At 45.3% G+C, this 72089-nt stretch overlaps 1 protein-coding gene across 1 annotated transcript; it reads left to right on the forward strand.

Annotated features, from left to right (window-relative positions):
• Positions 1 to 21046: 21046 nt before the first annotated feature.
• On the forward strand, positions 21047 to 55078 carry GALNT8 (polypeptide N-acetylgalactosaminyltransferase 8). The gene is made up of 10 exons (XM_077828404.1): positions 21047 to 21324; positions 26816 to 26982; positions 32949 to 33132; positions 35527 to 35724; positions 39532 to 39646; positions 44468 to 44653; positions 47151 to 47288; positions 51394 to 51489; positions 52750 to 52917; positions 54920 to 55078. The coding sequence occupies exons 1-10, from the start codon at positions 21047 to 21049 to the stop codon at positions 55076 to 55078; spliced, it is 1689 nt and encodes a 562-aa protein (XP_077684530.1).
• Positions 55079 to 72089: the final 17011 nt, after the last annotated feature.

Genomic DNA, 72089 nt, shown 5'->3' on the forward strand with positions numbered 1-72089 from the left:
GGGACAAAGAAAGTACAGGCCACATGGCAAAAAGAATATAAAAGGCAGTTGCACCTTCTCCATTTTGTCTTCATTTCCATTTCTTACATGTGGAGTAACTTTTCTACAAACTGAAGCTCTGAACAAAGGATTGAATGACCCATCCAAGCTGTGGATGTGTTCCAGGGGGACTTTCAAGCCAGCAAACTCACTAGTACTGCTAAGAACCTGATATAGGGACTTTGAAGTCTCTGTCTGTATCTGAGTGCTTTATCATTTAACAACTTCTCCTTGTTCTTTCTTTTTTCCTTATAATAAACCTTTTGTTTTAGACACTAAAGGATTGGCCGGCAGCGTGGTATTCTGGGTAAGATCCAAACTAATTTGACGTGGCAATGAGGCTGGCCATTTGGGGCCAGACGAATGTTTTGTACAGTGAGCCGAGTTTTTAAATACTTCTCACTGTTCTGGACCTAGGTGCTGATTGGGAGCCAGAGAACTGGAATGCAATAAAGGGGGCTGTGTGATTTCCCTTTTTAGCTTCTTGATAATCAGTGTGGGGGAGCAGAAGCACAGTTTGTGACTGGTTGGTGAGTTTAACTTCAGTGTTAACTACCAGTTTTGGGAGTGTCTGCTCTTCCTTTTGCAGACTGCCATGACCTTGGCATTTTCAGTGAAGGCAGTCCCAGACACCCCGGGTCACAAGGGATGTGAAAAAAACACCCCCTGGCCGACATAAGTTGAACAGACAAAAACGCTGGTGTGGACAGTGCTATGTCAGCGGGAGATGCTCTCCCGCTGACATAGCTACCACCGCACTTTGGGGGTGGTTTAATTATGCCTGCGGGAGAGTTCTCTCCTGTTGGCATAAAGAAGCTACATGGGAGACCTTACAGTGGTGCGGCTTCAGCAGGACAGCTGTGCCACTGTATGGTCTGTAGTGTAGACATAGCCGTAGTATAATAAGGTTTAGGATTTAGACTGCATCCTTATTCTTTATTTTCTTTGGCATCTATATCTGACCTTTATGCTTACCACTTATAATAACTTAAAATCTTTCTTTCTGCAGTTAATAAACTTCTTTTAATATTTTATCCTTACCTGTGAGTTTGTCTAAAGTGCTTGGGTAATCTGTTCAGGCTACAAAGGCTGATGCATGTCCATATTCCTTTGATGAAGTCGTGAACTAATTGGTAAGTTTGCACTATTCAAGAGAAGGTATTGAGCAGTGGAAGATGGTATATTTGTGGGGTACAAGGCTGGGGGGTTGGGAGATTTGCTGGTGTTTCCCTGTGTATAGTTCATGAGTGAGTTGGAGAGTATTCATGCTACTTAGCTGGGTGTGCCTCGGTTTGCTGGTTTGTGCAAGAATCCACAGTTGGGACCAGTTATGTCCTGCATACAAGGAGACTGACAACATCTTACAACTTTTGAGAGACAATGTGCAGTTCATGAAATTCCAGATGACAAGAAAAGGTGTTATCAGTGTAATTCCACTGAACATCTAAGAAATTGTTGCCCAGAACTGAAAGCAAGCCAGCCACAAATAAGTCATGTGAATGCTGCTGTCCTCAGCACAGAAACCTCTCGGGCACCTGTCACTTATTGTATTGGTTTTGTGAAATTAGCCTCTGCAGAACCAGACATGGAGCTGGGTAAGTTTGTCAGGATTAATGGCAGGGAATTCTTAGGATGGAAGGAAACAAGGGCACATATTTCTCTGGTTAAGTAGATTATGGCCCCAGATGCCAGCATATTATGTGGTCAAATGGCAGAGATTGTAGATGTGGGCAGAACCAGATTCCTTGTGCCACTAGCTAGAATTCATGTGGCGTGGGAAGATTTGGAAAGTGTTTTGACTGTGGAGTTGATGGAAGGTCTTCCAGTTGACACGTTTATAGGAAATGATTTTTTCCATGTAGCTCAGGCTGTTAAGGTGTTTGCTAGCAGCAAGAAGTAGTATTATGCTGGGACCCTAGAGGTAAGAGGCAAAGCCCCAGAGACTGCTGAAGGAAATGGAGCAAGTCTCTTTGATTCCTCTGCAGCAAAGGGAAGCAGAATGCTTCCAGGTGTGAGGGGTGTGGAGAGCAACTCTGCACTGCAGCTAAAGGCAGAGGCTCCCCAGTAAGGGAGGGAGGGGGAGTGGCTGTCACTGAGAAAACTGTTCCAGCTGTTAGCGGCAAGCCCTTTGCAGTTGAACAAGGGACAGAACTAGGGAGCATAGTGAGATGTGTCCCAGAGGGGAGCCCAGAGACGTGTGATGGAATCTAGAAACCACTGAGGAGGTGGATAAGTATTCCTCTAACTCTGCATCACAAGGAAGCAGTGTGCTCCCAAGCCTGGGAGGGGCTGAGACTAGCTCCTTTCCAACAGAAGGCAACATGCCCTCAGGATCAGGGGCAGGAGAGGTGTTGTCATTAACCAAGAAAACTTTCCCAGTTGATAGCTGGCAGAGTTTTGCAGCTGAACAAGGGATAGATCCCTCTCTAGAGAGCATAGAAAGATGTGTCCTAGAAGGGACCCCAAAAAGAGAAAATGGGGAAAGGGTTTCTGTAGGAAATAAGCAACCCTATAAGTGATTGGCTTTGCCTAGCCAGCATCATGGGGAAGGAATAGTGGAGGCATATGATTGTCTCCACACTGAGATACACTTGGGAGAGAATGCCCATGACAGAGGGGCTGGCTGATCATCTGTCCACCCAGACAAGCAACCCATAACTCAGGTTCAGAGAGGGAACTTTGAAACTGACTTTCCTGAGACAGCAGTCACACTGCTGATGTCTCGGGGACAGAAAAGGGGATGATGGGTGGTACCCCAATCCAAGTCCTAGTTTTCCAGGGCACCAGTCTTGAAATACTTGTGGAAACTGACTCTCTCTCTTTAAGGCAGGATGCAAATTCAACTGAGAAAGAAGGTGTTTGTGAGCATGCAATTGACCTTGCTGGCAGAAGGGAGGGGGGCTTCCTCTGGTCTGGTAAGAGACAGAGAGCAACTGAAGAAATGTTGATGGAAACAGGAACGTCTTATCAAAGAGTAGACACTCCTAACCCAGAGAAAACAACTCATAACCTGCTAGGAAAAGGGGGCAGGGACTGTCCCAGTGCTGGGAGTGTGGAACATAGGGTAGCCCCAAGACAGGAGATGGATTTTTTGCATATGTACAGTCCTGGGGTTGGGAGACAGCCCCACAAAGAACCAGGTAATATGCTGGATCCCCCTGAACCCTTACCTCACCGAACCCTGAGGTACAAAAATCCCAGAAATACGATTAGAATAAAAACCCAGGAAGAAAGGAACACTGGAGGGAAAGAAAAGCCAGTGACTGATTACATGCAAAAGTTCTGGAGGGAGTTAAATGACACAATGGGTCATGAACAAACCAATCTCAAAACCAGACTGTCTGAACAGAAGGAGTAGCATGATAAAGATATTTGTAAACGCCCATCTGTGATAAAAAGTTTGGTACTAATATTCAACTTCTAATAAGGATTTTGATACTAATGTTAAACATTGTGATAAGATACAGTATGCACAGTTTTTGGGACAAGCCTTTGGACATGGTAGGAATGGTAATTGGGAACACCTGTAATGTTAAGAAACCTTATGATAATGCGGCTTCCCAGCTATTACCTGCAAACAGACTTAAAGCTTGTCACAGTAGAGAAACCGTAAGGCTTTGATGGTTGGATGCCAAGATACCTACATGCTGGAAAACATTAATATCTACACTGAGTTAACACCAATTGGGAAAGCAGAAGTGTTAACAGTAATGCAAAGGTACAAGGAGATGCTTTCTATCAACGCAGAGAAAAACACACTTGGTAACTTATGAGATCTTAGACTAGTCCACAGAGAGTTAAAAGATGCACAAAACTTTGCAGGAGCATATGTGGGTAACACTACAAGGTTTAACAACACTTGGAATTATGACAGGTTTCAGAGTAACAGCCGTGTTAGTCTGTATTCGCAAAAAGAAAAGGAGTACAATGAAACAATGTAACAATCAAACAATACCTCCTCCCACCCCACTCTCCTGCTGGTAATAGCTTATCTAAAGTGATCATCAAGTTGGGCCATTTCCAGCACAAATCCAGGTTTTCTCACCCCCGCACCCACCTCCAAAAACCACACACACAAACTCACTCTCCTGCTGGTAATAGCTTATCTAAAGTGACCACTCTCCTCACAATGTGTATGAAAATCAAGGTGGGCCATTTCCAGCACAAATACAGGTTTTCTCACCCCCCCCCCCTTTTTTTTTTTTCAAAAAAACACACACACAAAAACTCACTCTCCTGCTGGTAATAGCTCATCCAAAGTGACCACTCTCCCTACAATGTGCATGATAATCAAGGTGGGCCATTTCCAGCACAAATACAGGTTTAACTAGAGCGTCGGGGAGGGGGAGGTAGAAAAAAACAAGGGGAAATAGGCTACCTTGCATAATGACTTAGCCACTCCCAGTCTCTATTTAAGCCTAAATTAATAGTATCCAATTTGCAAATGAATTCCAATTCAGCAGTTTCTTGCTGGAGTCTGGATTTGAAGTTTTTTTGTTGTAAGATAGCGACCTTCATGTCTGTGATTGTGTGACCAGAGAGATTGAAGTGTTCTCCGACTGGTTTATGAATGTTATAATTCTTGACATCTGATTTGTGTCCATTTATTCTTTTACGTAGAGATTGTCCAGTTTGACCAATGTACATGGCAGAGGGGCATTGCTGGCACATGATGGCATATATCACATTGGTGGATGTGCAGGTGAATGAGCCTCTGATAGCGTGGCTGATGTTATTAGGCCCTTTGATGGTGTCCCCTGAATAGATATGTGGACGCAGTTGGCAACGGGCTTTGTTGCAAGGATAGGTTCCTGGGTTAGTGGTTCTGTTGTGTGGTATGTGGTTGCTGGTGAGTATTTGCTTCAGGTTGGGGGGCTGTCTGTAGGCAAGGACTGGCCTGTCTCCCAAGATTTGTGAGAGTGTTGGGTCATCCTTCAGGATAGGTTGTAGATCCTTAATAATGCGTTGGAGGGGTTTTAGTTGGGGGCTGAAGGTGACGGCTAGTGGCGTTCTGTTATTTTCTTTGTTAGGCCTGTCCTGTAGTAGGTGACTTCTGGGAACTCTTCTGGCTGTATCAATCTGTTTCTTCACTTCCGCAGGAGGGTATTGTAGTTGTAAGAACGCTTGACAGAGATCTTCTAGGTGTTTGTCTTTGTCTGAGGGGTTGGAGCAAATGCGGTTGTATCGTAGAGCTTGGCTGTAGACGATGGATTGTGTGGTGTGGTCAAGGTGAAAGCTGGAGGCATGTAGGTAGGAATAGCGGTCAGTAGGTTTCCGGTATAGGGTGGTGTTTATGTGACCATTGTTTATTAGCACTGTAGTGTCCAGGAAGTGGATCTCTTGTGTGGACTGGACCAGGCTGAGGTTGATGGTGGGATGGAAATTGTTGAAATCACGGTGGAATTCCTCAAGGGCTTCTTTTCCATGGGTCCAGATGATGAAGATGTCATCAATATAGTGCAAGTACAGTAGGGGCGTTAGGGGACGAGAGCTGAGGAAGCGTTGTTCTAAGTCAGCCATAAAAATGTTGGCATACTGTGAGGCCATGCGGGTACCCATAGCAGTGCCGCTGATCTGAAGGTATACATTGTCCCCAAATGTAAAATAGTTATGGGTAAGGACAAAGTCACAAAGTTCAGCCACCAGGTTAGCCGTGCCATTATCGGGGATAGTGTTCTTGACGGCTTGTAGTCCATCTTTGTGTGGAATGTTGGTGTAGAGGGCTTCTACATCCATAGTGGCCAAGATGGTGTTATCAGGAAGATCACCGATGGATTGTAGTTTCCTCAGGAAGTCAGTGGTGTCTCGAAGGTAGCTGGGAGTGCTGGTAGTGTAGGGCCTGAGGCGGGAGTCTACATAGCCAGACAATCCTGCTGTCAGGGTGCCAATGCCTGAGACGATGGGGCGCCCAGGATTTCCAGGTTTATGGATCTTGGGTAGTAGATAGAATATCCCAGGTCGGGGTTCCAGGGGTGTGTCTGTGCGGATTTGATCTTGTGCTTTTTCAGGAAGTTTCTTGAGCAAATGCTGTAGTTGCTTTTGTTAACTCTCAGTGGGATCATAGGATAATGGCTTGTAGAAAGTGGTGCTGGAGAGCTGCCGAGCAGCCTCTTGTTCATATTCCGACCTATTCATGATGACAACAGCACCTCCTTTGTCAGCCTTTTTGATTATGATGTCAGAGTTGTTTCTGAGGCTGTGGATGGCATTGTGTTCTGCACAACTGAGGTTATGGGGCAAGTGATGCTGCTTTTCCACAATTTCAGCCCGTGCACATCGGCGGAAGCAGTCTATGTAGAAGTCCAGTCTGCTGTTTCGACCTTCAGGAGGAGTCCACCTAGAATCCTTCTTTTTGTAATGTTGGTAGGGAGGCCTCTGTGGATTAGTATGTTGTTCAGAGGTATTTTGGAAATATTCCTTGAGTCAGAGACATCGGAGACAGGCCAGTCCTTGCCTACAGACAGCCCCCCAACCTGAAGCAAATACTCACCAACAACCACATACCACACAACAGAACCACTAACCCAGGAACCTATCCTTGCAACAAAGCCCGTTGCCAACTGTGCCCACATATCTATTCAGGGGACACCATCAAAGGGCCTAATAACATCAGCCACACTATCAGAGGCTCGTTCACCTGCACATCCACCAATGTGATATATGCCATCATGTGCCAGCAATGCCCCTCTGCCATGTACATTGGTCAAACTGGACAATCTCTACGTAAAAGAATAAATGGACACAAATCAGATGTCAAGAATTATAACATTCATAAACCAGTCGGAGAACACTTCAATCTCTCTGGTCACGCAATCACAGACATGAAGGTCGCTATCTTACAACAAAAAAACTTCAAATCCAGACTCCAGCGAGAAACTGCTGAATTGGAATTCATTTGCAAATTGGATACTATTAATTTAGGCTTAAATAGAGACTGGGAGTGGCTAAGTCATTATGCAAGGTAGCCTATTGCCCCTTGTTTTTTTCTACCCCCCCTCCCCCGACGTTCTGGTTAAACTTGGATTTATGCTGGAAATGGCCCACCTTGATTATCATGCACATTGTAAGGAGAGTGGTCAGTTTGGATGAGCTATTGCCAGCAGGAGAGTGAGTTTGTGTTTGGGGGGGGGGGGGTGAGAAAACCTGTATTTGTGCTGGAAATGGCCCACCTTGATTATCATGCACATTTTAAAGAGAGTGGTCACTTTGGATGGGCTATTACCAGCAGGAGAGTGAGTTTGTGTGTGTGTGTGGGGGGGGGGGGGGGCGGAGGGTGAGAAAACCTGGATTTGTGCTGGAAATGGCCCAACTTGATGATCACTTTAGATAAGCTATTACCAGCAGGAGAGTGGGGTGGGCGGAGGTATTGTTTCATGGTCTCTGTGTATATAATGTCTTCTGCAGTTTCCACAGTATGCATCCGATGAAGTGAGCTGTAGCTCACGAAAGCTCATGCTCAAATAAATTGGTTAGTCTCTAAGGTGCCACTTGGAATTATGTTGTTAAAACTCAAAAGGACCCTAACACACATTGCCTTCGAGTTAGTCAGTGACTAACCTTTTGCTGTAAACTAAGAGGGGAGGGGTGACACACTGTACTCTAAAGTAGCACCCTGTAACTCCAATATTCTTCTTTCATATATCGTTGTGATACTTCATACAAAGCATCCCATGTAAGATATCATATGAAAGGGCATGATCTGCTGAAACCCATTGTTCTGTCAAAATATGCATATTGTTAGTGTATATGACGTTATGAGATTCTGCTAGGTGGTTGTTATTGAAATATATTGTGAGCTTATGAGTTGCCCACTGCTAGTTCTCCAGTAACAAAAAAGGAGGTGATCCACACCCAGGCGGGCATTAAATGACCATTAATCAGCAAGGGATTTGTAAACAAGGATTTACAAATCTGTAAGAGAGCTGCACAAGTATCACACAATGGGCATTGCTCGATTCTGTGACTCAGCAAGGCCCACCATGACTTGTCTGGGCTAGTATTTTCCAAGCAAATGGATTGAAGATATAAAATACAGGACAGTGGCATCATCTGATGACCTTTCTCCTCTCCCACCGATGCTGAAGGCAACAAGAACTCTGGGAAGAAAAAGACTTGAACAGAGGAGACTAGTCCCAGTCTGAAAAGGAAAGCCTGTGTATTAAGGACTGTAACCTACCTGCAACATCCAGTGGGGTGAGAAAAACTGCTTGATCCAAATACTGCTTTGTCTAATAAAGTTTAGGATTTAGACTGCATGCGTATTCTTTATTTTCTTTAATAACTATCTCTGACCTTTATGCCTACCAGTTAAAAATCTATCTTTCTGTAGTTAACAAACTTATTTAAATGTTTTATCCTTACCAGTGAGTTTGTCTAAAATGCTTAGGAAATCTTCTCAGGTTACAAAGGCTGGTGCATGTCCCCTTTCCTTTGACAAAGTGGTGACCTAATTAATGAGCTTGCACTGTTCAAGAGATGATGTTGAGCAGTGCAAGGCAGTATATTGCCAGGGTGCAAGGCTTGGGGGGGTTGGGAGATTTGCTGGTGTTTTCCTGTGTGTAGTTCATGAATGGTTTGGAGAGTATTCATGCAATTTAGCTGGATGTGCCTCTGCAGTTGGCAGCTGAGTGATAACAGCTCCTGGATGGGTTTGCTGCTTGTCACTGGCAAAGCATTGTGAGAGACAGCCCAGACTGGAAAGTTAATGGGGCACAGCGGTCTCACAGTTCCAGGTTGTACCCCAAGGGTCTCTGGGTGTCGATCATCCTAACAGTGGAGATGTGTTTGCAGGTTTTGCATCTGTTGCTCTGGCAGAGTCTGGTGCTTCTTTAAATTGGTGTTTCCTGGTTGTGGGGAGCTTGTTCCTCATGATGAAGAATGTGCAGGATGATTAAAAATGGCCTGGTCAGTTGAGGTCTGCCTCAGGCAAATTAGTAAAAAGGGAGTTTGGCTGGCGGAGTCTGGGTGGGAGGGTTAGAGGACATGAGGGGAGTGGTTCTGGATGGAGTTCAGTAGGTTTGCCAACATTGCATTTAAAAAATATGGGACTGTTTTCTTAGCACCCCTACAGGGGAGGAGTATTCTGTATCCATGGGGGCCAGAGGTGGGGTGTCCAGTACCAGAGAGTGGGGAATACTAACCATGTGGCAGCTGAGGAAACCTTCTGCTCCCTGCAGCAGTCAGGAAGTCTCGGATGCCAGGACCCAGCTCCAGAAGTGAACAGGGCAGCATCGAAGGGTGAGGGTTGGGAGGGGAGTGGGAAGATGCACCCTTCAGTATAGGCCCCCAGTTGGACAGACCCCCATGCTGACTCCAGCCTTTGAGAGCAGCCCCGTCTGCTTTCCCTGTGCAGGCTCTGTCTGGCAGGGTAAGAGGATGGGGCTTTGTGTCCAAGAGCTGCGCTGAAGGGCCAGGGTCAGAAAGGGGCTTTGTCTGGCAGGGGGATCAGTACTCCCAGGGTGTAGCCTCCCCACTTGCAGAGTATCTGCCAATGTCCCCAGCAGAGGAGCATAACTGCTGGTTTGTGGCTGCTGCAGCTGCAGCAGTGGGGGGAGAGGGGGGGAAAGGGGAGAGCAAGGTGGTCAAGAAGCCTGGTCCTAGCAGCCGAGATCATCTGCACAGAGCCCTGTCCACTCCTCCTGCCGGACAGAGCCCTCTCCTAACTCCAGCCTTTCAATGTGCCCCATCAGGTCTTCGTGCCCTCCGATAACCTTATTGCACCACACCCTATAGTTTGGGAACCTCTGTGCTATAGGTACATTGATTCAGTAAATCATGGAACCCATTCTGCATTACTACATTGTGTAATTTTGTATGAGATGTATATTACAAACTTTGTAACACTGGAAGGTAAGTGTGACAGGGCGTGTATACCCCTCACTAAACAAGCAAGGGTTAACCCCACACTATGGTTAACCCCCAAGCAAGGGTTAACCCCACACTGTACTGGGCATACTCCAATGGCTGTTCCAGTATAAAAGGGAGCAGACTAGCTCAGTCTAGGCAGACTGCTGCGGAGGTGGAGCTCCAGCCCAGGAGACGCTACAGCCCCTGACTGCGGGAGCTGGAGATCCCGAGAACCAGACCGGAGACCTGTTGCCTATAGCCAACTGTCTGGAGTCGGAGTCCCAGGGAGCTACCTGTGCAAGGAGCCAGGAGACCCTATCAACATATGGACCATGGCTGCCAGAGACAGGGTAGGAACTGGCCCAGGGAGGGGGAGTGAGTTGTCACTGGAGCAAAGTCAGTGTGTTGCAGTAGGATCCCTGCTGACTGAGTGGCGGACACACTCATCACTGCCAGGGCCATAGACTGGGACCCAGTGGAGCCTGGGTCCCCCTCCCCTAGCCATAACAACCACTCTCCCACCTTGGGTGGCGGCTCCGGACTCTGGCCAGTAGGATTCACAGCTCTGAACCCAAGGGCAGCCATATTGACTCTGGACTTTGAGCCTCACTATCTTGAATCCAAGGACAGTCTGGTAGACTGCAACCGCAGTCCCAGGACATCCACGATCCACCCCAAAGGGGGACTGGGCATTTATTCACAGTGACAGTAAGGTATAATACTAAATCTGGCTTTGCATAATGATAATTTTTTAGTATGCTGAAATACGGGATAAAAGGCATCCCATACTGATTTAGTATGTGACAGGCAATTTTCTATTTAAATAAGGGACATCCCTTGTGATACGGGACTGTTGGCAACCCTAAGTGCAGGTGTCTCCAGTGGGGAGTGTGTATTTGTGTGTGTGTAAGAAAAAGGGTGAGGGATGGGTAGAAAGGTTGAGGGAGTCTTGGCAGGAGTGAGGAGATTTACCTAGGCATCAGGCAGCTTCCAATTCATCCATGTTCCAAAACTTCAGGTTGCCAGTTCCCTTTCAGCCAGGCAGCTCTGCCAGTACCACTGGTGTCCCTGACTTCTCTAGAGAGTCTTCTCCACAGGTCAGCTTTTTCTGGCCCCACACTTCCAAATCCTTCCTCTTGGTTAGGGGATTCCACAGCCCCACATCATAGGGCTGTGCTGTAAGTCAAATAGGCTTCCTCAGCCCACCAGTATCCATGTTCTTGCCCCACTCCCTGGAGCCCCACCCTTCCCCCCGGTCCTTGGGTTCTCACACTTGGTCCCCCTGTTCTGGGGCCTGACAGCCCTCCTTCTTGGGGTTGGGCTGTGATTCAAGCAGGCTTCTCCAGAAGAATTGAGAGACTTAATTCTAGTGAATCTTTGAAATGTTCTCAGGATGGGGAAACAGTTTATCTCCTAGCTCTAGTTAAATTTCCCTTTCTGAGTACAAATGGAAAAAAAAATCTCTTCATTTGGCAGCTACCCAAGCTACCAGTTTCAGCCTCAGGTCTAATAAGACCATTACATTATGAACCTCTCTCTCAAATAGAAATCAAGGACAGCGCTATAATCCTAGCCAGTTCTCCAGTCAGGGAGGAAATGACCCACAACTCTTGGCTGAATGTAAGCGGCTCCAAATGCAGCTACCTACAATGTCTGGGGATATCCCACTGTACAGAGACTGGAGTGAACCAGGACAAACTCGCCGGCATAGCCCCATCCCTGATTATCTTGAGACATGCACTCCCTTTTGTTAAACTCTCTAGTTCCTTAAGCTATTTTCTCTTCTGCAGTTCTTTGGAGCCATCCATCTTCAGGGGATACACAATGACCTAACTCTACAGGATACTGTCTTCACTTGTTCTGTTTCATTTGCAGACATATAAAAATCTCATCAGATGATCCTGATCAGTGGCAAAGGAATCACTTGCAGTCTTATTGTGTGTGTGTTTTTTCTGACAGTCATCCAGCAATATTAGACCGCCGGTAACATTGGCCGCATGAGAACAATAAAATCCTTTAACTCACTAGGCAAGTCTGTAACAGCTGCGTACCTTCCTATTAAAGGGTAACCTGTATCGCACGAAGTGTAATAAAAGGCTGAAAAAGCCCATCCCTTCCAGGTACTGTAAATTGCTGTCTGCTCTGTTACACATTCAAGTTCAAAGAGATCGCTCCATCTGAGCAGTCTTGATGTCTGCTCCAAAGAGGTCTATTTGGAACTAATTTGGGGCTGCAACAACTTGCACGGATCTGCAACTGAATAAGAATCACTACCAGGACAGATATATATTTAGAGAGAGAGAAAATGGTGTCATGGAGAAGGTTACCAGGTCTCTTTCCAACCGTGCTGTTTCTTGTATCCACTGCAAATATCTTCCTTGTGTTTTATGTGAAGAATGTAATACAAGAACTGAAAAAGGAAAGCCACGGATATTTAGAGGTTCACCCCCCATCTTTCAGCCATGAAAATGCAGTAATTGAGCGGCTGGAGCACTTGGAGATGTATATTCACAACATCTGTAAGTAAAACACATTGCTATTCAGCAGCATATTTAGAACCTCTAACTTCACTAGAATTAGGTCTCTCAATTCTTTTGCCTGTGGGTACTTTTATAGCATTTTAGAAGTAATTTATGTTTGTGTGTGTTGCTTGGGATTTGTCTGAACACATTTTCTCTGCAATATTCTGATTTAGAAAATATTTGAGGATTTCTCTGTCGTATCTACAGGGAAATGCCACTTGCCCTTACCTGCTTTGCTTTCTAGGCTGGTATCACCCTAAACTCTCATGGAGTTAGACAAGTCTTAATCGTTTAGGGGCCCATAGCTATAGATGTTGGAAACAGCAAAATTTGTAGCGTTAGCTGGAAGAGATTAAGATCAAATGTGAAACACTTGGCAGAGCTGATCACACCAGCCGATTAATCACAAGGGAAAAGAATGTTTTAGATTTTGTTGTTGCTCTAAGAAATCTATTGTGAGAAATGTATCTGTTTTGAAGGGAAGAGAGGCCTTGGGAATCCCCTTGCTCATTTCACCTGGCCTCTGCTGTCCTGGGAAGCAAAGGATTTGAACACGGGAAGCAAAGACCATGCCATGTTTTTGTTCTTCTCATTCCCTGAGCTAGAAGGCACTGGCAGAATTGCTATTGGGAAAGGGGGTTGCTGAGATTGGTGATAGCTGCTGATTGACCTGTGTTCAAAAGCAGCACTGAGAGCTGAAGGGGAAGGTTGTTCAACCTTCAGAATACAGAATGAGGCAAGAAACTTCTAAGGGTCTATCTACACTAGAGCTGGAGGTGTAATTTCCAGCTCAGGTAGACATACCTGCACTAGCTCCGATTGACCTAGCACGCTAAACAAAGCAGTAGAGCTGCAGGAGGGTCTAGTCACCCTGAGTATGATCCCATCTGAAACCCTAGGCACGTACTTGGGCGGCTAACCTCCCGCTGCTCAGGTCGCTACACCTATTTTTAGTGCTCAATCTGTTTTAGCATGAGTATGTTTGCCTGAGCTGGGAATTACACCTCCTTGCTGCAGGACAGACATATCTTGAATGGGATGGGATATTTATGTAAGACAAGATCAGGGCTTTATGACTGAAGATGTAGGAAATCCCTGTGTCAGGAATTCATTCTGAGTGGGATTTTGTTTGGAATGGTGTCTCAGGGTAGCTGGCCCCTATGGATAGAATAAGTCCAGCTCCCTTGGACCAGAGCTGGTGAGTCCAATGCAGCCAATTAAAGAGAGAGATGGGCAGAGACAGATTGTGCCCTGGGGAGGGAAAGGCACACCGGATGGAGCTAGCTCCTGTGGTGGGTCCCTGGATAAAGGGTCCATAGACTCAGGGAAGCAGCTCTGGGGCTGTTGCTCCAAGAAGGGAGCAGACCCCACTGAAACTGGGAAACTGCTAGGAGCAGCAGTGCCAGAGACCCTCCAGAGAGGTTGGCCCTGAAGCCAGAAGCTAAGGAATGAGCTAAGACTGGTTTTCTGTTTGTTTGCTAACCTCCGCTAAGAAAATAAACCTCCTTGCAAAAGACTGGACATGGCAGCATGTGCTTCAGCACTGGGTAGATGCCTAGCCTAGTGACACACAGTACTAGAAGTGGGGTTGGCAGTCAGCCCTCGAATAAAGGGAAAGATGGAGGTGGTAATCTGCCTGATATTGGCAGGACAGAAACAGCAGACCCAGACCTTGCTGATACAATTGATGGAAAACCAACAGAAACAGCAGGAGGCCATTTGCTGCACAACAGAGGTGACAAGAAGTTAACTACAAAGAACAGGAGTGAATACAGAAAAGGTTAGGCTGAGCCACACCTGGTAACACAGCTGGTGTTGGGACTAGGGGCTCGTTGGTCCCAGGCCTGGAGAATCTTGGACTGGAAAATGATGCTGAGGTCTTCTTCTGAACATTTGAGTGGGTGGCAAAGGTGGCAGACTGGGAGGTGTTGACAGGGGTGGCCACATAGCACCTTCCTAGTGGGTGAGGAGCAGGCAGCTTACCTGGTAGTAAGAGATGAGACGGTGAACTCCTATCCAGTGGTGCAGGCTGCCATCCTGGATTGATTAGGGCTGAGTCCTGAGGCATATACACACAGGTTGTGGGTAGAACTGTTCCCACAAGGGGCCCGATGGTAGTAGTGGCCCAGAAACTATGGGACCTTGCAACATAGCGGCTCTCTCCTGAGACCAGTTCAGTGGAGAAAGTCATGTTGGAGCAATTCCTGAAAGTTCTACCCAGGGGAGCACAGAGCTGGCCTTAGTGGGGGAAGCGGTGGAATGAGGTGAAGTCTTCTTTGAGGAGAAAGGAGACAAGTGGCCAGGGCACTATGATAAACTGAGGTGAATTCACTAGGGGATGGCCCAGGGAAGCTCACAAGGAGGAAAGACCTTGAGTGACCAAAACTAAGGGACATGCAGGACCTACAAGGTACCCAGGTAGCCCCACTGTTTATTGCAAATACTGGTGAGAGGGAACCAGAGGGGCCCTATGGTTTGCTTCAGGTGTGACCAGTCCGGGCATAGTAAAATGTTAGTAGAGTGGGACCATGCAGTGGGAGACCACTCCAAAACTCTCTTAGGGTTGGACATGGCTTACTCATTTAGGAGCCCACAGGAGCCCCTCTGCAGGTAGTAGAAGTTAGGGTGGGGGAACAGTAGTTGAGGGACTTGTTGACTCAGATTGTGGGTGCATGCTGGTTCAGGAAGATTAGGTGAGGGTAAGTAGCCTGGACAAGTACACATCTCTTATACTCATGGTAAGACCTGCATCTATCCCACTGCAGAAGTTGAGCTGGAGGTTCAGGATGGAAGAGCTTGATTGCACGCTGTGGTGGTCAAGGGTCTGCCTTGGTCCACAGCTCTGTGGTGAGACCTGGCAGATTTCTCAGCTCTCGTACAACAGGGGCTAGAACAAGAGCCCAGGACTGGAAGGGTTCATGATCGACTAGTTAAAGAAGTACGGGCTGGATGAATGCACTATAAGGTGGGTAGAAAATTGGCTAGATTGTCGGGCTCAACGGGTAGTGATCAATGGCTCCATGTCTAGTTGGCAGCCGGTGTCAAGTGGAGTGCCCAAGGGGTTGGTCCTGGGGCCGGTTTTGTTCAATATCTTCATAAATGATCTGGAGGATGGTGTGGATTGCACTCTCAGCAAATTTGCGGATGATACTAAACTGGGAGGAGTGGTAGATACGCTGGAGGGTAGGGATAGGATACAGAGGGACCTAGACAAATTGGAGGATTGGGCCAAAAGAAATCTGATGAGGTTCAATAAGGATAAGTGCAGGGTCCTGCACTTAGGACGGAAGAACCCAATGCACAGCTACAGACTAGGGACTGAATGGCTAGGCAGCAGCTCTGCGGAAAAGGACCTAGGGGTGACAGTGGACGAGAAGCTGGATATGAGTCAGCAGTGTGCCCTTGTTGCCAAGAAGGCCAATGGCATTTTGGGATGTATAAGTAGAGGCATAGCGAGCAGATCGGGGGACGTGATCGTCCCCCTCTATTCGACATTGGTGAGGCCTCATCTGGAGTACTGTGTCCAGTTCTGGGCCCCACACTACAAGAAGGATGTGGATAAATTGGAAAGAGTCCAGCGAAGGGCAACAAAAATGATTAGGGGTCTGGAACACATGACTTATGAGGAGAGGCTGAGGGAACTGGGATTGTTTAGTCTACAGAAGAGAAGAATGAGGGGGGATTTGATAGCTGCTTTCAACTACCTGAGAGGTGGTTCCAGAGAGGATGGTTCTAGACTATTCTCAGTGGTAGAAGAGGACAGGACAAGGAGTAATGGTCTCAAGTTGCAGTGGGGGAGGTTTAGGTTGGATATTAGGAAAAACTTTTTCACTAGGAGGGTGGTGAAACACTGGAATGCGTTGCCTAGGGAGGTGGTGGAATCTCCTTCCTTAGAAGTTTTTAAGGTCAGGCTTGACAAAGCCCTGGCTGGGATGATTTAATTGGGGATTGGTCCTGCTTTTGAGCAGGGGGTTGGACTAGATGACCTCCTGAGGTCCCTTCCAACCCTGATATTCTATGATTCTATGACTAGGAAAAGAAATAAGAGGGCTAGAGACTGGAGCAAAGATGGCAAAGGGAGACCAAGGGGGAGGTCGCAACCTTCCCTAATGACTGAGGCATCAGCTTAGAAAGTACCAACAAGAGTTGGACAATGTAAGCACCTCATTGGGGAAAATCATCAGCCAACTGGCAAGGTTAGAACAAGTGCTGGCCCGGGTTCAGGTGGAGGTTAAGAAGGAGAAGCAGCAATGCTTGGTTCTGTAGGAGGAACTGACCCAGGCCCAGATGAGGAACACTCGGCAGGGTACTTGAGAGACCCGGATCAAGTCCCAGGCTCAGCAGGCTGCCGTAGAGACTCAAACATGGTCCCTGGCTTGGTGGGACACTGGGGAGGCCCAAATGAAATCTCAAATCCCACAGGATACTGTGGGAACTCAAACAAAATCCCAGATTCAACAGGGTACCATGGGGACCCAGGCTGAACTACCTGTAAAACAAGCCAGCGTGGGGATTCAGACAGGACTATTCCAACAAGTAGAGTCCTAAATAGGGAGCCAGGGGGAGAAACAGGGCTCCAGTGCAGGGAAAGAGATAGCACAGATCTGTTTTATAGCTCCCCTGCAAAGGCCTGGTCAGTTTATAGAACAACTGGAGTCAGTGGACAGCAAATTATGGAACCTCAAGTTCAAGAAAGAAAAACTAGCTACAGATCTCCAGGTGATTGAGGAGAACAGGAAACATTTACTCCTCATGGTTCACGAACTTGAGACTGAAGCAGAGACTCTGCATGCAGAGACGGTAAAGCCTAGTCACGCAGGGACTCCAAAGTCCAGGCGATGGAGATAAGACTATGTAGGAACTGTGCCCAGTGAGCCTGGTTATATGACCCTGGCCCCACTGCATAATATTCAGAGTGACTGGCACTGAGAGTCTGTGCCTGGGGGCAGGACCTCTAGGGCTCAGAGAACACTCCGTGACTCGATGGGACTTGTGGGAAGCGATAGTTGAAATGTTGGTATTATGTTAAACCACTGAGGGGAATGTTTGGGTTGGAGTAAGAAAAACTTTCAGGGCCTGAAATGTTGTAAAATGAATGATGCTGCAGAATGTTGGGGCAGAACAGTGTTTTTGCACTGAGAGGGGGAAGAGTAGCCCTGGGCCGGGGCTACTCTTCCCCCTCTCAGTGCAAAAACACTGTTCTTTCCCAACATTTTGGCCCCCAGGAGGCCACCTCACAAGAAGGAAAATGTATGCATTTTTTTATTCCTGGAAAACTGGGGGTGCGGGTATATCACAGGGTAGTTGGTCCCTGTCGATAAACTAAACCCAGCGCTCCTGAACCAGAGCAGGTGAATCCAATCCAGCCAATTAAAGAGGGCTGGCTGCTATAAAGAGCTGTTGGGAGAGGGACAAAGACAGGCTGTGCCCTGGGGAAAGAAATCCACTCTGGAGTGGAGCTAGCTTTTGTGGTGGCTCCCTGCAAGGGGCCGGGGCTAAGGGAAGCAGCCCTGGGGTTGTGTTGCTCCAAGAAGGGAGCAGAGCTGACTGAAACTGGGAAGCTGCCAAGGAGCAGGAATGCAAGAGACCCCTGGAACTGAAGCTAGAGGCTAAGAAATGAGCAAAGACTGTTTGTTTGCTAACCTCCGTTAAGGAAATAAACCTCCTAGTGAAAGATTGGGTGTGTCAGCAAGGCTTTGGAGCTGGGGAGAAACCTGTCCTGGTGACAAATGGGTATAGTTCTGCAGCCTTACTCAAGCGAGTTGTCCCACTGAAATCACCCGAATAAGTGCTGCAGTATCAGGCCTTCAGGCCGTGCTGTCATTAGGATATTTTTCCCCATCATCGCTAGGACTTTTCTGTTCCATCAGACTGGTAGCAATGGTGGGAGGGATCGTGCAGCCAAGGCACTGCCGGCTGCCATGGTTTTAGAATCAACGTGTTATCTAGGGCAGCGTTTCTCAAATGCGGCCAGCAGGGATTGGTGTCCTGTGGAACGCGCAGCCTCCTCGGTGGGTCTGGGCAGTGCCTCTGCAGTCACTTGGGGCCAGTGTGTGCAGTGCCGGAGGCAACTTTTGTTAGTGGCTGTGGCGTTTTGGTCACCGGGGTGTTCCCCTGGGCAGCTCCCCCACTCCTGCCCGGCAATGGCATGGAGAATCTGGGACTCTGCAGGCGGCCAGTGAGATCCCAACCCACCTTCTCCAGGGTGGGTTTCACCCAAGGTTCATGGGCTGCAGGGACAGAGAGATGGGTTGGCGTTTCCTCCACCTGGGGCCACGCTCACCCTTTACAACAGCTTGATGGCTCTGGGCTGTTGCAGGGCTTGGTAGCTCCCCAGCAGGGTGAGGCACTCTCATTCTGTGACATGCTCTGAACACAAGAATAGGAGCAAAATCCATGTGTACGGAATGTGTATGGAATGGGGAATCCATGTGTGCAGAATGGGGAGCTCTACTTCTTTCATCAAATATAAAGGGAAGGGTAACCACCTTTCTGTATACAGAACTATAAAATCCCTCCTGGCCAGAGGCAAAACACTTTCACCTGTAAAGGGTTAAGAAGCTAAGATAACCTTGCTGGCACCTGACCAAAATGACCAATGAGGAGACAAGATACTTTCAAAGCTGGAGCGGCGGGGAACAAAGGGTCTGGCTGTCTGTGGGATGCTTTTGCTTGGAACAGATCAGGAATGCTCTTCATAACTCCTCAGAACTTCTGTTAAGTTAGTAAGTAATCTAGCTAGAAATGCGTTAGATTTCCTTTTGTTAAATGGCTGGTAAAATAGGTTATGCTGAATGGAATGTATATTCCTGTTTTTGTGTCTTTTTGTAACTTAAGATTTTGCCTAGAGGGATTCTCTATGTTTTGAATCTGATTACCCTGTAAGGTATTTACCATCCTGATTTTACAGAGGTGATTCTTTTTCTTTTTCTTTAATTAAAATTCTTCTTTTAAGATCCTGATTGCTTTTTCATTGTTCTTAAGATCCAACGGTTTGGGTCTGTGTTCACATATGGAAATTGATGAGGATTTTTATCAAGCCTTCCCCAGGAAAGGGGGTGTAGGCCTTGGGGGGGATATTTTGGGGGAAAGATGTCCCCAAGTGGGCTCTTTCCCTGCTCTTTGTTTAACACGCTTGGTGATGGCAGCATAGGGTTCAAGGACAAGGCAAAGTTTGTACCTTGAGGAAGTTTTTAACCTAAACTGGTAAGAATAAGCTTAGGGGGTCTTTCATGCAGGTCCCCACATCTGTACCCTAGAGTTCAGAGTGGGGAAGGAAACTTGACAACTTCCTGCTACCTAAATAAATTACAATGATTTGGACAATATTTATCTGTTTTTCCCTAAAGTTAATTACGTATTTTAGGAAAAATTGTCAGAGCGGCTACTAGCCAGAGTTAGTAGCTGTACTCTGAGGCCATCAAAAAATTTGTTTTGAGAACCCCGGTCTAGACTTACTCTGCTGTTAGATAGGCTTGTGAGTACCAGGGAAAGGGGATATAGAGCAGGGATATACAGCACAGTGATCAGCCAGAGATGAAAGAAGCCCTTTCAAATGTCTCTTAGGAAGCCCCAGAAGTTGCTCAGAATATGTGGGTTCACTTCTCCAGCTCTAGTAATAAGTACCCCAGCCCAGTGATCACACCACCCTTAATGACAGAATATGACTCCAATTCACCTGGGCACCTACTGCCTTGCATTTCTCTGCCAATTGCTTTTAATAGCTATGAAAAGTAACAGGTGTCTTTGGTTCAGTATTTGAAAAAGACACTGCTTTTGTTATTCTAAATCAAAAGGCAAAATATCTCTTTCAAGGGCTCTGCGGCATACAAGTCTTTAAGGGACATTTTCCTTTTGAAATACAGGAATTTACAATTCAATAAAATAAAAATCAGGAGAAATAAAGTTAAAATGTTAATATTAAAAAGTTAATATGTAACAACAACCCTGCACACACTGATGGCACTCTTGTTTAGCGAAGTCCAAAAATAAATATAAATACCTGAGATAAATACCTATAGACAGTTCCTGTGAATCGCCTGCCTTTTTGATTCAGCCTAATTTGCCAGTTCCCCCAGAAATTTATCTAGGCAAGGGAGATATTATTAAGCAGCCATGTAATGGGGATAGGGTGGAGAGGTCGTTTGTGCTTTATGCTTAGAACTACTCTCATAGCCCATATTACACAAGCAACGTGGTTCAGATAAGGCCAGATGTTGATTTTAGTTACTTCAGTATATCAGAACAAACTCTACTGAACATCTTGAGTCCTGTTTCTAATATCACTTGTACACTGATTTTCTTTCTGCATGTCTCCATTGATTTCAGTGGAGTTTCTCTTTATTTACACCAGGGAAACTGAAAGCGGAACGTGACCAATAATATTGACATTGTTAGGACTAACTCTTGGAATCCTGCCTTTACAGATTCGTTTTTATAAAGAAGCTAGAAACTGATTCTCGTCTCATGGCAATTTCATGGTAATTGTAACTGCATTGATTTATTCCTGATTTAAACCAGTGTGAGGAGAATCTGGCCCATTATCTTTATTACACATTATTCTCTCTTGTCATTAGACCCTAAACACACCTTATTTTTAAGCAGCAAATTCCATGAAAAAGCCCTCTCATAATGAAAGAATGAAACAAAAAGATGATGACATAAAGCTGCCAGAGGAGTCAAAGGGTGAAATGCACCAGGCTGAGAAAGCAAAGGAGGAAGACAAGATGAAAAAGGAAAAGAAGGTTGTGCACCGAAAGCTGTTTCCAGATTCAAGGCTGTTCAAGCGCTGGGGTGCAGATTTAACAGAAGAGCAACAAACCACAGCCCAGGATCTATTCACTAAATATGGGTATAATGTTTATCTCAGTGACCGTCTGCCCCTGGATCGGCCTATTCCAGACACCAGATATCCCAGGTGCAGTATGAACCCTGTATATGTTCATAGGCAGATGTATGAATGTAAAGAGGTGATATCCAAGGCCCCAAGCTGATTTGGAATGGAAGGTTATAAGGGATCCATGAGCAGATCTGGATTTGTGCTGCATTTAGTTTGATGTGTTGTTTTTTTTCCATTCACTTCCTCCTGCATTTTACAAAGAGCAGTGGGTAATTCTTCGCACACACACAATGCAAGTCAGGAGGTGAAAGCTTATAGGAGACGTATGCAAAAGATATAATAGGGAAGTTTTAAATAAAATAGATTCTTGTTAATGATACATGCTAGCACAGGAGAAAACTAAAAGCAACATTCAAAAGGCCTTCTACTCTCTGCTGTGTTTAAGCTCCACTTGAGCTCCAAGAGTGAAATTGTCCCCTATGCACAGGGCCTGCCAAGGGAGACGCAAGCTAGAAAGGACAAGGAAGCTGTATTGTGTTTATACACATTAGACTATGTTGTCAAAAGCAGAGGGCACTGTGGGGCTGTTAGGAGATGTGAATTCCATGCCAGTGATTCACTGTGGGACATTATGCAAGTCACTCAGCCATTCTGTTCTTCACTTTTTCCATCTGTTAAAAAAAAAGGGGGGAGGGGATATTGATACATACATATCTTTATAATGTGCTTGGATAGAAAGGTCTATGTAACTACCTAGGTATTATTAATGGTAGGGGACAGTAAGCCCAGTATCCGATGGAAGCGTTATGATAAATGGCAGGGTGAGCTGGGAGCTGAGATTTATGAAGACGGAGAGATTGATCATGTGGCAATACATGTTAGGAGCCAGGACAAAAGTCCTGGCTAAAAAACAGTTACCCAGGGCTTATATTATCACTGGCAGTGTGCTACAAGCCTCTTGAGTGCTTTCTCCCTTTCCCTAGTGCACTGTTCAAACTCATAGGCTTGATGCTCCAGTCATAAATATCACTCTTCTACAACTGTAACTAAAGATGGTCAACAAATGTTGATATATTTTTTTTTAAATGAAAACCAGGGACAGATTATTTGCGAAATGTTTCATGGAAAAGTTCCCATTTTTTGATCAGCTCTAAGCGTAAGTTTATTGACTTCAGCAGCATTACTCCTGATTTACACAAGTGTAAGTGGGATCAGCATAAGATCTATCCATCTGTGGAGGTGTCCCCCCTCACCGTAATGTCTGAGCACTTCTGACTCTCCTCTGATTTGCTCCCCAGAGGTCCCTGGAGCTGCAAAAGGGCTGTTTTAAAGATGGCTCAGAAACAACTTACTTGAACTTCGGGGGAGTTCAGATTCAGAGCTGAATGAAAATGTTGACACCCAGTTCCTACTTCAATAATGGGCTAAAACAAAACAATACTGAATAGCAGCAAAAAGAAACAAAACCATTAATCTCTCTGAAAACTGGTCATGTGGACTTGAGGAAAAATGATAAATTCATTCTTATCTGGTTAGGAAATCCTCCAGCTACCCGCCCAACCCTTCTCATTCATTATAAATTTATTACTTCACCGCTTTGGCCACCTGGGAAAGATTTGTATCCTGAGAAGTAGATTGAGCCTGCAGTAGTGGGTACAAAAGTAATGGAACAAAGAATGTGTAAACACTATAAGGAACAAGGCGTTCTGTTGTACTGTAGGTGAGCATCTTACATGGTGCCAGTTTCAAGGATATAGAGGAATCAGATAATGCTCTGTTTTATGAGGAAGAAGATTGTCAGTTGCCAGGTTTGCTTACAAATAAACTTACTGTGTTGTCTGGTGGATTTAAAAGAAGGAGGCACTGTCTGGTCTCTTAGAAGTAAGGCTTTAGTAGAACAAAAACAGGGTTACAGAAACCAAAGGAGAGCAGTGTGCTCCTAGTTGTGTATCTAGTGAAGCTGACTCTGGACTGCTTCCAACGGGTCTTCCTAGCCCAATCCCCTTCTCTCTGACATGTGCTCTGCTCTTAAAGTCACAGTATGTATGCCTAACACCTACAGTGGAAATCCCGGTCCTGGAGGAGCATGGTATAAATGGATAGGGCCAGATTCTTGTTTCAGTTACACCAGTGCAAATCTGGAGTAACTATTTTGAGCCCAGTAGAGTTAATCTGAATTTACACTGGCGTATCTGAGAACAGACTATGGGCCATATATAGTAGATGCAGGATAATTTAAGATGCGACAAGGGTACTAGACTTCAAGAATTACCTAGGTATATAACTTGGAGGCAGAACTAAGAAATGTAATGAACATGATGAAATTACACAAAGTATAAAGGGGAGGTTTTCCTAGACACAAATATGAGTCAGTTGCATGACTCCCCCCCTGGGGCCTTTGAAAATCTTCCTCCAAATCAGTAGGTGCTGAAAGAGGTTATAACATCCTCAAAGATGCTCAAATCTAGACACAACAGACTACAGCGCCTCTGGTTATAACTTATTAGGCAAAAGATCTAGGTGTCACTGGGCACATCTTAAGCTATGTATGTACTACACACTGCGGCAGCGGCATGTAGGTTATGTGCAACTACACTAGGACTGGCAACTTTCTAATTGCACGAAACCGAACACCTTGCCCCACCCCTTCCCCGAGACCCCACACCTCTATCGCTGGCTCTCCTCCACCCTCACTCACTCATTTTCACCAGGCTGGGGCAGGGGCTTGGTGTGTGGGAGGGGGTGAGGGCTCCAGGTGGGGATGTGGGCTCCAGGGTGGGGCCAGAAATGAGGGGTTCAGGGTGTGGGAGGGGGCTCTGGTCTGAAGCAGTGGGTTGGGGTGCAGAGGGCATGTGGCGTGTGGGCTCCACCAGGGAGTTTTGGTGCAGGAGGCAGTTCAGGGCTGGGGCATGGGGCTGGGATGCAGGAGGAGTTGCAGGTTCCAGCTGGGGGTGTGGACTCTAGAGGGGGTATGAGGGGTTTGGGGTGAAGGAGGGGGATCTTGGCTGGGACATGGGGTTGGGGTGTGGGAGTGGGTGCAGGTTGCAGGCTCCGGGAGGGAGTTTGGGTGCAGGATGGGGCTCCCACCTGGGGCAGGGGTCTGGAGTGTCAGAGGGGGTGAGGGCTCCGGCTGGGGATGCAGGTTCTGGAGTGGGACCAGGGATGAGGAGTTTAGGGTGCAGAAGGGAGCTCAGGCCTGGGACAGGGGGTTGGGGCACAGGGGAGGGTGTGGGCTGTGGGCTCTGGGTGGCTCTTACCGCAGGGGGCTCCCCGGAAGTGGCGACATGTCCCTCCAGATCGTAGGTGGAGGTGCGGCCAGGTGGCTCTGTGCACTCACTGCCTCCTCCTGCAGGTGTCACCCCCGCAGTTCCCATTGGCTCATTCCAGGCCAATGGGAGCCACGGAGCCGGTGCTCAGGGTGGGGGTGGCATGCAGAACCCTCTCGGCCGTCCCTCCACCTAGAAGCTGAAGGACATGTCACTGCTTCCAGGAAGCTGCACGGAGCCGGGTAGCGAGCCTGCCAGTCCCACCAACCAGACTTTTAATAGCCCGGTCAGCAGTGCTGACGGGAGCTACCAGCCCTTTTCGACTGGGCGTTCCAGTAGAAAACTGGACACCTGGCAACTCTAAGCTACACACTGCAGTGAAAAGCAGGCCGTGTCCAGGCTACGGTGCATCGCTACATGTCTCAGTGAAAGGCAGGGGAGGCAGCGGGGAAAGACGGAGCCTGCCGGAGCCTTTCCCTGCTGCTGTAATCTTTCCATGAGGTGGGGAAAGGCTCTGGCAGGCAGAAGGTGGTGGGACCTTTTCCCACTGGCTCTCCGTTGCCACAGTGTTCCCTGGGAATCACTGCAGCAGTGGGGAAAGGCTCTGGCAGTTCCCTGCTGCTGGAGCCCTTCCCCACTGCAGAGAATCTTCCCCACTGCCCTTAACTGCTGCCTCCCCAGAGTCTTTCGCTGTGGGAGGAAGGGCTCCAGCAGCAGGGAACTGCCAGAGCCTTTCCTCACTGCCCCCCCACCCCCGCCCAGCCAAAGCCTGTCCCTGCTGCTGGAGTCTTTTACTGCAGAGGGGAAGGGGTCCAGCAGTGGGGAGGCAGCAGGACATGGCACTGCTACGAATAGCAGTGTAGATGGGGAGGCACTGCTTCGGCGAGGAGAGCCATGCTAGGAGATGTACTCGGGTACATACCCACACCCTTCAGGTGTGTGTCTACTCTACTCGCGTAAGCCCTGCCTCACCAGCTAGGCTGCTATTTATCCCTGTGCTAGGGGAGCTCTATGCATATGTACACTACCTGCTGCCAAAAGAAGCATGCAGGATAGACCTTTTAATGTGCAGCAACAACCGAGAAAATGTATAAGCCACCAGCTTTCTAAAAAGGGGCCAGGGAATAATGAGTTACTTATTTTCATGCCATTATATAAACCATGGGTCAGTCCTCACTTTGAATACTGTATCAAGGTTAAAAAAATGCAACAAACACAGAAAGCACCAGAAAAAGGCAACAAAAATGGCCAAAGGCCTAAAGAGGTATCCTGCATTTGCAAGTTTCCATATACAGAGAGGAAAAACTAGGGCTGGGATTTTCAAAGATGTCTATGGGAGTTAGGTGCCCAAATCCCAGAGAATGTCAATGGGATTTATGTGCCTGATTTCTGTGGGCTCCTTTGAAAAACCCCAGCCTAAGGCTAACATTTTCAATCTTGGCCGCCTAAGTGCATAGGTAGGCAGTGAGTGACCTGATTTCATCAGGGCTGAGCACCCGCAGGCCCTGCTGGCTTGGCACCTTCTGATTAAATCAGACCTCTTTTACCTAAGTGGTTAAATATGGATGTAGGTGCCTAATTGTAGGGACCCAGCTTTGAAAATGTTTTGCCTTAGACAATTGTTGGTGGAAAGGAGACAAATAAGAAGAGGTGATGGAGCTACATAAACTTCCATGCTAAAATTAATATTCAGGAAACCTTAAAGAAGAAGAGGTGATGGAGCTACGTAAACTTCCATGCTAAAATTAATATTCAGGAAACCTTAAAGCTGAAAATAGTGGTGAGAAGGCAATGTGGGAGGATCAAGGTGACTCCGCCCTTTATATCCTTTTTTGGAGGCATGAGGAAGTGCAGGGCCCATGCTCCATCCCAACTTGTCACTCAAGTCCACCCGGCACACGCATACTTAAGAGGGATTTGTGCAATCACTTAAGAAGAAATGTAGAATTAAAGTAAAATGGAATTACTCTGAATCTACTCCAACAGAGGGAAGATCAGCCCTTTAGATTTCACTGAAATTCACGTGGCTGTGTTTAAACACTCACGTTTTCCTCTGGCAAAGAATACTTGCCTTTCTGTGGAGGGGCAAGATCTTTGCAAAGACTGGGGCCTGGTTCTCAGTTATGTGAAAGCCCCTTTACACAGAATCAGGCCTTCAAGGCTCTTTTTCATGGGTAGCCAGTGTTCAGAACAAATTATTTCCCGCTTTGTGCTAGTTGTGTATAACCCTGAGGATGAAGATGGCTGCTTCTCTACTGGGTCTTTTCAGGAATCCTGCTAATATTCTTCTCACTCTCTTACAGCTGTAAAGAGAAAAAATATTCCCACGACCTCCCGACACTTAGTGTCGTTCTCATATTTATGAATGAGGCAATGTCGATCATCTTGCGTGCAATTACCAGTATAATTAACCGAACTCCTTCTCATTTGCTGAAAGAAATTGTCCTGGTAGATGATTACAGCTCAAATGGTAAGTGACACAGTTAAGGCAGAGACATCTTCATTTGCTTTTGGGTGCCCCTTGCAGGTGACAAACCATGTTTTAACAGTGCAAAGTACTGAGTCTGACTCTGCATCCTTTTTTGGTAGCTGTTTTATGATTTTAACATCATTTTCCACCAACCCACTGGATTGTCGTTACATGTCTAAACCCAAACTGCACTGGAAATTACTTAAACTCATGCTCATTGAACTGCAGCCCATTGTCAGGCATTACTATACTAGATATAGATATAGTCTAGCAAAAATAGATTTGACAATCACCTGTTCAGCTGTAGTATCTTCCAGTAAGGCTATCTCTGAGAAGTGAGAGAAATAATCTAGGACAAGTACATAGTTTTTTCCCATCAACATAAACAAATCTATGCCTACTGTGCTCCAGGGGACTAGTTTTTATGGCTCTTTTGCTTGACATGGCCTGTATTTTTGGCATATGCAACAGGCCTTGACAGATTCCTCAATATTGCTCTTCACTTGAGGCCAGTAATAAATTGTCTCTCACCCTTCTCTTAGCTTTTTTCAATCATTAAAAGACCATCATGTAGCCTTTTAAACTTATTTTTCTGTAACAGTTTAGTAATCCCATCTAGGACTGAAAACTTCCCCTGAATCAGTGAAAGGGGCTGGGAACATGCTGTCCCAGCCGCTCTGTTCCAATAACCTTAATTATTTTCTGTAGGGTCTCATCCCGAGCAGTAGCTCTGGCAATCACAATCCACATTTCATGTGAGATTGGACAGGGTTGTTTTTTTCCCAAACAGATTGACCTATACAATATCTAGTTCTGGACTTGCTCCACTGCATTTTTTTGTCAAATGCTCTAGAGTGTGTGTCTGCAGAGACCAAATCGCTCCCAGTTTTGTACTGAATTTACAAATCAGACATTTGTAACTGAAAAAAGCAATCTCTGTATTCTCAGGGAGTTGTTTGCCAGACCCCTTTTGGTAATGGCAATAAGTGGTATATGGTCAGTTTCAGCTAACACCTGTGTCCCATAAATAAAGGCATGGAACGTTTCACACTCATGAATGAAGGTCAAAGCCTCTTTCTCTATTGGGTGTAACTGATTCTCAGTTTTTGTAAGGGCTCATGACACATAAGCCACTGCTCTCCAATTTTGACCATACTGCTGTAGGAGGACTGCACTCTTGCTCTCCTTGGAAGTGTCTGTGGACAACTTAGTTTTGTGCTTAGTGTTCTGTTACCTCAGGATTGGGGCCTCTCTAATTAATGCCTTCAGTTTCTCAAACTCTTTATTAATATTTGCATCCCGTGTCCACTGGACATCTGTGCACAACAGTGTTCTCAGTTTGCTGGCTTGATCAGATACATTAAGGACAAATTTCCCTGTGTTGTTTGCTGTTCCAAGGAATCATTGTATCCCTTCCTTGTCTGTTGTCTGAGGTAGCTCTCTCTCAGTCAGTCCTGTTGAAGCTGTTTCTATTGTATGAAATACTTAGTCATTGGAACCTGGGTCTCACAGGTGGGTGACCTAGCCACTAGGGTATAGAGTCATTGTTACTCTCTTCCTGGCCCAATTAATATTTAAGTATGTTATACACACCTTCAACAGGTGAGACTGAGACAGAATACCCTATAGCCCAGTCATTAGGGCACTGTCCTGGGAGGTGGGAGACCTGAATTAAGTCCAATGAGTGCTCTAACCATTAGTATATAGGATATAAGGGGACATCCTTCTCAGTTTTGTGCAGAAGGTAACTTCTGAGAACTCCTGTTGGATTGGGCTTTGCAGGCAAGATAGATGTAGGAATGCCCATTCTGAGGATCCCACTGGAGTTTAGGTGCTGAGCAGCTAAGTGGCATCAGGACTTGGGTGGCTTTGCAAGTGTCCGTTGTCAGAAATGTAGACATCTAGGGGATTTCACTTGCAGAAACTTAGGTGCCTAGGGAATTTAGGAGCCAATAGGCTTAGGTGACATCTAAGCAGGGTTTTGGAAGATCTAAAGTTTGAATTTAGACACCTAAAGTGACAAGTTAGATGTTTAAATCTCTTAATGGATCTTGCCCCAACTTTCCCCCCCAGATCAAAATGTCATGTATGCAAACATTAGTACCCTCTAGACCATCAAAAAGTTGTATTTTCTAGGTATCAAACACAAACCAAATAGCATTCTACAGATATAGTGTCTGCCAAAATGAGTGTTGACTGCACAGTCATGTGCTCTGTTTTTCTAAGGGAACCTGACAGAATTCTGCTGACATGTCAGGCATAGAAGAATATTTGGCAACAGGCATCTCTCCAAAAATGTCTCACTTTGTAGGTAGTGGAAAATGTTCCCTTTTCACATATATTTTAAAATGATTTTGGGTCTGTACATAAGCGAAGGGATTCATCTTTTTCTCTACCACTACCAACAAATGTACCCATGCCAGTGGCCCCTACTTGCTCTATGATCCCCAGAGCAATGAGCCTATCCAGCTCCTTTTTTAGCCTCTGCCTCTTGGGTAATGAGAAGTTTCCTAGGGGTGTGAATTGTGGCATGGGTTAGGCTCTTTCAGTTCTATTCTGTACTCTGCTGAGAGCTTTCCTATCCTCTAGAAGGAACTCTCAAACTCTGCCTTAATTGTTTTGGTCCCTTGTCTCGCCAGTCTCTCCTCTTGATAGGACCAAGGGTTTGACGTGTTTTTACCCAATAACAGGTTCTTTTTTCCCCTGGTAATATTGCATGCTGTATCTCTTCCAGTTTATTTACCCATACGTCAAGTTTGTATATTCTATAAGCGAGGATCAGCTCACCATTGCAAATCCTGTGTTTTACAAGCTCAAAAGTTTATCCCTTCCACATACAGGAGAAGGGCCAATGAAAGATATTACCTTACCTACCTTCTCTCTCCTGTCTTGGATTGGACACGGCTACAACACTGCGAACAGCTGTGTTTTACTTGCTTATCTTTCACTACCTGTGACTTTTTTTGTGTGTGCTAGTAACACTTTCTGGCAACATGGCTTGTGCAAAAGTATACAACTTAAAATTAATAAGTGTCCCATTTTCTTTCAGGTTGGCAGGCCAAGAACCTTGTGCTGCAATGTTGTCCATTACTCCTAGGAAGAATTCAACTGAGCTAGTTTCAGAGTAACAGCCGTGTTAGTCTGTATTCGCAAAAAGAAAAGGAGTACTTGTGGCACCTTAGCGACTAACCAATTTATTTGAGCATGAGTGAGCTGTAGCTCACGAAAGCTCATGCTCAAATAAATTGGTTAGTCTCTAAGGTGCCACAAGTCCTCCTTTTCTTTTAACTGAGCTAGTGGTGCTGTCAATGTCTCCTTGTCCACGCTATGCACCATCTGCTGGCATTTGCAAACTCTTGCAAAATGATGTGCTCAATTGCAGTTCTTTCATCTTTTCTCATATGCTGGGCATTGTTTTGGCTTGTGCTGGTTGTCACCGTAACCATGTACTGTTTTTGCTGGACTCTGACTTTGAGAGCTATGTGCCTTTCTGCCTCAAGTGTCTTTTTGTGTGTGTCACGGGGTCCACTCACCAAAGGTGGTGCCTCCTCCTGGCCACTCTGGGGATTAGCTGATTCCAGGTCCGACACCTCCTTTCTGCTTTTTGCCACGCACCCTGCCTTCTCTTCCTTGCTCTCAGCGAGGCAAGATGCTTGGTGTTCGTGGCTTAGCCCTCCATTCAAGTCACATGTGTCTTCCCCTTCCAGGGTATCAAACTCTTCCAGAGTGAACTGTCCCAGGCAGTCTGCTTTCCACTGCCTGGTCTATGCCACTTCCCCAGTGGCTGGTAGGGGAACCTGGGCCTGCCCTCTGCTCCAGGTTCCGGCCCAGGGACCCTCTAGCCAGCACCCAAGGACTGTTCTGTCCTGGACATTACTTCCTGTTCCCTGAGCCTTTCCTTACTTTCTGGCTTTTCCTCTTTCCCTGGGTTTGCCAGCCCCACCTTCCAGGGAGTAGCTATAGCAGGGGTAGGCAACCTATGGTACGCATGCCAAAGGCGGCATGCGAGCTGATTTTCAGTGGCACTCACACTGCCCAGGTCCTGGCCACCGGTCCGGGGGGCTCTGCATTTTAATTTAATTTTAAATGAAGCTTCTTAAACATTTTAAAAACCTTATTTACTTTACATACAACAATAGTTTAGTTGTGTATTATAGACTTATAGAAAGAGACCTTCTAAAAACGTTAAAACGTATTACTGGCACGCGAACCCTTAAATTAGAGTGAATAAATGAAGACTTGGCACAACACTTCTGAAAGGTTGCCAACCCCTGAGCTATAGGTTACTTGATTCTATAGCTCCAAACATACGTCCCTTCTCCTAGGGAGTGACCGCAGACTGTGGTATTTTGGATTCTTTCTATCATGTCCACAGTGTCAGAGCACTGTCCACTCTCATTCTGGACTGGGTGACTTCCGTTGCTTGCAAATTTCCAGTTGCTTAGTCAAGGATTAATTCTGGATTTCCCAGTAATGTCTCTCTGAGTTTTTTGTTCCAGATGTCAACCGCAATCAGGTCCTTTGTTAGAAGCTTAGGTGGGACCTTCTGCCTCCAAAATTGCAAGATTGTCTTTTCAGCTTTAGTTCAGTTGCAAGCTCTTTATAGTTTTACTTTCTTTTTGTACCCTCAGGTTAAAAACATCTCTCCCCTAGGTCTCATTTTTACATGGAGTGCAGAGCTCCTCAAATTTCTGTACTGCACCTTCATAGCTGGTCCTCTCTGCCTGAACTGAACGCCATTGAATGCATCAAGTACATCACAACCTGCTATTGTCAGAAATAAGGCTACATTCTATTGTCCTTTTCTCAGGACTTCATTGCTTACAGCTGCACAGTGAAGTGCTTCTTAATTCTCTTCTGATTGACTTCCGTGTTCCCAGAGAGTTTTAGCTCTGGTGGAGCTTTTAACTGCTCCAATCTTCCACGCAGATTTCTTTAATTTCTTTCTTTAATTTCTATTTACTCCTGGTGCCATGTGATTGCTCTGAACCCAAAGTGCTTGAATTGCTCTGAACCCAAAGTGCTTGAAAGAGATCCTCTGTATTCAGTGACACAGTTCCCAAATGCCTCTGCATAACAGAACATGGGTTCTGCGGCACCCTGCTCCCTGCAAGCTGCCTGTCTTTGAAGCTAAGCCACTTAACGGTACAGTTCCCAATACCACATGGTGTACTGGGATATAGCTATGAGATGAAAGCAGCAAAGTGAACATTTAAGCTGATTATCTGGATAAACTTCCTAATGGTGATATTTTAGGCTGAGGAATAGGCTTCCTGGAGAAGTAATGGAAGCCTCATTGCTCTTAAAATTTGACTGGACAAAGCATTAGGAAATCTACTATAGGGAACAATCCTGCACTGGTCCACAAGGAGATGGACTGGTTCATCCATGGATCTTTCCCGTTTTGAATTTCTATAATTTTCTAGGTAGATCCTTCTTATTTCTGCCTTTGGAGAAGGAAATGGTGGCCCCATGTCCCAGGAGAGCACATCCCTACTCATATTACATAGACTCGTGTTTAGCATTTTCATGTTGGTATATTCTTTTGCAGGTGCAGTTAACTGTAGACACAAATGCTAGCAGTTAGACATCTAATTGCCTGCTCTTCGGGAACAATCAGGTATTTAGAGGTGTAATGTCTGGTATATGTGCCCATAATTATAGTGGGTGCAATTAAGTTTGGGCTCAAAATTGTGGCCTCCAAAATAAAAGCTGGGTTTAAAAATCAGGTCTATTAAGTCCTGGATGAGCTGTTACCCTAGGTCAAGGTTTACTTCCTGAGGAGTTCTTCTGAGTAACCAAATAATTCTAGCCATTATTTTTGAAGGAAGAAATTTATAGTGATGTCGATGCTGAGAGAAGCTGGAAAAGGTGTCATCTAATTAGTCTTTTCTGTTTTCCAATCTCAACAATTTCCATTAATTGGAAAAAAAAACCCACCCTAAAATGTGCCATACTATTTTTAGAGGCTCTAAAAGGAAATTTGGATGAACAGATAAAAAATTACAATGCAAAGCATCCTGGATTGCTAAAAATTGTGAGGCATCAGAAGAGAGAAGGCCTAACACAAGCTCGGATTTCTGGCTGGGAAGCATCTACTGCTGATGTTGTTGCAATCTTGGATGCCCATATTGAAGTAAATGTTGGATGGTAAGATCATGAGGGAATTGTTTTCTGGGAGGGAGGAGTCTAACTGTGGAGCTCAGGTGCATGGCTTTGCTTCTGCCTTACCAAAAAGTGCCATTGTGTACAGGGCTGGCCTTAGGGAAAATGGTGCCCTGGGTGAACCCCCTGCAACTTCAGCTCCTTCCCCAGCTGGGAGCCAGTTTGACCGGCTCACCCCTCCACCAAGCTGGGCCACGGCACCCACGGTGCCCTAGGCAGTCACCCACGTCACCCACCCCGAAGGTCAGCCCTGATTGTGTATGGCAAGTAGAGGCCACCAACTGGATGTTTACTTTTGATTGGCAAAGGGATGCACTGGTTTGGAAAAAAACTGGCACATTCAAATTAGGGAAGCAGTCAAATAACAGAATAGGCTATTTACAGAAGTGCAGGCAAGCAGCGCCCAGCTTCTTTGTATCTGTATTTGTGAGCAGGAGATTGTCTCCCTTGTTTATACACATACAGAAGACACTCAATCAGAACTTATGCAGATTGTTTTCTTTCAATACCAAACTCCTGATCTATTCCTTTCTAGGTACTTGTAAAGAGCAATAGCATCCATCAACTGTTAAATAGGAGTTAAACCAAACTAATGTGTACTTGTGGTCTATTTAGCATGGTTAATTATTATTACCAATTAATGATTGCATATAGAGTTATAGATGTGCATGGCTCATTACAAAGAGAACCGAGACAAGGTCCCTGTTAACAGGTACTTATGATATAGTTTAGATCAGTGTATTTACCCTCCTTTTCTGTACCATATCTCTCTAGCATACGTCTACCCTGGTTGGTTGGGTTCAGTGCTTGACCACTCCCCACATTGTTTCATTTCCCTAGTGGACAGCATTTAATCTCTGAGACTGTGTTGCATCTCTAATCTCACCCTATCTCATGCTATGGTGGCCTTATTCGTCACAAGATAGCACAACAAGGGACTCCTCCTATTTGTTGTTGTTATTTTTATTGCAATAGCACCTAGAGGCCCCAGCCAGGGATCAGCGCCCCATCATGATAGGTGCTGTGCATACACAATGAAAAGAAGACCCCTGCCCCCAACAGTTTAAAATATAAATATATGGTGAGAGGCAACATAGTGGTATAACAGACAGGCAAGGTAACAGAGAGGTGATTATGGCTAGAGTAATTAGCAATGGTTATGGTGCATGAACTGCTGGGATAGCCTGGGAGAAAGTGTAAGGCTACTAGAGAGAAAGATGGATTAGTAGTACATAAAACCTGTGTGACTGGGGTCCCAGTGGGGGCCTTCTGTGGTCACTCAATTAGGGTGAACTGCAAAGAATGGGACAGACAATCCCCCGAAAGCTGTGGACATTCCAATACTTAGCCAATACCAAGCCAGCATAAAACAGTTTCTTTTATACCTTACTGGTTACTCAGAAGTTCAAACAACACAGTTTCCTTAAAGTGATCCAGCCTCAGGCCTCCATCCACGTACCCACGTCAAATATGATGAAGATTTCTGAAAATATTATTTCATCATATAAAAGAAAAGGTTCTACCAATCCCAAAGGATCGGACACATTGCCTTCCAGGTTAATGAATGTTTTAGGTCTTCCCCAAATACATGCATATAGCCAATTCTTATTAACTAAACTAAAATGTATTACAAAACAAAAGAGAGAGAGAGAGTATGGTTAAAAGATCAATATACATACAGACATGAGTTCAGTTCTTAAGATTCAGATTCATAGTAGAGATGGTGAGCTTTGTAGTTGCAAAGAGTTCTTTCAGAAACAGTGCATAGGTTATAGTCCAATGTTTATATTTCAGAGCGATCCAGTTAGAACTGGGATCTCAGTCCTTATGGCCTAAGTTTCCCCTGTATGAAGCCATAAGCAGATCTGAGAGGAACAGGATCAGGACCCAAGGGTCTTTTATACAATTTCAGGTCCTTTTTTGACAAGTTGGCGTTCCTCTGGAAACAAAAAATAATTAGGATGACTTTGAAGGAGATCCCTCACCAGTACTTAGCTATATGAATTAAACATGAGGCAATTTACTTGTTCCTCCACCATTCACAGTATATTTCAAAGAGAGATGAATACAGAGATATCCCATGTTTACAATTCATTTAAATGTCAGGATGTTCTTTTGATCTTCTGAACTAACAGAATACAACATAGACAGGGACTGTTGATTACATTGTTGATCCTACTCATACATATGTAAATACACAAAAACACAAACATTATCTCCCCACATGTTTTTAAGGGTTGTTTAATTTTCAGGATGTTTAACCCTTTCTGGCCATCCATCACAACCTGTCATTGCTTGGTAGAGCTGAGACAGGAGCCAGGGTTCATCAGGTCCATACTTGCTGCAAGGTGAAAATAACGTAATTGTTCATTATCTTAGGGCTGAACCTATTCTGTCTCGAATCAAAGAAGATCGCACTGTTATAATATCTCCAGTATTTGACAATGTTCGCTTTGATGACTTTGAACTTCTTGAGTATGCTGTGGCTGCAGATGGATTTGACTGGGCACTATGGTGTCTCTATGAACCGTTACCAAGAGAATGGTATGAGCTCAAAGATGAAACGGCTCCAGTCCGGTAAGTCTGAATAGTATTCTTGAAGGAACAAAGACCCCAGACATCTGAGATGTTTTTAGACTTACCTTTAAAACTAACAAGGATAGGGTTTTCTCACGTGGGTGGGTAAGATATCTGCAAAATGCAGGTGAGTTGAAACTGTCACTTATCTGAAAGTGGTGTAGTAACATTAGAGATCTCATGTTGTCCCATGTGGTCTGTGTAAAAGGCTGGGATCCAGCTCTCCTGCATTCTAAGTCTGGTTCTAAACATTTCTCCCTCTGCAATCTTGGGCAAATCATTTAATCTGTCTGTCCAAGTTTCCCCATCTATAAATGGATAATAATACTTACCTACTGTCACAGTTGAGAGTTAACTGTACCTTTGGCTCCTCTCTAGGGGTATGTCTGCACTACAGACAGACACCCATGACTGGCCCATTCCAGCTGATTTGTGATTATGGGGCTTGGGCTAAGGGGCTGCTTAGTTTTCATGTAGACGTTACAGCTTCGGCTGCAGCCTGAGCTCTAGTACCCTCCCATCTCACCCGGTCCTAGAGCCCATGGTCCGGCCCAAGCCTGAACATCTACACCACAGTTAAACAGCCCCTTAGCCCAAGCCCCATGGGATCAGCCATGGGTTTTTAATTACAGTGTAGACATACCCTATGTCTGCCTGAGTGCAACCTCTCCAGGTGACAGGCCCTGTGCCTTTTCTTTACCTCCTTGTGGTGGAATCTCACATTTTTCCCACTCTGACAGGAGTACCAGATTACAGGCCTCTGAAGACCAACTGACTCCTCAGCAGGCCCGATTGGCTTCAAGCCCTGCAATTCTTCCCTTGGGAAGCTGTGGCCAGTATATGACTAGAGTGATGTGAAACAACCTTTTCGAAAGAAAAAATTGTTTCATTGTAACAGCAGTAACACAGCATAACAAGAAAAGGGTTTTGACACAACAGTGTACATGCATAATAACTGTCTTCCCTACAACTTAGATAGGCTTAGCTTACCCGAATACCCCCACTTCTGGGTCTGGGGTTCAGTCTGCTTCTCCACAGTCCCTGTGTCTCTCTCAAAACAGTTTATATATCTTACTGGGTAGTTCTGAGGTAACATCACAGTTAATAGCTCTTGATGTTTGCTGAAGAACATTTATCTGGGCCTTTCCTTCCTTTCCTGAGATCTAGCCCCTTATAACCATGTAGCAAACCATATAATAACAAAGAAATAGAATATTCATGAGATATGACAGGCATCTTCCAAGTCCTTCACACCTACCTCTAGGGTTGCCAACTTTCTAAGTGCACTAAACTGAACACCCTAACCCCGCCCCTTCCCTGAAGCCCTGCCCCCTCATGCCACTCCCATTCACTACATTTCCCCTCCCTCAGTGGCTCCTCTCTCCCACCTTCACTGAGCTGGGACGGGGGTTGGGGTGCGGGAGCAGGTGAGGCCTCTAACTGGGGGTGTGGGCTCTGGGGTGGGGCCAGAAATGAGGGGTTCAGGGTGTGGGAGGGATCTCTGGGCTGGGGCGGGGAGTTGGGTTGCAGGAGGGGGTGCGGGCTCCAGCTGGGGGTGTGGGTTCTGGGGTGGAGCCAGGAATGAGGGGTTTGGGGTGCAGGAGGGGGCTCTGGGCTGGGGCGGAGGTTGGGGCGTGGGCTTACTTCAGGCAGCTCCCAGTCAGTGGTGCTGCAGGTCTAAGTGGCCAGCAGGTCCGGCTTCTAGGTGGGGGGTGGGGAAGGGCAGAAGGCTCGGCGTGCTGCTCTCGCCTGCAGGCACTGCCTCCCCCAGCTCCCACTGGTCGCGGTTCCCAGCCAATGGGAGTGCAGAGCTCAGGGCGGGGGCAGCATGCAGAGTCCCGTGGCCCCCTGCCTAGAAGTCAAACCTGCTGGCCACTTCTGGGGTGCAGCACGGTGCCAGGACAGGTAGGGACTAGCCTGCCTTAGCCCCTCAGCACCACCAACCAGACTTTTAATGGCCTGGTTGGCAGTGCTGACTGGAGCCGCAAGGGTCCTGTTTCGACTGGGTGTTCTGGTCAAAAACCAGACACCTGGTCACCCTACCTACCTCACATGTGGTGGTGTGAACGTTCTCTTTTAAAGTAGTGCATTTTGGAGATGAAAGTCATTATGTACATTATGTCAGCTGGACTGCTATGGATACACGCATGGTCCCTCAGTATGCCAACATTTCTATGGCTGACTTAGCTTCCTTAGCGCTTGTCCCCTAACACCACTACTCTGCTTGTGCTACATTGATGACATCTTCATCATCTGGACCCATGGGAAGGAGGCTCTTGAGGAATTCCACCAAGATTTCAATGATTTCCACCCTACCATCAACCTCAGCCTGGACCAGTCAACACAAGAGGTCCGCTTCCTAGACACTACAGCGCTAATAAGCGATGGTCACATAAACACCACCCTATACCGGAAACCTATTGACCGCTATACTTACCTACATGCCTCCAGCTTTCATCCAGACCACATCACACGATCCATTGTCTACAGCCAAGCTCTAAGATACAACCGCATTTGCTCCGATCCCTCAGACAGAGACAAACACCTAAAGAATCTCTATCAAGCATTCTTAAAACTGCAATACTCACCTGGTGGTGTGAAGAAACAGATTGACAGAGCCAGAAGGGTACTGAGAAGTCCCTACTACAAGAGAGGCCCAACAAAGAAAGTAACAGAACGCCACTAGCCGTCACCTACAGCCCCCAACTAAAACCTCTCCAGCATATCATCAAGGGTCTACAACCTATCCTGAAGGATGCTTCCTCACTCTCACAGACCTTGGGAGACAGGCCAGTCCTGGCTTACAGACAGCCCCCCAGCCTGAAGCAAATACTCACCAGCAACTACACACCACACAACAAAAACAACAACCCAGGAACCAAACCCTGCTACAACCTCTGGTGCCAACTCTGTCCACATATCTATTCAAAGGACACCATCATAGGACCTAATCACATCAGCCACACCATCAAGGGCTTGTTCACCTGCACATCTACCAATGTGATATATGCCATCATGTGCCAGCAATGCCCCTCTGCTATGTACATTGGCCAAACCGGACAGTCTCTACGCAAAAGAATAAATAGACACAAATCTGACATCAGGAATCATAACATTCAAAAACCAGTCGGAGAACACTTCAGTCTCTCTGGTCACTCAATAACATACCTAAAAGTGGCAATTCTTCAACAAAAAAACTTCAAAAACAGACTCCAATGTGACGGTGCAGAACTGGAATTAATTTGCAAACTGGATACCATCAGATTAGGCCTGAATAGAGACTGGGAGTGGTTGGGTCATTACAAAACCTAAACTTAATTTCCCCAATACTAATTTCTCCCTACTGTTACTCACATCTTCTTGTCAACTGTCTGTAATGGGCCACTATCTTACCACTTCAAAAGTTATTTTTCCTCCCTTGGTATCCTGCTGTTAATTGATTTATCTTGTTAGACTGACCTTGCACTTCGTAAAGCAACCCCCATCCTTTCATGTATTTATACCTGCTCCTGTATTTTCAGTCCATGCATCTGATGAAGTGGGTTCTAACCCACGAAAGCTTACACCCAAATAAAGAGTCGTGGTAGAAATGAAAAGGGAAGAAACCAAATCTAGCTAAAGAGCAATTTATTAGGGACCCCCAAACTAGCACAAACAAAATAAGAATGCCAACGAGCCCAATACTCAGTCTCCCACTGAACAGGAAATTCAAAAGAGCATAATTAATTTTCAAATGTTTGTTTATTCCTCTTCCTGCTTATTTCATAGTTATTTCTTCTCTCCAACTGTATCTATTCTCTTTCCCAGGAGCCCTTCTGTTATGGGGATACTTGCTGCACATAGAGTGTTTCTGGGTGAGATTGGGGTACTGGATGGCGGAATGCATATATATGGAGGGGAAAATGTGGAACTTGGCCTGCGGGTAAGTTTAATTCTGCTTCTCTTATAAAATAAATAACGTTAAGTGTGGGAATCTGATTTTCAAAAGAACTCAGGGCCAGATTTTGAAGTGCTCAACACAGATAATTGGGCTAAGTTTTTCAAAAGAGCTCAGCTCCCATTTCAGTACCAAAATGAAATGGGCAGATTTTCAAAAGTACTGAGCACCTAGCAGCTATTGTGGTTAGATGTTTGGCTGTGTGTGTGTTTTTTTCCTGTGTGTTGCCCCAGCTCTGCGCAGACAGCTGGCACAGCAAACTTTGAGTGCACTGCCCAATGACCACAAGATCTGTTAAGATATGAAGGTACCAGGCCAGATTTATTGTTGACAAAGCACGGTAATAGTACCTGGCAGACTCTACGAGGATACTAAGACATGTATACCCATGACAATGGGCGCAGCTCAGTCAATGGTGGGACTTCCCATTCCCCCCGTGGCTGTACAAAGATACTCCCTCTGAGATACCTCGTTATACCCAGATACAAACAAGTTACGTATTGCCTCTCTGACATAGTTACTAGCTAGTTATCACCCATCACCTTGCACACGTTGATTTGATCAAAACATCTCTATTATGTACTGTCATCCTGACCTTATCTTTTGAGAGGGGTCAGTGTGTTTCTGTTATCCTTGGGGAATGTTTTTGTACCATCCTTGATATCAGGATGTGTTTGCGTGAGCACTCTGTGCCTAGCACTTCTTAGGAATGTGTATTTCTGAAATATCACCTCTGTTCTTGCCAGATTCTGTGAGCAGGTCCTGCCTCATACCAGGCCTCTGATACAGGGGCTTATTTCTCAGGCTCTCTTCCTACTACAGCTGTCATTGTGACACTTATGGCCGGACATTCTAAAGAGTTCAGCACCTGACATGCTGAGGCCTTGTCTACATGGTGAGTTACTGTGTACCAAGGCAGAGTGTGAATCTACAGCGCAGTAACTTGGTGTGGTGTCCCGTCCCACGTGGACACTGCTACAGCATGGCGGAACTCCCGGAGTGCAGCTTGGCATATTATGCTTTCAAGTAGTCAAGCTGCACTCCGGGACTTTCATTGCACAATGGTAGTGTCCACATGGGGCGTTGCGGCATGGCAAGCTGGTGCACAGTAAATTCACACCCTGGTTTATCATACTGTAACTCACCATGAAGACAAGCCATGAGCTCTTTGAAAACATGCAATATGAACTTATTTTGATGCCTAAAAAAGGAACTAAGTTCTCTTACAAATCTGGCACAGTGAACAAATATAGAACTGCCGAGTGTGGTATGTACAGCTCTCTGCACAAAGTTACTGTGATGGATGCTTGCTATCCTAACAGAACTGGATTAATCTTGCACATTTTAGTCTCGAAAGTGGTAAGCATAAGTTCAATGGCCATGAAGTTCTCAAAGGTTCAAACAAGTCCACCTTTCCTATATTCAGAATCCACAGGCAAGGTTTGAATTTGCACTGGTTTATGCATTGTTACACAGGTTTCCTGATTCATCAAATGTGGCCTTAGTGGCCAGGCTGGAAAATATTATTTTAGGTTTTAATTCCGTGATAGAGGAGACAGCAAATACACGTTCAGAAAGAAATGTGGATGACAGGTGCTGGCTAAGTGTGGGAAGGAGTTTGAAGGAGAGGACTGTGTACATCAGGGGGATCACTAGAAAAAATTAATCATGACAGGTAAATGTAAAGAAAGAAAGATGGTAAGATAGAAAACCAGGAAGGGAAGAATTTCACACAAAGTGTACTCAGCCTGGTATCTTCACTGCCACAGTAAGTCGTAAAGAACATTGCTAAGATTGTATAGTTTTATGTCCATTGATAATATATGTAAATATGCAATCTAAGATAACAAGTGTAAAATTCATGAGTTTCTAAGCTAGAGGTAGGAGGTAAATCCATTTCATGTGAAATATTACCCAATTGGAGAGTGACACTATGGGGTAGAAGATCTTGCGGTGTACTCCTCAAGAGCATTATCTGTTGACCCAGCAAGTCACCAGCCTGATTCAACATAGGAAGTGCTGTAAGAAGGGGCCGAGGTGTTGGGAAAGAAACATCCCAGAAGGGACCCTCCCCACATGTTCATCAGTAAACCTCAGAAGCCTCTCCTCAGGTAACATCATGTAGTACATGAGATGAAACCAAAGGAGGAAATGACCCTGCTCTGGACCCGGTTTCTGAGCGTGAGCCAGCAGCTTGAATCCCATATAAACTTGACGCTGCTGTGGGGGATTTAGAAAGGCAGAAGGTAATTACTCAGATAGGAACTGAGCCAGGAGCCCAGGGCTACCACCTCAGCCCAAAGTGCTAGGGGGATCTTTGAAAACACAGAGGTCAGGCTCTTGGTTTTACCTTTCATTTAAAATTCAGCACTTACAGCTGCACAATGCTCCTTGACGCCTTGCCACGGCCATGTTGTCTCAGTACGGATTTAAAGGGAAGGCCGTTGAGTCTTAAATCACCAGCACTACTTGCTGCAGCATATAGGTTTTCCAGTAATAGAATTTCAGACACATTTATTTCCTTTCAAGCTGCCAGCCTCCAAAGTAAACTGTCCCTTGCCTCATATTCCATGTCCCCTCTTCTCAGATAAATACTGGTAATGGATTTGTAAACCATTTGTTGATGGCTAATTAAGGTTTAGCAGCAGCAGTGGGAACATGTTGCATATAGTGATTAAACTAGAAGAAGGATGGTCCAGTCATTAGTTTGCTAGCCTGGGATTTGGGAGACCTCAGGTTAATTCCCTGCTGTGTCGCAGACTTCCTGTGTGACCTTGGGAAAGTCCCTTAGCCTCTCTTTGCCTCAGTTCCCCATCTGTAAAATAGGGATACCAGCAATGCCCTGCCTTTCAGAGGTTTTGTGAGGATCAGGCCCGCTGACGGGGGGTGGCAAAGGTGGCAATTGCCCAGGTGCCCGGGCGATTGAAAAGGGCCTGGGAGACCCCAGCTGCCACTGCCGACAGCCGTGCAATGAGGCTAAGGCAGGCTTTCTGCCTGCACTCGTTCCATGCTGCTCCCGGAAGCGGCTGGAACATCTTTGCAGTCCTTGGGGAGGGGGTCTTTGCGTGCTGTCCCTGCCCCGAGCACGACTCCGCAGCTCCCATTGGCTGAGAACTGCGGTCAATGGGAGCTACGGGGGCGGTGACTGCAGGCAGTGGCATGCAGAGACCCCCTGAGCCTCCTGCCTAGGAGCCACTGCTAGAGGGGTGTGCTGGTCACTCTTGGGAGCTGCCCGAGGTAAGCGCCGACCCCCTGACCCACTCCTGCACCCCAACCTCCTGCCCCAGCCTGCACCTCTCACCCCTCCCGCACCGCAACCCCCAGCCTAGAGCCTGCACCACACACCCAAACTCCCTCCCTGAGCCTGCACCCCATACCCCCTCCTGCACCCCAACCCCCTGCTCCAGCCTGGTGAAAGTGAGTGAGGGTGGGGGAGAGTGAGCACCAGAGGGAGGGGGAATGGAGTGAGCAGGGAGCAGGACAGGGGCATGGTCTCTGGGAAGAGGTGGGGCGGGGAGCAGGGCAAGGGTCTTTGGCTTTGTGCAATTAGACAGTTGGCAGCCCTACCGGGCAGGCATGTGGAAGCCCTGGCCATGCCGGAAGAGCACGCCCAGCAGTGCAGCTGGCAGCTCGCTGAGCACCAGCCAATGCAGGTGCAGCACCTCCCAAATGTCATGTGGATCATGTCGGCACCGGCGCGGCTTGTGTGTGCGGGGGGGGGCCCATTGACTGTTCTGTCCTGGGGCCCGGAATTGCTGTCGGTGGGTCTGGTGAGAATATATACATTAGAGATTGTGAGGTGCCCACTGTTACTACAGCAATAGGGGCCATTTAGTATCTAATTTATAGGCAGAATGTATTTTGTCTTATTCAACAGCAACTACTGCAGTGACTAAAGTGACATAACTGACATCCTGTGAGGAGAATCCCAGGTAGTTTTCTGTGGCTAGAAGGGTAGTGACAGCATCTCAAGGACTCAGGTGTGAAGTGTGGGAGGAATAAATATGGTAGATTCAGAGTACTCAGGATCCACCTAGGGAAAAGGTGGGATTGACAGGGGATGAACTCCTTTCCACTTTTAATACATTAAAATACAGGGAGGCCTCATTCTTCATTGCCCTGATACATGTATATTCATTTACACCATGCAAGGTGGGGGTAAAGCATCACCATATCAGAATGGTACCATTATACCTCTTCTCTGTGCTGGTATATCTGACTGCACAAAATGCAGGGGAATGGAGAATCAGGCCCATTAAATACATTTCTGCACAGAAAAGTGACTTCAAAAATAGCATTGTAGGGCTCCTTTTGCATCGTCCCTCAATGATTTCTTGTATCAAATGCTCTCAGTTTGTAAGCAGATTGATGGGGTGGGGGAGTGGGGTTTCTAGGTGCCAGCCCTGTAAACAGCCTGGGATAAGCACCCTTCTCCTGCACCCTCACTCATAATTAAGATTCTGAAGGGCCAGTTGTGCTCTTTGTGACACCTGTATAACCTCCTGCAGAGGATTTACACGGGAGTAACTGCTAGGTCCTCTAACTGGAAATTAATAATGATGCAAAAGATTAAATAGGCTCCACCTCACTCTCCTGTACCTGTGTTGGCTCTGCAGGGCCTAAAAGAAAAGAACTGAAAACTTCCCTTAATCGTTAAAGTCAGGAGAAATTACTCTGAATGCTGACAGTGAGCAGATCTGAGGTGCAATTTTTAGTCACTTGTGTAGAACAAAATCATGTTAACGACTGGTGAAAAGAGCCGAGTCCAAATGCACATTCATTGAAACTCCTGCTTCATCCATACAGGTTTGGCAGTGTGGTGGCCAGATAGAAGTCTTGCCCTGTTCAAGAGTTGCTCACCTGGAAAGAACGCACAAACCCTACTTGCTGGACTTGAGCATTGCTATGAGACGCAATGCCCTGAGAGTGGCCGAAGTGTGGATGGACGACTATAAATACATGGTTTATTTCGCATGGAATCTTCCTGTTGAGGTGGATATGCTTGTTTGGTTGTTTAGAATTGGTTTCTTTAAACTGAGATGGTAATTCGTATGGGAGCAAATGACTAATAGTGGTCTAAGCAGGCCAAGAAATCATAATGAGGCCAGAAGTAGCAAACAGAGGTGTTTGTGAGGTTTGTCCCTTTAAAACCTTTAATATTATTATTATAGTGCCTAAGTTCAGGAGTCATGGACCAGGACCCCATTGTGCTAGGTGCTGTACATAGAACAAAAAGATGGTTTCTGCCCCAAACAATGTAATAATTTCTAACTTTTTTAAAACAAAAAGTATGCTGTTTGGATTTTTGCAAGTTATGATAATAGAGCAAATGAACTGGGCATCCTTTAATATCTTTTAAAACATATAATAGGCAAGTCAGTTACTTTTCATCAAATGACCCAGCAACACCCTACACTAATTGACATCCATGCCCAAAATGCTGTAGAGTTCCACATCCCCACTATCTGACTCTCATTTTCTCACAGGCAAGGGATAAAGAAAGAGAGGGCCTTACAGCATGCTCTGCAGGCTGAGAAACATTTGTGTTGGGAAATCAAGTACTCAGAATTAAGGAAATTCAGAGAGATGGTTGAAAGCTCAACCTTAACTTTCCTCCATTGTTGTGCTCATGCCTTCAACTACAGTCTCTCTACATATCATTATAAGTTATGCCAATTAATACTATATATAATGCAAACTGGAATTTCTTATACATCGTTATTATAGTAAATCCCAGTGCAGTGCTTACATTCTTCAAGTTTGGCTAGATTTGTAAATCTCATAGAGATCGACAAAGCACACCTCACCAGCGTGGCAAAATGGCAGCTTCCTCTTTATACTTCAAGATATTTTTGGTTCTATTTCACATGTGTAAAATACGTAGTGATTTACTGTTCTTCATAACTAGTAACAGATCACATTTTTGTACACTGCCATTTTCCTTTAAATGTGACCTGGCAAAGGTGGTGGTGGTGGGAGGTTTTGTGACCTTATTTCCTTTATTTCTTGATGTAAGAAACTCTGCATACTGTTTTTAATTTTTATTTCCTCCCATTTAAAGACATCAGGAATGTCAACTCATTTTTTAATGGAAGAATTTATAGATCAAAGGTGTGTTACCCTTACCTGGAATAGTGTTTTGAGTCTTTAAGAAAAGGAGATTTTTTTTTTTTTTTGCCAGTGGCGTAGTTAACTAGATGTTAATGAAAACAAAATAGCTTGAATAAAAAAAACACTTATTCTCTCAATTAATTAGTTTTTACATCCATTGTATCTGTGATTTCATAGTGTTGGATCATATTAAAGAAGTTCTGTATTAAAATCACAAATGAGTTTGATTCCCCATAGTTTAAATTCCAGGGTATTACTAATTAAGAGGTCTCTTGGTTTTTGATGCTGTTTCTCTCCCTCTATGTGTGAAACTTGCAAGCTGCTAATTGTGTTAGTACATTCTAAGACAGAGTCTGTTCTCAAAGCAATTCTTTGTAACAACAGCTACTCACACAGAGAGAGACTCAAAGCAATACTCTGTAACAACAGAAACAGCACCCAGAGACTCCCCGCCCTTTTGTTGTATTCATCTTGCTTTGTTATCAATTGTGATTAAAATAGAGATAGAGGATGTGTGTGGATGGATGCTTGGTGTGGATAACAACTGAATGATCAGGGAGGTGCCAGCCTAAGAATCCAGTGTCCGTTGGCTGAAGAAGGTGTCAAGTGGAAATAACCAGAGGACCCCTGGAGGGCAAACTGGAATCCACCCAACAGCCTCAGGAATGGGAGAACCAAAGAACAAGATAACATCTGGCAGCACGGAGCTGTCAGGAATGTGCCATCTGCTGATTGATTCAGCAACAGCATGATGAAGCAATTCCCATAGACTGACATAGGAAGAAATTCCTATAAAAATTGACTCTAGAAAGTGAGAACTTTGGGGTCTAATTCTGCAAACCAAGTTCCAGGAGCATCAGATGTGCATCTGACAAGGCCCTGCTCCCTCCTCATGTCCAGGCCACCTGGCCAGTGGCTTGGCATGAGCAACTCTAAGGCTGGTAACTATGATAACAAGCTTTCAGAACCTGTGTGTGTGTGTATGAATAAATATGAAATTGAATGGAATATTATAGCTATAACTAACTGCTTACTATGATTCTTTCTGTATTCACAATAAATGTGACATTTTGCCTTTTTCCCCTTTAATAAGATCCTGCTGTTTTTTATTTTATTGGTATAACAATAGACATACTCATTCTTCAATCATCCATAGAGTCTTCCAGGCAAAACACAATCTGAATTTCTAATGTGAAAGTCATCAGGGATTTTTTAAAAGCAGATTTTAGATATTCTTTATATATTATGAAGAAGCAACAAAAAGGGGGTGGGGGCACAAGTCCATTTTCCCTCCTCTCTTCCCCCCTCCCTCTTGCAGGTCACTTTTAAAATTGTCTGAAAAAATGTGGTTTTTTGTTTTTTTGGGTGTTTTTTTTAGAATCCTGGTATAGACTATGGAGATGTTTCTTCCAGAAAGGAGCTAAGAAAGAAACTGAACTGTAAAAGCTTTGACTGGTACATAAAGAATGTTTATCCTAATTTAATACCTTTGACCACCATTGTTGGCTACGGAACAGTAAGTACTGTGCATGTCTACTGAATAGATGCAACAGTTAGATATCTGCAGTATTATGAAGGTTGTTGAAGGCAATTTCTTCTGTGTTCCTGATCAGTCTAGCCCGGGTTGCTCTTGTAAATTGGTCATATTCAGGTATGTTTTACTAGAGGTTTTAGAGACATTTAAAGTGAGTGTCGTCTTTCTGTAAAACTTTCTGTATCTATTGCATATCTAAACTGTGCCCATTGCATGTCTACAAGCATACGCATTACATAGCGTAGGAAAATATTTAGAAGGACACATTTTTGTGCCACATAAGAATGCTCATAGAGCAGGGAACAACAATGGATGAAATCTCTCCCTATAATTGTCTGCAAGGTTCAGTAGAATATTATGCAGACGCATCACAGAAATTAAAAGTTCAACAAAGGAATCATTGCTTGCTGTACAGCTATAAATCAAGGGAGGACAGTATCTTCTAGTCACTCATTTCAGAGTTGTTAAGTTGCTGTTTTAATTTGGACTGGAACAATAATCATAAACGTCATGATAGAGGGAAAAACTATAGCTACAGAAGAGTAAAATATACAGACTGTGAAAGAAACAATTGTCAATTTAAAAACAAAGGACCACATTTCCAGACCTCCTCTGGCTGAACTGGGCATACGCAGACTGTGCCATATCCAAACTCAAATGTGCAGGTTTTGCCAAGGGCAAACTCAAATGCATGCAAATCTTTGTTTTGTGCACAATGAAACTGAATACAATTGTTTTTAAAAATTCAATCAAATTATTTTTTTTCATCAAAAAGACATTTACAAAAAGTTTCAATGGAAAAAAATCAGCCTTTTCTATTGGTGATGCATATAGTGATGTGGTTTATATGGGACTGCTCTATGATTATACTGTGTCAGCGAACAATTGTGTTATAGCAGGGTTCCCTGAGGAGTTGTCTACACTGTAGAGCCTTTGCCAGAACCCCTAATGGAGATGCCCCATAAGTTAATTGAATGAGTTCTTCTGCCAGTGTACATAAAACACTGTTAGAGAAGAAATGAGCAGGTTGACCCAGAGGCGGATTTGAGTATGGGCTTCTTTATTGCGATACTTGTTCCCCTTGACCCAATTGTCGAGTAAGCACTGGAAAAATTACAACACACTCTTTTTATCTAAGTTAGTATGTAAATTCCTACATTTACTACAACGCCCCCACGTCTTGAGTAGTATGAACGCCCATACAATGAATATTAATAACTCTATACTGAATATAATTATCCCCACCCCTGATTACTGTTTACAGCATTAGTGTATTCTACAAATCACTTTTACTTTGAAAATACATTTCTTTACAATAATTGCAGCCACAAATTCACGTACAATCAGGCAGGCAGTTCAGTAGCCAGTTGGAAGGCATTCATTCCTCGAAGGGCCTGGGCTTCTAAGACCCGCGTTCAATGTTGCTCGACCCTGAGCTGCCCGTACACCTGCATTAAATAGTCCCAGTTCATCCAGGTGGGTTCTGGTACCACCATAGTCCAATTAGTGGGTATCTTTGGGCGTCTGGTTACATTAAGCTGTCGCACGGCTGGTATATGAATCTGATAAGTGTAATTTCCCAGCTGCAAGGAAAAGTTTCCTGGTCCAAATACCACTCTCTCCACATGCCTTCCACCCTCCAAAACCTGGCCATTAAGCATGGCCAATCCCTCCTAGCAAATTTTATTTCCCTTTTCCACCCAAAGCTGAGTGGGCATGGGTTCTATACACTGTAAGGGGGGTGGTTTCTGTGGCCATCCTTCCCATGTATTTCCCTGTCCCACCTGCACTAAGCCTATGCGTGGATAGTACACCTCGGACCCCATTAGAAACTGTGTGTCATTATTTTCCATTAGCACCTGCCATACGGGTTCTAGGGACCATTTCCATTTGCATCCAGCCCCAAACCCTGGCTGTAAAAGGGTGGGCGAGGTCTATTTTCCTCCAGCCACTCCCCTGACAGTAAGGGTACACTGACCCAGTGTACAGTCCCCCGAGGCTGTCTGCCAGGTGGCTCTAAAGGGTCAATACACCTTTAATTGATTTGCTACATTGGTTCCCTCCAACCCAGATGGCCATGAACCCCGGCGGGCATCTTGCAAGAGATTTACAAGATGATTGGTGAGGGTTTGTTGAACCTGGCCACATGCTTCTCCCCACAAAATAGTTTTCACACTGTTTACCAGTTCACTCATAAGGGATTCTGTAATAATCTTGAGAGTTTGAATGACATGTCCCAACAGTCAGTCAGCTGAGCTAAGTGCAGACCCCTGCAATAATCCACCCTGTCCAGTGACCCCAGGGCATGTTTCAGGCGTTGAATTCAAGCTGCTGAGTCAGCTTCCTGCAGCGAGTTCCAGCCTTCCCATAGGTAGTTTGTAAGAGCTCACCATTTTTGGATGTTCTTTTCTACTGAGTTTGTAATTGCCCATAGCAGCATTCTTTCACCTACTTTGGTAAACCGAGAACAGTTAGTAAATGCATTACTGAGGTACCAGACAGTGGGGAATGGAGTAATAGATATTTGTAAATCTGATGCGCTAAGAGCCACAGGTCTTTGGATGGGGGTAGACCACCATGGGGATAGGTGTATTACAGACAATTTGGAGGGAGGTGGAGGAGTAGGGAGGGGGAAGAGGTTTAATTAAGGTGCATTTTCCCTTGGTCCAAAAGGGGGCAGCACGACATGTCCAATAGAAAGGGGGTGCCATGCCTAAAGAATTTAGGGGAATCCAGAGAGGGGTGAGATTTTCATCCCATGTCCACGTTCCCCAGAGAGCCGAATCATTTCTCCGCAGGGTTAACGAGAGGGGAAAGGCACACACCCCTGCATAAACAATCACCTGAGTGGTTTGTACAAAGGGACCTAAGGGACCACCCATTCCTCCCACCTTAAACGTCCACTTTGCTGAACTATTGTGGGTATATTCGGGTGCTTGTAAGAAGCCATTATTAAACCACTGGAAAAAACAATTGGTTAGGCTGCATCCATTTTGCAAGTATGCTTGGCACCACGCACTGAGGGTGTCAGGGTCAGCAGATGGTGCATTAGGGGAAAGGGAGGGGAGAGTGGATTGACATGGGGTATCCTTGGGGTGCCCCATGGGCCATGGTGTGTGATAGCATGGAAGATGTAGGTTTACTGACCACTTCGGGTGCTTTGGGTAAGGCAATGCACCCTTTTCCCACCTCTTTGTACCCACAGTGGTGAGGATAGGGAATGAACCCCAGGTGATATGCAGTACCACAATATGAACACCTTTCTGAACCACAAGTTCCTCCCTGCCACCAAGGAATTGTTCACCTTTGATACTAGGGCCACTGTCGGACTTGTAGTAGTACTTTGGTTCCTATTGCTTTTCAGAATTTACTGGATAATGGGCTGGATGCTCCGGGGTGTAATACTTTGATTCCTGTTGCATTCCAATATCCACCGGATCAGGGGCTGGATAACGAGGCCGATCAAACCTGATGCAGAGGGCTGTGGGAATTATCCACAGGAATGGCCATAGTCCTGAAAAACAGAATCACTTCATTCCTTTTGGCATTTGGTTAAGGCATTATAATGCTTTACCTGAGAGACATGAGCCCACCAGTGCTGACCCTCATGCTGACCCCCAGAGATGGATGAATCATGTCAGCTACCAGATAAGGACCCTTACATATCCCAACAAACACCTCCCTCAATGACATTAGCTAAGCGAAGCACTCTTTGGTCAGTATAGTTCTGTCTACACGGGGGTTTTTGCTGGCATAGCTACATTGGCCAGTGGATCTGATTTTTTCGCTCGTATAGCTAGCCGAGCAAAACTTTGTAGCGTAGACCAAGCGCCATTGTTTCTCTTATGTATAGACACTAGAAAAGCCTTTAGATTTGCTTCTCATGTTTTCTGGGATTAAGTCAACTCTGAAAAGCTGTTTTACAGTTTCTTCTTCTAAATCCATCCTATGTTCTCCCGTTACTTCAGAGCTCTGAAGCAAAACTGCAAACCAGCATAGCTCTCAGCAGAGCTTACAAAAACAGTGGTGGGAACAGGAAGATGTGGTCGTTATTCCATGCATTAATATGCCTGTTTTATCTCTGTAGATGAAAAACACTCTGAATGAGAACATCTGCATAGATCAAGGCCCTGTCCCTGGGAACACTCCAATAATGTATGGCTGTCATGCTTACTCACCACAGGTATTAAAAACAAGCTATTTAACTGCAACCAGAAATCTTTTGTTAGCCTTTGCTTTGGATTCTTAGCTAGACATTGAAATAGACTCCTGAAAATTGTTCTTCATGTGCTGTCATGCAGGGAAGACTACATTTTATTTTGTAAGTTGCATTGGCCTGCTAAACCCGGGGTTGTGAGTTCAATCCTTGAGGGGGCCATTTAGGGATCTGGGACAAAAATTGGAGATTGGTCCTGCTTTGAGCAGGGGGTTGGACTAGATGACCTCCTGAGGTCCCTTCCAACCCAGATATTCTATGATTCTATGAAGTAAAATCCCAAATCAAAAATGAATGGCTGTAGTCTCATAGACTTTAAGGTCAGAAGGGACCATCATGATCATCTAGTCCGACCTCCTGCTCATTGCAGGCCAGGGCAGATTCCATCATGGTCTAAGTACATTAAGTCAGTTCCATCTTTATGGGGAGGTGACCTCACTTACCATCTCCCCTTCCCATACACATATTGACAATCATTGTTCTTGCCAGTGGTGGTTCCAGCACAGAGGCGAAGGTCTGAATGGGATGCAGACTGAACTCTCACTCTTCACTTCTTGTTCTGTCACTAGGAAGGACACTAGTGTTTATAGTTCCACTGTAATAATCTACCTGTTTTCTATGAACAGAGGAGAACAAGAGTGATGTCATAGATCTAGTGCAGGGGTGGCCAATCTGAGCCTGAGAAGGAGCCAGAATTTACCAATATACATTGCCAAAGAGCCACAGTAATACATCAGCAGCCCCCTATCAGCTTCTCTACTCCCAGGGCCTCTCATCCACCGGCAGCCTTCCTCCCTGCACCTCCTGATCTGCTGTTTCCTGGTGTGCAGGAGACTCTGGGAGGGAGGGGGAGGAGCGAGGGCATGGCAGGCTATGGGGTGGGGGCAGGAAAGGGGAGAGTGGGGGCAGGGCCTGTGGCAGAGCCAGGGGTTGAGCAGTGAGAACCCCTGGCCCATTGGAAAGTTGGCACCTGTAGCTCCATCCCTGGAGTCAGTGCCTGTACAAGGAGCTGCATATTAACTTCTGAAGAGCCGCATGTGGCTCTGGAGCCACAGGTTGGTGACCCCTGCTCTAGTGGGTCAAATTCATCCTAGTTTAACTTCAGTGATATCAGTGAATTTGGCCCAAGGTATCCAATGTTAGCCAGTTTCACAAATGTCTGGTATCCTCCTTTGGGATTTCGTCAATGTCTTAGCTCACCTACTCCAATGTAACGTTCCCTTTCAGCACTTGTTTTATCTCAGCACTGGAGAAATGTATATAGGAGGCCTACGGTCTCGACAGAATACAGTAGATCGGTGCCTAACTGACCCTGGCACAGGGGACCTGCCATTTATAGAGCAATGTAATGAGGCTGTGAAAAAGGGACTGAACATGCATTGGGATTTTAAGCAGGTAGGTGAATTTCTATGTCCCTACATTTCAATGGCATCTTTCATCCCGAAGGAGCCTAAAATGCTTTACACACGAGGACAAATTTGTATATGGGGAAGTCCCAGCTGTAGGATTTGCACATGCAATTCAAGGAGCCAAGCTGATGTCACTGGGAACAGCAGGTGCTTCACACCTAATGGATCAGGACCTGGATACCTTAAACTCTGTTTTATCCTCTGCTCTCCCAACAAGACACCCAGCCTCCTTAGCAACAACACAGCAGGACGGACCCGGATTCTGACCATCACTCGCTGGGATCAGGCCATCCTCAGCCGCAGGAGCTTGGCTACTACTTGTCAGAAGAGATCAGAGTGGGCTGACGTCTGTTCAGTACAAAGTGATCTGATAAAGCCTTCACCCAGGACAGACAATTTTTACAAAGGCAAAACAGCCCGACCCAGCAAAGCCATACTCCTCTGCCCCAGAAAAATATCTTTGGATTTGGGATTTGAGTTCCTTAATTTTGTGCGGTACTTAAACACCGCAGTGATAGCTGGCCTCAAATCATTAGATAGACCGACTCAAGTTCTGGGCACAGGGCCTCCCTCTGCTTTTTGGGGATCTGGTCTAGGATACTCAGATACTACTGTGATGGGGTGGTATAAAAATGTAGGCAGGGAGAGAGAGAAGAGCATGGTGAAGAGTTTGACAAGTTCTTGGCAGAGAGAATTGAGACCAGGCAGAACTCAGGCCAGCCTGGCTCTGCTCCCCAGGGTTCTCAACCAAGTATCCCCTAATTGCAATCCTCTTTCATCCCCCCGCCCCCCCACCCCCCGCCGCCAGTTAGCCTGCCCCGCGGGGAAAAATGTTTTGAAACATTGTAGATCACCCACCTCAGCAATGTTACTGATCTGGCATGAAGGGTGGGTTTCTGACAGATTTCTTTTGTCCTTAATCTGGCTTGTGACACATTTGTCACATTTGGAGACAATTTAAAGTAGGGAATGGATACCTTTGAAAGGCTGCCAATACATCTTAAAAGCAAACCTATAATTCATATAAGTCATATACAAGGCTATGCTGTGACACACAAAAAACTGAGTTTTGTAGCAGGGCCCATTGAAGCTGGGTGGACCAACCCTATTTAAAAGGTAAACTATATTAAAGTGTAAAGCTTTGGGAGCATATTGATATCGCTATGATTTCACCTCTTTAAATTACTCCACCCTACAGAAAACATTTCACATTCTAGTATTGACTTGTGAAAAACCAGCTGCCTTGAGTGAGTTCCCTTTGATGTTGGGGTTGTCCTTGTGCAACATGTGCATTAGTGCCAGCCTAAAGACCTATCCAGTGATTTATTTGAACTCTAAAGAAGGTAACTGTATTTGAATAGGCTTTATAGATTTCCCTGTAATTTTCCTCTGATCTTTCTTTGTCAGTACACATGAAGACTCTTCTGTTTACCAGAAAAGACTTGTTTTTGTATCTCTGATTAATTTATAGGGATCACATCTGTAAATATTGTCCAGGCTTTGAATACTTGAATAACTTTATCATTCTGCTGTGTCACTGGTTTGTCCTCTTCTTTGCTGACCTATAGAGCCATAGATTTTAAGACCCAGAAGGGCACCTAGATCATCTAATCTGACTTCCTGTATAGCACAGGCCACGGACCCCACCCAGCACCTGCACACTATTCCAACAACTGAAATGAGACCAAAGTATTTTTTCTATTACTAATTTATTGCTAACTGGCAGCCTGATGCTAACTTCACTCTAGAATAATAACTTTCCACCTGAAGCTGCACAGTTTGGTTCACTCAGTCAAACCAAGAAACTTTCTTTCCTACTTATGACCACAGTCAAGCTAGATGCAGTGACAAAAATGTATTCTGTCTGTGTGCGGAGAACACTTTCACTGACCTGACATATTACAGAAATCAAGAGAATTGTTTACTGCCTTGGCACTCAGTTCTGAAATGCAGACTGCAGCTTGTCTCATGCTTCTTTCATTTTGCAGGGATCATCCGTGATGAACAAGAAAACTAGGAGATGCCTCGAAATTGTAAAGGACAATCAGTCTTCGCCTGACAGACTTGTAATGCAGAACTGCAGTGGACAAAAATGGAATGTTCAACACACAGTTAAGGATTGGGGTAAGAGAAGTGCTCTGAGATAGCTTATTTATCCCAACCAACAGATGACTTGGCATTTACTCTAGGAAGTGGGGAAATTGGGATCACCAGGAAAACATTTTCTTCAGAGGTTTCCAAAGAAGAGCAAGACTTCTATGTTGCTGGGACATTACACGATGGAGATTACCTCAGGTAGACTCTGTAACATTTTGGGGAGCACATAATTAGTATGGAGGAATGTATGCTCTGAATTATGGGAGGATATGGGCACATAAACAGGAGGGTGACAGACATATGTACCATAGGTAGTTAGTTATCGTTGTGTGTATTTAAATTGGCAGTCAGTGAGGACAAACTGGAACTGAAGACTGGATGAGAGAAAATTCATCTTGTGTAGACCACTCGGGCAGGAGTTTGAAGATTCTGTGGTAGAGGGGAAACTAAGGAAATACAAACAGAGATGTTATGAAGCAGGGGTTCTCAAACTGGGCGTCACAAGGTTATTATATGGGGCGGGGGTTGCGATCTCTCAGCCTCCACCCCAAACCCCGCTTTGCAACCAACATTTATAATGTTAAATATATAAAAAAGTGTTTTTAATTTATAAGAGGGGGTCACACTCAGAGGCTTGCTATATGAAAGGGGTCACCAGTACAAAAGTTTGAGAACCCCTGTTATAAAGAATGTATTATTCAGAGGTGACCAGGACCTACAGCTCCCATTAATTTCAGTTGGAAAGCTGGGTGTTCAGTACCTTTCAAAATCAGAACCAAGGTTTTTTGTTTGTTTTTTTACAATGTGAGCCTTCTAAATAAGTGGCCTGATTTTCAAAAATGTTGAGCTCCCATTGAAACCAATAAACTACTTGCCCTGGCCTCTTATTTTTGAAGATCTGGGTTGAGACCTATACATGATATCTGTACCCTGCCTTTTATATTCAGGGGCCCTTCAGTGGATGGGAAATTACCCTGATTTCAGCTTGACCTTTATACACTAATATCCAGTGATGAGCTGCCAAAATCTTAACAACGGGTTCCCTCCTCACCCCACGAGGGGGTTGTTGCCCACCCCTACCCCCTGGTACTCCTGCCCCATCCAACCCCCCCGCGTTCCTTGATGCCCCCCCCCAGGACCCCTGCCCCATCCATCCCCCTCCCCTGTCCCCTGATTGCCCCCAGAACTGGGCAGGAGGGTCTCGTGGGCCACCGTAGTGGGTGCCCACTCCACCCCTAAGAGCCAGAGGGACCTGTCGGGGGGCAAGGTGGGGAGTCCCGGAGGTGCTTATCTGGGGCAGCTCCCAGGAAGCATCCGGCAGGTCCCTCTGGCTCCTAGGGGCGGGGGAGCATAGCTGGGGGGGGAGCAGGGGGAGTGGCCGCTCCCCCCACTAATTACATCAAAAGTGGCACCTTAGGTGCCGACTCTGTGGGTGCTCCGGGGCTGGAGCACCCACGGGGAAAATTTGGTGGGTGCAGAGCCCCAGCTGACCTCCGCTCCGCCTCCGCCCCTGAACGCACTGCCCTGCTCTGCTTCTCCGCGCCCCACCCCCCGGCTTCCTGCGAATCAGCTGTTCAGCAGGAAGCCTGGGCGGCTTCACACTCAGGCTGAGGGTGGTGAAGGTGAGCTGGGGCAGGGAGCGGTTCCCCTGCGCCCCCCTCCCTGGGTTACCTGCTGAGGTGAGGGAAGCGCTCCTCGCGCCTCCCCCGCCCCAGCTCACCTCTGCTCTGCCTCCCTGGGTCTAAGCAGGAAGCCACGACCTGCTTCTCTGCCCACCCCGGCTTCCCGCATGAACAGCTGATTCGCGGGAAGCCTGGGGGGGGGCAGAGAAGCAGAGCTGGGCGGCGCGTTCCAGGGAGGAGGTGGAGCGGAGGTGACCTGGGGCTGGGGGTGGGGTGAGGAGCTGCCGGTGGGTGCTCTGCTCCCACCAAATTTTCCCCTTGGATGCTCCATGGCTGGAGCATCCATGGAGTCAGCGCCTAAGGTGCCACTTTCAACCGGTTCTAAAAGAGATTCTAAATTTAACAACCAGTTCTTGCGAACCGGTGGGAACCGGCTCCAGCTCACCACTGCTAATATCCACTCATCCAATCTGTTAGCCAGTGATGCAATGGACCAGTGACTTGGTGGCTTCTGGGAGCTTCTTGTCAAAAGCCTGCTGCCAAATTGAAGTGAAGTCTGGGGTGATTTGCTTGTCTCCAGATGAGTTACCCCCGTTCTGTGGATACTGCCAAACCACCCTTGTCAGAAAAGACTTATCCTTGGGGCTCATAAAAATACTTCTGAGAATGGAAGCAGAAAATGTTGTTAGCTTTTGGAATTGAGCAATGGATTGCTCCAGATTGTAGGTGTTTTGCAAGCATTTCTTGGAGCAGCATTTTCCTACATGATCTTCATACCCATTTTATCTTCAGTTTTACAAGCTGAACACTACACTGTCCCATCAGTACATTTTTCAGGAATACAGAGTAAGCATTTCCAGTAAAGGACAGTTTAATAGAGGTTTGTTCGTTACATGCTGCCTGCCTCTCTCTTTGGTTATGGTGATGAGTAAATGTGTTTGTTTAAATAAATTGATTCCATGTTCCCTCACCCCTGATACACAGGGTTGATTTCAGGCAAATTGTACTTGTTGGTGAGAGTCAGATGGACAGCTCAACACTGCTTCATTTTCTGCTTTCAATTTGTTATTTGATAGGATCAGCTGTAATTACTCCTGTAATAATCACTCTTATTTCCTGTATTTGTTTGCCCCATGCAAATGTTTGTCACTGTGAACACCTGTAAAAATTAAATTTCAATGGAAGTTAAATGTGGTGAGTTTCTTTGGCTTTCCTCCTTTCCCCCCTGTTGGTTAAATGTAATTACATTATGGTCGCTATTACCAAGTGGTTCAGCTATATTCACCTCTTGGACCAGATTCTGTGCTCCACTTAGGACTAAATCAAGAGTTGCCTCTCTCCTTGGGGGTTCCAGGATGAGCTGCTCCAAGAAGCAGTCATTTAATGTGTCTAGAAATTTTATCTCTGCATCCCGTCCTGAGGTGACATGTACTCTGTCAATATGAGGATAGTTGAATTCCCCCATTATTATTGTGTTTTCTGCTTTTATAACCTCTCTAATTTCCCTGAGCATTTCACAGTCACTGTCACCATCGTGGTGAGGTGGTCAGTAGTATATGCCTAATGCTATACTCTTATTGTTCAAGCATGAAGATTCTATCAGTAGAGATTCTCTGGTACAATCTGAGTCACTTAAGATTTTTACTTTATTTGACTCTGTGCTGTCTTTCACATACAGTGCTACTCCCTCACCAGCATGACCTAATCTGTCATTCCTATATTTTTGTAGCCTGGTATTGCCACGTTCCATAGATTATCCTCATTCCACCAAATTTCTATGATGCCTAATGACTATTATAATAATATCTTCATTTAATGCCAGGCACTCTAGTTCATGCCAAGTTTGAGTTTGTACTGCATTTGCCTCCTTAGCATCCTTTGCTGGTGGTGTTAGTTTATTTAAATGATAAAGGTATGAAATGATAGTTGCACAATGGAACGATTAGATCCTTGCCCTGGAAACAAAATCATGGAGCAGATCACTGACGGTGGCAGACACATGTGAATGGCCAATCAGACTAGTACTTCACAGGTTCAGCAAAGCAACTCTTCTCTGAACCTGAAACCTTGTCTGCACTAAAAAAACATGGTTCCAGGACTGTAGACAGATACTGTCAAGGTTCCTTCCCTACTCTGAACTCTAGGTACAGATGTGGGGACCTGCATGCAAGACCCCCAAGCTTATTCTTACCAGCTTAGGTTAAAAACTTCCTCAAGGTACAAACTTTGCCTTCTCCTTGAACCCTATGCTGCCACCACAAAGCGTATTAAACAAAGAACAGGGAAAGAGCCCACTTGGAGACATCTTCCCCCCAAAATATCCCCCCAAGCCCTACACCCCCTTCCCTGGGAAAGGCTTGATAAAAATCCTCACCAATCTGCATAGGTGAACACAGACCCAAACCCTTGGATCTTAAGAAAAATGAAAAAGCAATCAGGTTCTTAAAAGAAGAATTTTAATTAAAGAAAAAGTAAAAGAATCACCTCTGTAAAATCAGGATGGTAAATACCTTACAGGGTAATCAGATTCAAAACATAGAGAATCCCTCTAGGCAAAATCTTAAGTTACAAAAAGACACAAAAACAGGAATATACATTCCATTCAGCACAGCTATTTTACCAGCCATTAAACAAAAGAAAATCTAACGCATTTCTAGCTATATTGCTTACTAACTTTTTACAGGAGTTATGAAGAGCATTCCTGATCTGTTCCCAGGAAAAGCATCACACACACAGCCAGACCCTTTGTTCCCCCCCTCCGCCCTCCAGCTTTGAAAGTATCTTGTCTCCTCATTGGTCATTTTGGTCAGGTGCCAGCGAGATTATCTTAGCTTCTTAACCCTTTACAGGTGAAAGTGTTTTGCCTCTGGCCAGGAGGGATTTTATAGTTCTGTATACAGAAAGGTGGTTACCCTTCCCTTTATATTGATGACATGCCCCCCAAATCACAGATAGGGTGAAACACTGGCTGTGATTTATTCCTGAAGCTCTAGGAGAAAACAGAGTTAATAAGACACATGCACCTCTAAATATACTACCAAGTGTATAAAGACTAACAATATTTTCCACACCTCAAGGACGATTTTAACCAGTTGATTCGGGGAAACGTTCACGGGAGAGTGCATCAGCCACTTGTTAGAAGCTCCTGAGGTGTGTTGTATGTCCATATCAAAATCTTGGAAAGCTAAACTCCACCAAATAAGTTTTTTGTTATTTCCCGTGGCGGTATGAAGCCACTGTAGTGCAGCATGGTCGGTTTGCAGGTGGAAACGCCGTCCCCAAACGTATGGACGAAGCTTTTCTAGAGCGTAGACAATGGCGTAACATTCTTTTTCACTGATTGACCAGTGGCTTTCCCTCTCAGACAGCTTCTTGCTGAGAAACACGACAGGATGGAATTCTTGATTCGGTCCTTCCTGCATTAAAACTGCTCCCACACCATGCTCGGATGCATCTGTGGTTACTAGGAAAGGTTTGTCAAAGTCTGGGGCCCTTAGCACAGGGTCAGACATGAGTGTCGCTTTAAGCTGGTTAAAGGCCTTCTGACACTCTTCGGTCCACTGAACGGCATTTGGCTGTTTCTTTTTGGTTAGGTCTGTCAGTGGGGCAGCAATTCAGCTGTAGTGCGGAAAAAATCACCTGTAATAACCAGCCAAGCCTAAGAAGGATTGGACCTGTTTCTTTGACTTTGGGACAGGCCACTTTTGGATAGCATCCACTTTGGCCTGTAGGGGGTTGATAGTTCCTTGACCCACCTGGTGTCCAAGGTAAGTCACTTAAGGCGTATTTGACACTTATTATCCTTAACAGTTAGTCCTGCTTCCCTTATGCGCTTGAAGACTTTTTGTAGATGTTTCAGGTGTTCTGCCCATGGATCAGAAAATATGGCCACATCGTCAAGGTAGGTGACTGCACATTCTCCTAACCTTGCTAGGAGACTATCTACAAGTCTTTGGAAGGTGGCGGGTGCATTCCGCATCCCCAAAGGGAGTACATTAAATTCATACAGCCCGACATGTGTGGTGAAGCCTGACCTTTCCTTGGCGGATTCATCTAGCGGTACCTGCCAGTATCCCTTGGTTAAGTCCAAGGTAGAGATGAACTGGGCCCATCCCAGTTTCTCCAATAGTTCATCTGTGCGTGGCATTGGATAGTTGTCTGGGTGAGTTACAGCATTTAGCTTACGGTAATCCATGCAAAAACGTATCTCTCCATCTGGTTTGGGAACTAGAACCACTGGAGATGCCCATGCACTGCCAGAGGGGCGGATTACCCCCATCTGTAGCATATCCTGGATCTCCCATTCTATAGCAGTTTTAGCTTGAGGAGGTTGGGCTTTAATTGGGTGAGCACTACCTTTGTCAATGGAGTGGTACGCCCATTCACTCAATCCTGGGGTGGCTGAGAACGTCGGCGCATAGCTAGTGCACAGCTCCTTGATCTGCTGTCTCTGCATATCCCCAAGCGTCATGGAGAGGTTCACCTCTTCCACGCCACCATCACTTTTCCCTTTGTAGTAGACACCTTCAGGCCACTCAGCGTCATCTCCTCCCTGGGCTGTAAACTGACAAACCTTTAATTCTCTGGAATAAAGGGCTTTAGAGAATTAATTAGGCTTTTGGTTGGAGGTGGGGAATGCTATGAGATAATTAACAGCTCCCAGGCGCTCTTGGACCATGAATGGCCCTTCCCATGACGCTTCCATTTTATGGGCCTGGAGCGCCTTTAAGAACATGACCTGGTCCCCTACTTTGAAGGAAAGCTCTCTGGCATGTTTATTGTACCAGGCTTTTTGCTCTTTTTGAGCACCCTGTAGGTTTTCTTTAGCAAGGGCTAAAGAGGTTTGGAGGGTGTTTTGTAGGTTGGTTACAAAGTCCAGAATGTTAGTTCCTGGAGAAGTTGTAAACCCCTCCCATTGCTGCTTCACCAACAGTAATGGCCCATTAACCTCGCGGCCATATACAAGTTCAAATGGTGAAAACCCTAAACTGGGATGGGGTACAGCTCTGTAAGCAAAAAGCAACTGCTGCAACACTAGGTCCCAATCATTGGCGTGCTCATTTACGAATTTACAAATCATGGCCCCCAAAGTTCCATTAAACTTCTCCACCAGGCCATTTGTTTGATGATGGTAAGGGGTGGCAAGTCAGTGATTCACCCCATAAGTTTCACAAAGACCTTTCAGGGTCCCTGCCAGGAACTTAGTTCCTGAATCCATAAGGATGTCGGAGGGCCAACCTACCCTGGCAAAAATGTCTATTAGTGCCTGGCACACACTTTTAGCCCTGGTGTTGCGTAGAGCTACTGCTTCTGGCCATTGGGTGGCAAAATCCATGAAAGTCATGGGTGTCTTTTTCAGAAAAGGACCCAGAATATCCACAGCTACTCGCTGAAATGGAACCTCAATGATGGGGAGTGGCTGGAGAGGGGCTTTGACCTGGTCTTGGGTTTTCCCACTCTTTGGCATACCTCACAAGACCGGGCATAGGTAGAAACATCCTTGCCCATTCCCTCCCAGTGGAATGACCTCCCCAAATGGTCTTTGGCCCTGTTCACCCCAGCGTGGTCACTAGAACGATCATGGGCTAAGCTCAAGAGCTTTACCCGGTACTTAGTTGGAACTACCAACTGTCTCTGAGGATGCCAGTCTTCCTGGTGTCCACCAGAAAGAGTTTGCTTGTATAAAAGTCCTCTTTCTACAACAAACCTGGATCGACTAGAAGAGCTGAGAGGTGATGGGTTGCTCCGTACTGCCGTCCAAGCTCTTTGAAGGCTTTCATCTGCTTCCTGTTCAGTCTGGAACTGTTCTCTTTAGGCTGGAGACATCAGTTTCTCATTGGATTGCAGACCTAGGCTTGGTCCCTCTGGAAGCAATGCAGGTGATGGGGCTGTTTCAGTTGACTGTGAACCGCTCTCTGCTGGTGCACTGTGTTGGGGTTCAGGGTCCAGCTGAGCCTCTTGTGTAGGGTTATCTGCTGCTGCTGGTGCAGGTTTGGTGGAGCCCTCTGGTGTTGGGGTTGCAAGCACTGGATTCAGTGTGGGCATTGGTTCTGGTGCTGGTTGTTCCGCCGGTTCCGGTTCTGGGACTGGCTCTGTCTGGGTCTCTGGGACTGGATCCACAACTGCTGTAGCTGACATTGGAATGGGGTCCAGTTCCATCACCTCTGACCGGTTCCTGGTAGAAGTTTCCAGAATAGAGCTAGTTGTGACAGCTTGCTTAGCCTGGCTGCAGGTGACCATTCCCACCCTCTTGGCTAGCTTCACATGATTGGCCAAGTCTTCCCCCAACAGCATGGGGATGGGATAATCATCATAGACTGCAAAAGTCCACGTTCCTGACCAGCCCTTGTACTGGACCAACAACTTGGCCGTAGGCAAATTGAAAGAGTTGGACTTGAAGGGTTGAATTGTCACTTGGATCTTTGGGTTGATTAAATTGGGGTCCACTAAGGAAGCATGGATAGCCGACACTTGTGCTCCAGTGTCCCTCCACACAGTGACCTTCTTCCCGCCCACACTCACAGTTTCCCTCTGCTCTGAGAGTATCTGGGAGTTATCTGGGCCTGCGGACCTCTGGTGTGATTCCGGTGCAATGAACTGTAATCTGTTGGGGTTCTTGGGGCAGTTGACCTTTACATGCCCTGGTTTGTTACATTTAAAACATCGTCCAGCTGACGGGTCACTGGGGTGAGGTGGGTTGCTGGAGAACGGTGTGGCGGGACGATAATGTGTCTGGAGTGTTCCTTGGGGTGTAGGTGGGGCCCTGGGCTGCCCCCGGTAGTAGGGTGTGGTCTGAGGTTGTCCCTTCTGGTATCCGCTCCAACTGTGACCAGCTTTTTTCTTTTCTGCCACCTCCATCCATTTGGCTCCAATCTCCCCGACCTCGATTACAGTTTTGGGCTTCCCATCTAAGATGAATCTTTCTATTTCCTCAGGAACACCCTTTAAGAACTGCTCCATTTGCATTAGGAAGGGTAAATCTTCTAGAGATTTAACACTTGCTCCTGATATCCAGGCATCCCAATGTTTCACAGTGTGGCAGGCATGTCGGGTAAATGACACGTCTGGTTTCCAACTTAGGGCTCTGAACCGCCGATGGGAATGCTCAGGTGTTAGCTCCATTCTGACTCTCACCTTGGTTTTAAACAGTTCATTCTTGTTCATGTGTTCCTTCAGCATTTCAGCCACCACCTTGGCTAAGGGTCCACTGAGCTGTGGCCTCAGCTCTACCATGTATTGGTCTGTAGAGATGCTGTACCCAAGGCAAGCCCTTTCAAAGTTTTCTAAGAAGGCCTCGGTATCATCACCTGCCTTGTAGGTGGGGGACTTTCTGGGATGGGAAGTGGTACCTGGAGAAGGATTGCTAGGGTTTGTTGGTATATTCAGCTGAGCCTTTGCCTTCTCCATCTCCAGTGCATGCTTCCTCTCTTTTTCCTTTTCCTCCTCAGCATGCTTCCTCTCTTTTTCCTTCTCCTCCAGTTCTGTTTCCCTTGCCTCCATAGCTCTCCTTTGGGCAGCCTCTTGGGTTTTTTCTGCCTCCATAGCTCTCCTGAGGGCAGCCTCTTGGGGTTTTTCTGCCTCCAGTTCTCTCCGGTGGGCAGCCTCTTTGGCTTTTGCTGCCTTGGGTTCTGTCATCTTAGCCTCTCTGTTTTTAACTAACTTTACACCCGAGAGTTAGAAAGAAAACAAAAAAACTGGCTTGTAAATTTTTGTGCTGTAATGTGATACCTGTGTTCTCTGATAGCTATTCTCAGCCTACAGAAAAATCCTTTGTCTCCAGGCAAAAAGACAGAAAAACCCTCTAGTTGCTCTGAGCTAAAAAAAAAAAAAAACCAACAAAACCTCTTCAGGTCTATAAAAAACTTGTGAATTTCTCTGCAGGAGGTTAACTACCCTGCCTTTAGGTAGAGAAAACTCCAGCTCAAAAAGAACGATTCCTTTTGTTATGCCTGCTGCTCTGGCTCCCAGGCAGAGACAGAAAAACTCTAATTGCTTTCAGCCTAAAACCTGCTTCCAAGCAACCCAAAGGAAAAAAAAAAGTCCTTTTAAAATCCTACTGTGCTTCTGCTTCAAAATGATCTGAAAAAAAAATCTCAAAATGATCTCAAAATGATCACACCGCTCTGCCACCATGTCAAGGTTCCTTCCCCACTTTGAACTCTAGGGTACAGATATGGGGACCTGCATGAAAGACCCCCTAAGCTTAATCTTACCAGCTTAGGTTAAAAACTTCCTCAAGATACAAACTTTGCCTTATCCTTGAACCCTATGCTGCCACCACCAAGCGCGTTAAACAAAGAATAGGGAAAGAGCCCGCCTGGAGATGTCATCCCCCCTAGTCCTACACTTCCTTTCCTGGGGAAGGCTTGATAAAAATCCTCACCAATCTGCATAGGTGAACACAGACCCAAACCCTTGGATCTTAAGGACAATGAAAAAGCAATCAGGATCTTAAGAGAAGAATTTTAATTAAAGAAAAAGTAAAAAAATCACCTTTGTAAAATCAGGATGGTAAATACCTTACAGGGTAATCAGATTCAAAACATAGAGAATCCCTCTACGCAAAATCTTAAGTTACAAAAAGACACAAAAACAGGAATATACATTCCATTCCGTACAGCTATTTTACCAGCCATTAAACAAAAGAAAATCTAATGCATTTCTAGCTAGATTGCTTACTAACTTTTTACAGGAGATCTGAAGAGCATTCCTGATCTGTTCCTAGCAAAAGCATCACACACACAGCCAGACCCTTTGTTCCCCCCCTCCGCCCTCCAGCTTTGAAAGTATCTTGTCTCCTCATTGGTCATTTTGGTCAGGTGCCAGCGAGGTTATCTTAGCTTCTTAACCCTTTACAGGTGAAAGTGTTTTGCCTCTGGCCAGGAGGGATTTTATAGTTCTCTATACAGAAAGGTGGTTATCCTTCCCTTTATATTTATGACCGATGCCCAGACCTTGTTCACGTAAGGAAAAGTTACTTGTTGACACCAGCTGTTCGCCATGGGGACAACTAAACTGATGCTGCATGTGGTTTAATTGCCAGCATAGCCAAAGACAAGTTGCATTCAGCATATCAGAAGCCATGTTTAAAATCTGGTTGAACCCTAGTTGCTGAATGCTGTTTGGAATTGGCTACAGTTACCCTGGTCAGTTGCACCCCCTTGTCAGCAACAGATAATTTTCCGAGGGTACACAAAGCTTGTGGATCTGCTTATATGCCTGGAATCATGTTTGTATAGCACCATGTTTCAACACTCATCTCACCAGTCACAGGGTGACTGTCCCCTTTAAGGAGAAATGGGCCCAGCTATACCTGTGCCATAATTAACTGCCTTGCAGCCAGAGGGGACAGGACTAATGAGGTCAGGTGTTAGCATGGCAGACACATGGAACTCATAATAAAAAGCCTTGTGAAATCAACGTCAGGGGGAAGCTGTGATAGGAACCAAAGGAAACAGGTTAGGCTCCTACAGGAGGCCCTGCAATAGGAAGCAGGGAAGTTCCTGGGAGGGGAGGCAGGGAGAAACCCCTGGGAGGTAGTGCTCATTTAGAAGGAGCAAAGAGCAAGTTGCAGAGCCAGGGAGTAGTAGCAAAGGCCAGGGAACTTCAGCGAGTGAAAAGTAGACTGAGGGGCTCCAGGGGAGCAGCCTGGAGTCAGCATTCTAGGAGTGAGCAGAAAAGGACAGTAAGGTAGCCAAGCATGGCAGACAAAAGGGAGTGTGAGGGTGGAGGAATCCTTGCAATGTCATGTCCTAGGTCAAGGGGATGCTCCAGTGGTGAATTGCATCCATGCCATCGCCCCAGTACAACAAATTAGATTTCAGCACATCCATACTGCAGCAGTGACCAAATATACATTTCCATGGTGCAGGGGATAAATCTCAGTATTGATGCAAAAAGAATGTTAGGTTACTACTAGATTGCCTTTTAGCAGATACTTACCAGTTACTTTCATATACATGATGCTTGAACAACATGATAGTTCACGAGCTTATGACTTTGGTGCTTATTCAATTAAACAAAATGTTCAAGAAACCTTTGCTTTGTGTCAACCAGAGATGTGCACCAAATATGTCAGAATAATCATAAAGCCATATTTATTACCTCTAAGTGTGTTCACTGACTCTGGAATGTAGCTTTACAACTTCCGTTTTGCTTTAATTTTCTTTTATATTACTTTTAAAAGATGTAAATGAATGTTAGTTATTGTGATTCATGCTTTGTATCGAGTATTTGATAAAAATCTTTAACTGCAAGTTTTAAATGTATGAAACACGGTAGGTTGTAAATCTAGGAACTATGCAATCAAAAGGAAACCAACTGATAAGAGCACCTTATCGAATTACAGGATACATCAGGGGTCTCAAACACATGGCCCATGGAGCTTTTTCCTGCGGCCTTCCATAGGCACCGACTCCCCACCCTCTGCCTCCACCCGAGTGCGCTGCATCCCTGCTCCTCCACCTACCTCCCAGTATATCCCACCACCAAACAGCTGTTTGGCAGCACTTAGGACTTTCCAGGAGGGATGGGGGAGGAGCAGGGACATGGCGTGCACAAAGGAGGAGGCGGAGAAGAGGCGGGACCAGGGTGGGGATTTGGGAAAGGGGTTGGAATAGGGGCAGAGTTGAGGTGGGGACTTTGGGGAAGGGGTTGGAATGAGGGCGGGGAAGGGGTGGAAAGAGGCGGGGCATGGGCGGGGCCTCATGGAAGGGCTGGAGTGGGGGTTTTGCAGTTACCAACCAATTTTGAAGGTGGATTACTTGGCCCGACTGCCACACCCTTGTATCTATCTGCCACCTCACATATCAGCACTATCACCTACACAACAACACAAACAGCAAGTCCAAATACAGATAGCCCCTCAGCCCAGCACACACCCCTTATTTGCCACCAACACAAATCAACCAAAATCTCCCAGCACAACACAGCCAGGCACAAATCAACACAGCTTCCCATCACAGCACACATTCATCCCCACCCTCACTCATACTTACCATACACCTGAGTGGCAAGTCCTTTGCTAGTAAGCATATATTGGGATACTGTGACAACGCAATAAAAGTCAATAGACAAATCACTGTAAGATGCTGTACAATTTAAGGGTGTAGAAAAAAGGTATATATTATATGAGAAACAGTATGTGACTCTGTAATTAAAAGATTACATGATAACACATAGTCTCAAAGGGGCAGAGAAAAAGTTGTGTGTGCAACCCTAATTTTGGCATGTGTGCTTCACTGTGCAGTCTTAACATTCTCTTGGGATATGTCTTCACTACCTGCTGGATGGGCAGGCAGCGATCAATCCAGCGGGGATTGATTTATTGCGTCTAGTCTAGATATGATAAATCAATCCCCGAGCACTCTCCCATCGATTCCTGTACTCCAGCATCACGAGAAGAGCAGGCAGAGTCGATGGGGGAGCAGCAGCAGTCGACTCACTGCAGTGGAGACACCACGGTAAGTCGATCTAAGTACGTCGATGTCAGCTCCATTATTCATGTAGCTGAAGTTGCGTAACTTAGATCGATCCCCTCTCCACCAGTGTAGACCAGGGTCTAGTGTAGTTTTTTGTATGAAATGTGGTACAATTTGCAAGCCACGCTGAGACTGGTCTCATCTCAGGATATCAAACCTAATATTGATGCTCTGGTTGATGCAAAACGCTGCCAGCTATGTGGCCAAAAATGAAATGACTGTCAAAATTAGCACTGACTTTTCGCATTACAGTTTTAAAAAAGTTAATACATTGACTTTTAATAGCATACTATATTACTCTTCATTTTTTTCATTTTTGACCATACTTTTATATCGTTGTATGAAAAGGTTTCAGTGATGTGGCCCTTGGGCTAGTGTACTGGTACTCATGTGGCCCTCGTAGTGATTTGAGTTTGAGATCCCTGGGGTACATCCTCCTTGTACAAGACACCATCCTGGTACAGGTGTGATCTTTATCTCAAGAGGACAAACTCTGTAAGATAGTTATAGTTTAGAAAAACTGTAAACTAGTTTAAGGCTGTTCTTTATTTGGGATATTCCAAAGAGGAGTGATCTTTAGGGTGTGTTAGGAGAGCTAAAAATGGGCCTCTTTATGCCATCTCTTTGCAAGAAAAAAGGTCTATCATTTAAATCCACAAAGAATTTTAGATACAGCCCTATTGAAACTGATCTTTTATAGGTTTCAGAGTAGCAGCCATGTTAGTCTGTATTCGCAAAAAGAAAAGGAGTACTTGTGGCACCTTAGAGACTAACAAATTTATTTGAGCATAAAGTGAGCTACAGCTCACTTCGCACTCTAAATTCTTCATTTATAAGTGGGAAACATTTTACAGGAGATATTGGTTACTTCTAACTCACGTTTTCTCTTAAATGTGAAAACCTTTGTTGTCTCTCAACTGCTTATAGTGGCAAAAGCTTCCTATGCAATATTTATTTGTAAATGTTTTGTATCTAAATGCAAGCATCCATGTAATAGGTTCCTGACGCCATTTTTATATGAATAGTAAGATGCTTAATGTACAATTACAGCAAGGTCATTTGATTCTATGACCAGTTACAACATAAGAAGCCATTTGAACAATAAAAACATCAATAAAATATTGATATTAATATCAAAATCAAATATATGAAATAATATCAATAATAAAAATCAAAAATATAAAAAATCAATAAAATATTGATATTAATATCAAAAATCAAATAGATCAAAAATAATATCAATAAAATATTGATATTAATTAGGGAATTAAGTAAAAATCTAGCAGTGCTTAAAGAAGTTCTTGCCAAACTCAGAAAGACAAGATGAGCCTCTCCAAGGATTGCTAAGAAGAAAATGCACTACTGTATCTGATGACTATTTAAGTTCAAACGCTAAATCACTTAAATTGCAAAAAGGCTAGTTTAAGGGTTGAAAGACTTTTGTATAGGAAATAGGAGTGTTTGGACTCATTTGAAACAGGACTTCAATATTAAACCTTGATGGAACTCAAAGGAACTCAGAAAATGAACTGAATAAAATAAAGTTAAAAATCTAATGTTAAAGACGTGTGAATTTCCCACTACACAGACAAAAGCAATCTTCTAGAAAGGCAAGTAGCCTGGATCTGAACACATGAAGAGATGAAGCATCCCCTTCTTCCCTTAGTAGTTAGTTTCAATAATCAATCATCCTCACTGTTAAAACTTTGTGCCTTATTTCTAATTTGAATTGGTCTGATTTCATTGGTTCTTCTACTTTTCTCTAGTAGTTTAGAGAGCGCTTTAGTACTTGGTATTTCCCTTCTGTGAAGGTACTTATACACAGTATTCAAGTCACATCTTGATCTTCTTTTTGGTAAATTAAACAGATTAAGCTCTTTAAGTCTTTCACTGTAAGACATTTTCTCCAGACTTTGACAATAATTTCTGTGGTCCTTTTCTGCACCCTCTTCAATTTTTCAGCATCCTTTTTAAAATGCTGACACCAGAACTGGGTGTAATAGCCCAGTACTGGCCTCACCAATGCTCAATACAGAGGTAAAAATCGCCTCATTATTCCTGCACACGACTCCCCTGTTTATACATCTAAGGATTGCATGAGTCCTTTTACCCACAGCATCACACTGGGAGCTCGTGTTCAGTTGATTATCCATCACAATCCCCAAGTCCTTTTAAAAAACACTGCTTTCCAAGACAGAATCCTCCATCTGTAAGTATGGCCTGCATTCTTTCATCCTAGATGGATAACTTTGCATTTGGCTACAAAAAAAAAATGCACTTTTGTTTGAATGGGCCCAGTTTACAAAGTAATCCAGATCGCTCTGTATGACTGTCCTGTCCTCACATTATTTATCAATGTGTCAATTTTTGTCATCTGCAAACTTTAGCATCACCAATGAAAATGTTGAACCAGCCCTAAAACCACCCCCTTTTTGAGAACTGTCAGCCAGTTCTTAATCCATGTAGCGTGTATCTTATTCATTTTTTGGTGTTGAAGCATTTGGTGTTAGCACAGAGGAGTCCACAAGCCCAGAAATAAACCTAATTGCATCTTTCTAAACATTTCTAAACATTCCTAATCTACTTACACATTTGGGAGTTTCAAATAAGTAGTTCTAGGTATGATCTGATGATTTATGATCATATCTGGCTTAAAGCTTCTCATAGCATAACTGTTCACTGTTCCCCTCTTTCCCAGAGAACAACATAGACAAAAAGGGGACGTTTTTTCCCATTTTAAAATGTTTTAGCCTTCCCATTGGCTCTTTTGGTCAGGTGCCCACTCCCTTTCCTTTACCTGGGGGACTTTGTTAACCCTTTACAGGTAAAGCAAGTAGAGAACAGCCACCAAGAGGGACTTATAACTAATCGGCTGGCTGGGCGTCCATAAAAGGGAGCTACCTCCGCCGCCTTCATTTACCACATCCCCCGCAAATCACAGACGGTGCTGGCCAGCCTGGTTCAGGTCGGATCCACACCAGCTGGGATTTCTTCCTGGAGGTTTAGAAAACAGAGTTAATAAGATACATGCACCTCTGATTTCACTAATAATTACATGAAGAACTAAACACTACTTTTTACATTTCAAGGACTACAATGACTTAGAATGCGGGGACATTTTTACCTGGCTGATTCTGGGAAGCCTTCCTAGAGGAGCGCATCAGCCACTTTGTTAGAGGCTCCTGAAATGTGTTGTATTTCAAAATCAAAGCCTTGAAGAACTAAACTCCACTGAAGAAATTTTTTGTTAGTTTCTTTGACTGAGTGAAGCCACTTCAGTGCAGCATGGTCAGTCTGCAGGTGGAGACGCCGTCCCCAAATGTATGGGCGTAGCTTCTCCAGAGTATACACAAGGGCATAACACTCTTTTTCTGAGACTGATCAGTGGCTTTCCCTCTCAGAAAGTTTTTTTGCTGAGAAACACGACAGGATGGAATTGTTGATCTGTTCCTTCCTGCATTAAAACTGCTCCTACACCACGTTCGGACGCATCTGTGATTACGACGAATGATTTGTTGAAGTCCGGGGCCCTCAGTACAGGGTCAGACGTAAGGGCCATCTTAAGCTAGTTAAAGGCTCTCTGACACTTCTCAGTCCACTGAACTGCATTTGGCTGTTTTTTCCTTGGGTAGGTCTGTCAGTGGGATGGCAATTTGGCTGCAGTGTGGTACAAATTGTAGATAATACCCGGCCAAACCCAAGAAGGATTGGACCTGCTTTTTTGACTGAGGAACAGGCCAATTTTGGATAGCATGTATCTTGATCCTGGTGTCCAAGGTACGTTACCCTGTTTCGGCCTATTTGACACTTTTGGGCCTTAACGGTTAATCCTGCCTCCCTATGCACGGGAAGACAGCTTGGAGGTATTCCAGGTGTTCTGCCTATAAATCTGAGAATATGGCCACATTGTCAAGGTAGGTGACTGCAAATTCCCCAAATCCAGACAGAAGGTTATCTAC

Source organism: Eretmochelys imbricata, chromosome 1, assembly GCF_965152235.1.
Source record: "Eretmochelys imbricata isolate rEreImb1 chromosome 1, rEreImb1.hap1, whole genome shotgun sequence".
NCBI classification, from domain to species: Eukaryota; Metazoa; Chordata; order Testudines; family Cheloniidae; genus Eretmochelys; species Eretmochelys imbricata.

What these genes read in the sequence shown, in the direction of transcription:
- GALNT8 (XM_077828404.1), top strand. Translation starts at nt 21,047, where the DNA reads ATGAAACAAAAAGATGATGACATAAAGCTGCCAGAGGAGTCAAAGGGT. An exon ending in ATTGAAGTAAATGTTGGATG is followed by an intron (nt 33,133 to 35,526) that starts GTAAGATCATGA and finishes TCATTATCTTAG; the next exon opens with GGCTGAACCTATTCTGTCTC. An exon ending in ATGTGGAACTTGGCCTGCGG is followed by an intron (nt 39,647 to 44,467) that starts GTAAGTTTAATT and finishes TCATCCATACAG; the next exon opens with GTTTGGCAGTGTGGTGGCCA.